This window comes from Aegilops tauschii, chromosome 6 (assembly GCF_002575655.3).
Source record: "Aegilops tauschii subsp. strangulata cultivar AL8/78 chromosome 6, Aet v6.0, whole genome shotgun sequence".
NCBI lineage: Eukaryota > Viridiplantae > Streptophyta > Magnoliopsida > Poales > Poaceae > Aegilops > Aegilops tauschii.
Genome location: NC_053040.3, coordinates 64,510,007 through 64,582,095, shown reverse-complemented (window position 1 = coordinate 64,582,095; position 72,089 = coordinate 64,510,007). Strand labels below are relative to the sequence as shown.

Genomic DNA, 72,089 nt, shown 5'->3' with positions numbered 1-72,089 from the left:
CAAGGCCTAAGCGTTTTGTTTCTTCACTTTTTCGTTAATTCATATTTCTCCTTTTTTGTTTGTATTATTCATTTTGAAATATGTTTGAAAATATGAGAATTTGTTTGGAATATCCGAAAATGTTCTCGTTATCAAATATTCTCTACAATTTAAAAAATGTTATGGAATTTCAGAAAATGACCCCGTTTTCGATTTTTTTGCTCATAAAATTAAGAAATGTTTGCATTTCAATTTTTTTTATATTTAAAGAAACATATGTCCTTTGAAATTTGTGTTCAAAATTTTCATCAATTGTTGAGTATTTGGTTGAGTATTTGTTAACAATTTTAGAATTAGCGATCATGTTTGTAAAATTTCATAGAAAATTTGAATTTCAGAAATTGTTGACAAATTTTAAGAAATGGTTAGGACTTAAGAAAATGTTCATGTTGAATGATAATGATGAAATTCGCAAATAACAGAAGCATTCAAATTAGAAAAACCTACATGCTCATGGATGCACCCGTGTGGCCTGGCACATACATATGAGGCATCAATGCCTGGTTTGAGTGACTTCCAATACCGTTTGCACGCTGCGATACCTTCGGCCGTTTATCGAGCCTTTTCATCGAGAAAACTCAAAAAAAATCACAAAACTTGTTAAAAAGCCGAACTACTTGCATTAATGCCTTTATATGGTCATAAAAGCCGATGGAAAACTTTGGGCGATTTGATAGATGTCAAACAACAATGTGTGCTTTCGAACGGATCCTTCTCGCCTACCCAAACACTCACGTTGAACATGATCTATTTTTGGGGATCCTTGAAATGACTCCAACTTTTGCAAGCAGATAGGCATATGCCCATGATAGGCATCTATACCTAGTTTGAATGACTTTCGAAACTATATGCAAGATCGGCCTTTTTTCACATTATATTACAAAACCACACAAAAAATGTGGAAAGAAACTAAAAAAACCCAAAATTTGAAAATAGAAGAAGAAAAAGAAACGAAAAAACCCAAAATAGCAACAACCCTTATCACTCACCTTGCTCCGCGATGGCCAAGGCCTAAGCATGGTGACATAGCCCTGTCTTGGCCTGAGAAATTGGCTGTCAGTAAACTGTGTGCGGGATATATAACAAGTGATATAACAAATGGATTATTTTTTGTAAAACAAAAGATCCTTTTGCTACTGACCCACCCAAGTACAAATGAATTTATGTCACTATCTACCATTCATGTGATCTATAAAGGGTGAGGGTTTTCTAATCAGAAGATGAATAGTTATCTCATTATTTTCACTTCCATGCCTTGGAATTATCTCTCATTCCGTGTATTATTTGGTGCATCTTTGCACACTATAGATTTTTTATAGGCATAGCCACATAGGTATTGGAGGCACTGGGAACTACCAACGGATAGCCAAAATTACAGCGTGCACTGCAGTACTTCCTTATTCTACTTGGCCACTTCAAGGCTCTACTATCCTTGTCTCTTTTTTTGCGGTTACCATCCCTCGTCCACTCATGCCCAGTCATCCTATACGCCATATTCTAACGTCACTCAAGGGAACCAACAATCAGATATTATGTGGCTTTACTGGTATGGAATAGCGGTTGGCTAAGTTTGTTCAACATTAGCAACAATGATGAAAAGAAGGACCATAAAAAAATGTGGCATCCTCGCTTATCGATTCAGGAGCAACAACACTGGCGGCTTTTAGAGTCATGCAAAGATGTTGATTTGGCAAGGCCTTTGGTAAGTCCGAATCGCATGTTAGATAGTGATTGGCAGATTAGCATGGACAAGACAGAGAGAGCGTACATAATCGTCTCACAAAAGTCAAACTAAAATTTAATTAAACAACAACGTGACCACAAACACAACATATTAATTTTGTGAAATGGTACAACAGTCATCGGTAATTTTAATCGCTCTCACGTGCAATCAAGCCAAGCGCTGCTAAGTACCGCGAGCGAGCATTGGCGCATGGTCACCCACGTGAGCCTAAGGTGGGCCAGCCCAACTGATTCCAATCGCCAACCACTTATAAAATAAACCAATGGCTATGCGCGAGCCTCCCTTTCGCTCAAAAAGAAAACAAATGCGTGTGTGCCTCCAAGCAAGTGAGCGCATTTTTTCCAAAAATAATTAAACCATTCGGACGGTTTTATTTTCATGAAAAACTGAATTTGATTTTTTCGTAAATTTTGAAGAATATTTGTGAATTCAAAAATATTCATGCATATAATTTTTTTCTCAACTCAAAACACTGTTCACGAATTTGAAAAGATGTTCAGGAATTTTAAAAAACTCCACGAATTCAAAAAATGTTCATAAATTTGAGAAATGTTCTGAGGTTCAAAAGTATCCGTGATTTTGTTAAAAAATCACCAATTTTAAAAATATTTGTGAATGTTAAAAATATTAACAAAATTTCAATAGAATTTTAACAAAAAATTCATAAATTTTAAAATGCTCATGAATTTGTAAAAGGTTCACATATTTTAAAAATATCCATGAATACAAAAAAGTTTGTGAATTTAAAAAGCGACCAAAATTTTTAAAAATGTTCATCTTTTTGAAAAATGTTCACAAAATAGAAATTGCTGATGAATTTGAATTTATTTTTGCAACTATGAATTTTTATTTTTCAAAAAATGTTCACGAAATTTAAAATTTCTGTGAATTCAAAATATTCAAGATTTCAAAAAATGCCCGTGCACTTAAAAAAGTTATCTACTGAAATATCACGAATTCAAAAAGTGTTCATAAATTTGAAAATTTGTTCACGAATTAAGAAAGAGAAAAGAAAACAGAAAACCGTGAGAAAAAAAAGAAACACAAAACTGATGGAAGCTTCTAGAGGTTTCCCAAAACCATGGTGAACCAGTTGCAGATTACATAAACTGAAAAAAGAGCAACCAGTCTCTGGCGGCCAACTGGCACGCCCGCCATGCACAACAGATAGAGGAAGACCTACCCGCGAGCTCGCCGGAAGTTGCTGATAACGACCTGATGATGGTTGTGGCCTCTGACGATGAGTTGGCGCCCCTGAACGTGCCATTCCATGCCGACTTGATCATGGAACAAGCGCATGCGCACTTCGACGATGTCATGGCGGAGGAGCAGCCGGCCCAGCAGCCGGTGTTGGCATTCCGGTAGGCGAAGGAGGAGCAACGCTAGAACCTCGATCTCCTCACGCATCACCGGCAAGCGGATGGATAGATCTACGGCGAGTTTGCAACATAGTTTAAATGATCTAACCGGACCGGCGGTCAGACTAGGAAAAACCAGAACCAGCGATCCCAACGGTTTTTTAAGCGTAGCGGACCGTCCAGCAATGGCGCAATTGAACTGAAAAAAACTGATCGAACCGGCCGGTTAAAAAAATCAGATAACTCGGCCGTTCACAGAGAACTGGCGGTTCGATGTTGATTCCAGAAAAGACCGTCGATCGACTCGTTCTTGTGCGTACAAGCTGAGGGTAGAATCGGTAAAGAAAAAACTATTTTGGTAGGGTTTCGGTCGATTAGGAGCTTTCTCTCTCGATATATTGTTGTTTGGTGTATTTATTAATAATATATATTATTTTATCTACTAATTGGTGTATTTATTGATAAAAATATATATTATTTTATTCTTAAAACCCGACAACCGAATCGGCGGTCCGACCGGTAAAAACCTGAACCGACGTGTTGCCACTTCAATTACCGGTCCAGTTTTTCAAATTATGGTTCGCGGGTGAGGAGGCCACCTTATTTCTCATTTTACCTCTCTATTTTGGAAATCACATTGGATGCAATATGTGTTGTTTCTCTGTGCAATAGTGACTCAAAATATGATAGGCATAGACGTCATTAGAAATTGTCCATGGATATCAGGTACTACGCTACCATGTGGAAATTCCTACTGCCTTGGAAGGCACGTCCGGAGTTCAAGTCAGAGGAGCCGGAAGGGCCCAGGAGCCATAGAATTTCGTCCGACATGTGTTGTCAAACGTGATGACGGCGGTCAACCAGCTGTGGATTCCGTTTGCATGTACCAGCCTCGCAGTTGAAAACAAACAAGCGAACAACGGCATCAAGAAAGAAGTTGAGAGAGCAAGGCTAGACACATGCATCCTTTGTCTCTCTTCGCCGATTTGTCGGTGTAGCTTCCTTACTGGCTTTTTCTATGGCGAGTAGGGGACGATCCATATTGTACCTGGGGTCGTGCCATTGATTCGATTAAGACTAGACTCATTAGCGTTCCAAATTACAAATGATTTGGAACTTTTACAGTTTTACTATAGCTGGTTTACAAAGAACATAAACAATTTGTTATTTAGTCTAATGCAAACTAGCCAATATCACCATGTATATTGTCCATGGCAACCACACAATGCCGTGCAACACATGCAGCTAGTTGGTTGCCAATCGGCTCGCCCTAGTTAGTGTGCTAATTAGCACTTATACAGTCTTGCATACCACTTCTTCTGGGTCGGGCGTGCAGCCGTCATTGATTCCAGTTGAGCCAACGTCTTTTCGAACGGGTGCCTAGCTTATGCTAGGTCTAGAACTTGATCAGACTTGTCCACGGACTACGTGTCGCCACTATCTTTTCTAGGTTGTGGCATGCATGTGGCAGCAAGATCTATCGCCACCACGCGCCCACTAGCCACTTACCGCGGGTGAATGTGGCAAAAATATTTGAAAGCTCGCTTGGATTAGCGGGTTCTACCCTGTTTGTTCCACCAGTGAAAGTCGGTGCCACGTTGAACCCATCCCAACAAGTTCCATCATCTTTGGATCCAGTAAAAAGGCCAAGGAGTCCGATCAGCTAGCAGTAGTGATTACGCTCGGTGGTATTCCGGACCAGGCCTCCTTTGTGGTGTCCGACTAAAGAAGAGTACACAACAACTGGATGCAGATACTAATTCGACAACCTGTGCTTACCATCACGCCACGATGCGCAACATTGATAGTTTGCATGTTATCTTCAAGGCTGTCACTTGGACCCATAAGGATGAGTGGGCATCCAGAGTCTTTGGGTTCAACCAATGGGAGATTTGGGTGGCAACCCAACAGTAGGATTTTTTTGACAATAAACCCAACAATAGGATATGTTATACATGAGGGTTCATTTATTTCCTACACGTATTTAGTCCTTGCCTTATGGGCTGCCATGTGTGCCTTTTGTTTTCATTACACTTGTATCAGATCTTATAAACATTGAAATAATTAATGGATGGTTGTGTGCATGAGTCGATGTAGAGCCCGAGTGTTTTCCTCTCTTCTAAAAAAATGTTATTGCAAATAGGCAATTCAAACAAAATTAAGCACCAAAACAGGTCAAATCCCACCAAATGAAGACGTCAAAACCACCACCCCCCCCCCCCCCCCCCCGGCAAGGAAAAAACAGAATCAAATTGGCATGATTTTCATTAAATTTTATGGCTTGTCTTGCTTAATATTGTTATATAAATCTATAATCCTGATGTAACTTGTACATATATGGGTCGGACATACCTCAACAGTAAATGATTGAAACACCCCCTAGGAGCCACGAGACTCTGTGAATCTGACTTCTATTATTCTATATGACTTTTGCTTGCTCTGGAATACATTTTCAAGCACCGTATGCTTGATTTGTCCCCAATTTGTTCAGTTGTGATTCATGTAAAAGAATCTACTAACATGGAGAATGTTCATCTAGTGGTGCCTACATGTCTAAAGGTAGCTTAAGTAAAGCAACTACTCTTTCCCTGATTTATGATACCATCTTCAATTCTTATAGATAAGGTGGATCGCATGTGCAATATGTTTGCTACTTCTACCAACTGCACCATATCCCTTTGCGCCGAAACATGACACTACTACAACGGGGATCCTCACAAAATCTGCAAAGTTATCACAAAAAAATAATCTCTGGTCATTCCCCAAGCATATCAATTGGTTATCTAACCAATAACACTTTTTAGGTATTCGAGTTGTACGATAACTGACGAATCAAGATTATAGCCTGTTGGTCTCGATTTACATGAAGAGGAGAGACTGCAGTAAATGATCCCTCTGAACATATGATTTGGGGCCTTCCTGGCCCACAACATAGAGTTCTTTGTTAAAGACAACATTGTTTTTGTCAAGACTCCAAAAGGCACCTTGACAAGCAAAATTCTTTCATCGGGGTGACCTGCGTTCTGGCATTTCATGTCGAGGATAATGAATTGCCCTCACGTGACATCATGAAAACTTTGGCTTCTAAGGCATGGGGCTTCATCATTCACACACGGCCGACCTCCTCCAGCAGGAATGGGAGTGTCAACTCCCCATTCTCAAAGTCGGAGACCCTGGCCTCAACTGGCCAGAATTCAGCCGCCAAAGAACCCCCCCCCCCCCCACGAGGTTCTACCATGAAAAGCTCATTTTAAAGCAAAGATGTGGGAACTAATCTCATTTGGGTGCTCGAGGAGTAACTCTCCATCCTATAAACAAGGGATGGAGCACTTCCGCTGCCGTCCATTAGCGATGGCTTGGAAGTAGGCGGTATTAGCGTCCCCTTTTAGGAGCAATTCTAACCCCCTCTACATTGCTAGAAGAGCTCCTCACCCTTGAAGATATCCATAAGGGAGGCTTCCAGGTTATAGGGCAACATCTAGTCGTTAGCAGGGAGAACAGAACTATTGGCAATCACAAACAGAGACTTAATATGGTCCATTATGGCCCCCTTACGGGCCCAGAGCTCGGCACCCGGGTTGGCCCTCCATCCTCACATGAATTGCCGAACCGATTTTGCACAATGGTGCCAAATATAAACTGCACAAAACGTCCGCGGTGGGGATGCCTCAGCCTCGACCCACCTAAGATGTGCATCATCTATAAAACCCAACTGAAGTAGCCATGAGGGTTCGAAGTGAAGTTGTGACGTCCTAAGAAGGGAGCCCTTCCCCGAAGTGAAAAGTAGGGGAGAGTGGTCTGAGCCAATACGAGTGACCGCCTTGAGCGAACACAATGGGAACATGACCTCCCACTGGACGGACACGAGGACCTGATCCCAGTGGGAGGTCATGTTCATCGTATACACCAAAAAGTTCAGTGTGTATTTAAAAAAATGTTCACCATATATTGGGAAAAAGTTCATCTTATGTTACATAAACTACACAAAAATGTGGAAAGATAAACTGAGAAAAACCAAAAGCTGAAAAGAGAAAGAAAACAAAAAAACATGAAATAGCAACGACCCCTATCACTCACCTTTCTCCGTGATGGCCAAGGCCTAAGCACGGCGACACAACCCTGTCTTAGCCACAGTCAACTATGTGCGGGATACATAACAAATGTATTATTTTTCCTAAAACAAATGATCCTTTGCTACTGTCCCACCCAAATACAAATGAAATTATGTTGTTATCTACCATTCAAGTGATCTATAAAGAGAGAGGGTTTTCTAATCAGAAGATGAATATCTGATTTCATTAATTTCACTTCCATGTCTTGGAGTTATCCAATCTCATCCAGTGTATTATTTGCTGCATCTTTGCACAGTAGATATTTTAGATAGGCATAGGCATTAGAGGCACCGGGAACTACTGAGTGATATCCGGTATTACAGCACGCACCTCCGTTCTTCTCCATTCTACTCGATTACTTCAAGGCGGTACTATCCCTCGCCGCCTCACGCCCAGTCATCCTATACGCTATCCTCTCACGTCACTCATGGGAACCAGCAATCACATTTTGGGTGTCTTCCCTTAGTAAGCCTGAATCGCTTGTCAGATAGTGATTGACAGATTGGTAAGGACAAATAGAGAGAGCGTACGGAGTCGTCTCACAAAAGTAAAACTAAAATTTAATTAGACAACCCCATGACCACAAACACTGCAAATTGTACTTTTGTAAAATGGTACAACAGTCATCGGTAATTTTAATCGCTCTCATGTGCAATCAAGCCAACCGCTGCTATGTACCGCGCGCGAGTATTAGCACATGGCCGCCCACATGAGTTTCAGGTGGGCCAACCCAACTGCTTCCGATATTTTTTTCTAGAATTTCTGCGAATTTAAAAAATATTCAAGATTTCAGAAAATGTTCATGCACTTAAAATTGTTCTCTACTAAAAATATCAAGAAGTCAAAAAGTTTTCATAAATTTGAAAAATTGTTCATGAATTTAGAAAAGAGAAAAGAAAACAAAAAACAATGAGAAAAAAGAAGAAGAAAAACCTCGTGGAACCTTTCCAAAGCCAACAGAAGGTTCTAGAGGTTTCCCAAAACCATGGTGAACCAGTTGCAGATTACATAAACAGAAAAAGAACAACCAGTCTCTGGCGGCCAATAGGCAGACCCGCCGTGCGCAACAGATAGAGGCAGGCCTGCCGACGAGCTCGCTGAAGGTCTCTGATAACGACTCGACGATGGTTGTGGCCTCTGACGACGAGTTGGTGCCCCTGCCCGTGCCATTCCATGACAACTTGAGTATGGAACTGCGCAAGCGTACTTCGACGATGTCATGGCGGAGGAGTAGCCGGCGCCGCAGACGGTGTGGGCATTCCGATTGGCGAAGGAGGAGCAACGCTACAACCTCGACCTCCTCACGCATCACCAGCAGGCAAATGGCTAGCTCTACGGCGAGTTCACGGGTGAGGTGACCGTGGTGGCCATGGTCGTGGAAAACTCCAATTTTGTCATGGAGCAGCAGGCGCTCTACGAGGCTTGTGCAATGCTCACGCGCCTCGAATGCCCAGGCGGCCGCTGACGCGAAAGCCACCAGCTCCACGTCCTCTTCATCGGAGATGCGCGCCATTGGCACCGTTACGACGATGAGGCTGGCCCATGCACGTCCATCGTCGACCTCACCTCCACTGATGACAGCCAGGGAGCGGACTCCGACAGGAAGGGTAGGGCATCAGCCACGGCGATGCCTTGTGTCTCATGTAGACTAGTCCATGTCGCATGTCCCACTCTTCGTCGCCGGTGACCACACCTTCACTTCCTGTGGCTCACGGCCGCCGGACATCGACACGGAGGGGAACAACAAGGACGTGGAGGCCGAATGTTTTTTGGGGCTCACGGCCACCGACGAGGATTTTAACTAGGTTAACTTCCGGATGCTTTTGTTCAGTTGAAATATATTGAAATGTAATGAGTTTGGTCCGGTTTACATGAAAATCATCTGGTTTGTTAAAATACGGTTTAAAATGTATACAAGCATGGTTGGATGGCCAGCTCCCATATCATTGACCGCGGACGCGCCCGTGGAAAAATATAGTGTCCGTTTTAGCGGTCCGCGTTGGAGATGCTCTTAATACGGGAGATGATATCCATGTTGTTATGGTCGGCATTGTTTGATCATGTGTCTTGTGAATAAAAATTTCATTGGAGATAGGTGCTTCAACCATGTTCAATTGCCCACGCTTAACTTAAAAAAAGCACGAACGACCTAAATGCAAATCTAAACCTTCACATGGTACCAAAACGGGTTTCTTTCGTAAACTTTGTTACAAGGACTATTGTACCGGCCCAGAGCATCATTTTGGTGCAAATGATGGATAAAGTTGTCACAGTTGCCGACCTATCAGAGGACTAAGATCACAACTAAGAGATTCTCAGAAATTGAATAAACAGAGTACAAATGAATTCATATCGGCTCCTACGGCCCGAGCCCTTTATAAGGAGCATCCGAGTACAAGATAAACACCACCTTATTTGTCATTTGAATTCTCTGTTTTGGAATATCACATACAATAATTGTTTGGATCTAATAGGCTTAGAAGGCATAGGGAATTGTCGATGGATAATCAGGTACTACGTTGCGTCGTCGAAATTCCTACTGCCTTGCAAGGCACGTCCGGAGTTCGAGCCAGACGAGCAAGAAGGGCCCAGGAGCCGGAGCTTTTCACCCAGCACATGCCGTTGAACGTGACCACGGCGGTCGATCAGCTGCTTCGATCGCCACCTGCAGGCTAGAATTGCAAGTCGTGCGAGAAACAGCGCGAGTCATCGTCGCCCCATGCTGGATTACGTTTGCACGAATCAGCATCACAGTCGAAAACAAACAAGTGAACATCGGCATCAAGCAAGCAGTCGAGAGAGCAAGGCTGCACGCATGCATCCTTCGTCCCCCGGTGCCGCTTCTTGCTCGCTTGCGCTATGCGGAGTCTGGAATGACAGTGGTAGGTAATTCAGTATTGTACCTGGGCCGTGCCATCGATTCGACTCGATTCATACGAGGCTCGTTACCATTCCGATGATTGGGGCCTTTTGCTATAGCTGATTTAGAAAGAAAAGAAAAAACAATTTGTTCTTTTTTAGTCTAACGCGAACTGGCCTATCTCCATGCATTGTCCATGGCTCCCACGACCAATACAATGTCGTGCAACACATGCAGAACTAGCTGTCTGTCAATCGGCAAGAATCGGTTAGTTTTGTAATTAGCAGTTATAAAGTGAAAATTCATAGCACCCTCCATCCCAGCATACTCTGTCCTAGGTTCCAGGTCCCAGCTTGGACAAATAGAGAGAATGTATTGTGGAAAAAAAAGAGGACAGAATGTGCATTCCAATGAAGAGAAAGTTTAGGGCAAATCAAAGTACACTTTTATTTTCTTACAACCTCCCTAAACACATCAATGAAAGAGATCTGTCCATACCTTTCATAAAATGCATAAGATGGTCTTAAAAAAAAGTTGCCCGTGCCGAGCGTGCCAATACGCGGCCTGTGTATGTACTGCCCGTACACGGCGTATGTGGCATACCCAAATACTATTTGGCGCCCTCAACTTTTTTGTCTTTCTTTTTAATCTTCAAAAAGTATGATCTGCAGGAGATTCAAAATCCAACCCTCAAGGTTTACTTCATGTTCTAGTAATCAACCGGGACAGGCTACTTATTGTGCCCACTTACTTTCTTTTTCGCTTCTTTCATGGCAAACATAACTTCGTGAACTTCAGTTAAAAAAAATAACTTGTTGAACTTTCAGGCTAGTTTTTTTCTTGTTTTATTAAGCCGGGATTTGTTCAGTTTTATTATGTGTTTTTTCTTTCGTTTTCTCTCTTTTACTCAATCAAATTTGTGAACTTTTTCTTAAATTTGTGAATATTTTTCAATTTCTTGAACTCCTTTTGCGACCTTTTAGAGATCTTTTTCTTGAAATTTGTGAAGTGTTTTCAAATCCATGAACATTTTTTTTCAAAATCGATGATTTTTTTTTCAAATCTGTGAACGCTTGGGCCAGCCCAACAGGCGCTCGATGGGAGCAACGCCGTCGCCTAATTGGGCCAAGACCTAAGCATTTTTTTCTCCACTTTTTTTGTTAATTCATATTTCTCCTTTTTTAACTGTATTATTTGTTTTGACACCTGTTCAATATGAAAATTCGTTCAAAATACCATAAAATGTTTTTCTTTTCAAATATTCTCTAGAGTTTTAGTTTTTTTATGAAATTTTAAAAATGACCCTATTTTTAAATTTTCTGTTCACAAATTTAAGAAATGTTTGCGTTTGAAAAAAGTTGATAAAAACAAATACATACTTTGGAATTTGTGTTCAAAATTTCCATCAATTGTTGGGAAGTTGTTTATTTTTTTAGAAAAAGTGTTCAAGTTTGTAAATTAATACACAATTTGAAATTTGAAAATTGTTGAAAATTTTCAAGAAATGGTTAGGACATAAGAAAATGTTCATGTTGATTGATAATGATGAAAACTATAAATAACAGAAGCATTCAAATTAGGAAAAACTACATGATCATGGATGCACCCGTGTGGCCTAGTCACGCACACTCGTCTCAACTAGTGTTTTTTGGACTATCGATAAACGACCCCAACTTCTTGCAGTAGCCAGGCACGGACATATGAGGGCCTGGTTTGAGTGACTTCCGACATAGTTTGCACGCTGCAGTATGTCCGGCATTTAACGACCCCTTTCATCGAGAAAACTCCAGAAAATGCTAAACTTGTTAAAAAGCCAAACTACTTGCATTGATGCCTTTAAATGGTCATGTGGAAAATTTTGGGCCATTTGACGGATATCCAACAACAACGTGTGCTTTCAAACGGACCCTTCTCGTCTGCTCAAACACTCTTCGTTGAACATGGTCTATTTTTGAACATCCTTAAAATGGCTCCAACTTTTGCAAGCAAATGGGCATGCCCATGATGGGCATCCATACCTAGTTTGAATGACTTTCAACGCTGTATGCAAGATCAGTCTTTTTTTAAGGGAATTTGTGGCAACAATATGGGATGTTGCATCATGACAGAACCAGATCGGTCCACTGCCTTTGTTTCCTCAACAAGATCTAGAATACCCAGCCGGCTCCATGGCTCTCTTGCATGCAAGCGCACTATGAGCCACGCGCATCGCTTGGGCGGTGGCCTCGGATGCCCAAGCGACTGCGGACGCGAACAACGTCAGCTCCATGTCCTTTTTGCCGGAGCTGCGCGTCATTGGCGCTGCTACGATGACGAGGCCAGCCCCGTCCACGTTCATCGTCGACCTCACCTCCACTGATGATAGCCAGGCAGCGGACTCCAACAAGGAAGATTAGAGCATCGGAGGCGGCTGCGCCTCGTGCCTCATGTGGGCCAGTCCGTATCCCTTGTCCCACTCTTCCTCGTCGGCGATTGCACCTTCACTTTCTGGGGCTCACGGCCGCCGGACATCGACACAGAGGGGGAACAACATGGACGTGGAGGCCGGACGCTTTCTGGGGCTCATGGCTGCCGGAGATCAACACGAAGGGGAACAACAAGGATGTGGAGGCCGGACGCTTTCTGGGGCTCCCGGCCATGACGAAGATTTAGACTAGGTTAACTTTCGGACACTTTTGTTTAGTTGAAATATATCAAAATGTAATGAGTTTGGTCTGTTTAAATGAAAATCATTCGGTTTACATGAAAATCACCCGGTTTGTTAATACCCAGTTTGACATGTATGCACTCACGTTGGATGGACGGCTTCTGTATCATTGTCCGTGGACAAATACAGTGTTCGTTTTAGAGGTCCGCTTGGAGATACCCTTAGTATGGGAGATGATGTCCATGTTGTTGTTGCGCTCGGCATTGTTTGATCATGTGTCTTGTGAATAAATCTTTCGATGGAGATACGTGCTTCAACCATGTTCAATTGCTCACACTTAACTAAAAAAAATATGCACGAACGACCTAAATGCAAATCTAAACCTTCACATGCTACCAAAAAAATACATTTTTCTTTCATGAACTTTGTTACAAGAACTTTTGTATTGCCCTAGAGCATCATTTTGGTGCAAAGGACGGATAAAGTTGTCACAGTTGCCGACGTACCAGAGGACTAAGACCAAAACTAGTAAGAGATTGCGAACCAACCTGTGGTTGGATGGTTAGAGGGACTGTGGTATCCCCAGCCCACCAGGGTTCAAATCCTGGTACTCGCATTTATTTCTGGATTTATTTTAGGATTTCCGGCGATGCGCATTCAGTGGGAGGAGACGTTCCCGTCGACGACGAGGCACCTACAGTGACTTCGTAAATCTCGAAATGATATGCCGGATTAGTCTTTCAGAGGTGCTCATAGGAGTAGGGTGTGCGTGCGTGCGTTCATAGGGGTGAGTGCATGCGCCTGTATATGAACGCTTGTGTCTGTACTGAAATTCAAAAAAAAAAGATTCTCAGAAGAGGATGAACGAATTCATATCGGCTCCTACCATCCGAGCCCTTTATAAGGAGCACCTTGAATACCACCTTATTTCTCATTTTACTTTTCTATTTTGGAATATCCAATGACATTGGATGCGTTATGTGTTGTTTCTCTGTGCAATAATGATTTTGGAATATCCAATGACATTGGATGCGTTATGTGTTGTTTCTCTGTGCAATAATGATTCAAAATATAATAGGCATAGAAGTCATCAGGATTTGTCCATGGATAATCAGGTACTAATTACTACGCCGCCTCGTGGAAACCCCTACTGCCTTGCAAGGGACATCCGGAGTTCAAGCCAGAGGAGCCAGAGATTTTCGCCCGACATGTTTTGTCAACCGTGACGGCTGCGGTCGATCAGCTGCTTCGATCTCCGCCTACCCACTAGAATGCCACACAATACAGGAACCCGCGGGAAGCATCGGCGCCCCACGCTGGATTCCGTTTGCATGTACCCACCTCGCATTTGAAAACAAACAAGCGAACAACGGCATCAAGAAAGAAGTCGAGAGAGCAAGGCTAGACGCGTGCATCCTTCGTCTCTCTTCGCCGATTTGTCAGTGTGGCTTCCTTACTGGCTTTTGCTATGGCGAGTAGGGGACGATAACGATTGATATTGCACTTGGGGTCGTGCCATTGGTTAGATTAAGACCAGACTCATTAGCATTCCAAATTTCAAATGATTTGGTACTTTTACAATTTTACTCTAGCTGGTTTACAAAGGAAATAAAATAATTTCCTATTTAGTCTAGCACGAACTAGCCAATATCACCATGTATATTGTCCATGGCGACCACACAATGCCGTGCAACACATGCAGCTAGTTGGTTGCCAATCGGCTCGCCCTGGTTAGTCTGCTAATTAGCAGTTATAAAGTCTTGTCTTGCATACCACTTTTTCTGGGTCGCGCGTGTACCCGTCACTGATTCTAGTTGGGCCAACGTCTTTTCGGATGGGTGCCCAGCTTGTTGGAAATATGCCCTAGAGGCAGCCTCGGAGGCAGCACAGGAAGCAGTCTGGATGAAGGAGTTCATTACCGACCTAGGGGTGATTCCCAATGCGTCGGGCCCGATGACTCTCTTCTGTGACAACACTGGAGCTATTGCCCTTGCGAAGGAGCCCAGGTTTCACAGGAAGACCAGGCATATCAAGCGTCGCTTCAACTCCATTCGTGAAAGTATTCAAAATGGAGACATAGATATTTGTAAAGTACATACGGACCTGAATGTAGCAGATCCGTTGACTAAACCTCTCCCTAGAGCAAAACATGATCAACACCAGGACGCAATGGGTGTTCGATTCATCACAATGTAACTAGATTATTGACTCTAGTGCAAGTGGGAGACTGTTGGAAATATGCCCTAGAGGCAATAATAAATGGTTATTATTATATTTCTGTGTTCATGATAATAGTCTATTATTCATGCTATAATTGTATTGTCCGGAAATCGTAATACATGTGTGAATACATAGACCACAAAGTGTCCCTAGTAAGCCTCTAGTTGACTAGCTCGTTGATCAACAGATAGTCATGGTTTCCTGACTATGGACATTGGATGTCATTGATAACGGGATCACATCATTAGGAGAATGATGTGATGGACAAGACCCAATCGTAAGCATAGCATAAAAGATCGTGTAGTTTCGTTTGCTAGAGCTTTTCCAATGTCAAGTATCTTTTCCTTAGACCATGAGATCGTGCAACTCCCGGATACCGTAGGAGTGCTTTGGGTGTGCCAAACGTCACAACGTAACTGGGTGACTATAAAGGTGCACTACGGGTATCTCCGAAAGTGTCTGTTGGGTTGGCACGGATCGAGACTGGGATTTGTCACTCCGTGTGACGGAGAGGTATCTCTGGGCCCACTCGGTAATGCATCATCATAATGAGCTCAATGTGACTAAGGCGTTAGTCACGGGATCATGCATTGCGGTACGAGTAAAGAGACTTGCCGGTAACGAGATTGAACAAGGTATTGGGATACCGACGATCGAATCTCGGGCAAGTAACATACCGATTGACAAAGGGAATTGTATACGGGATTGATTGAATCCTCGACACCGTGGTTCATCCGATGATATCATCGTGGAACATGTGGGAGCCAACATGGGTATCTAGATCCCGCTGTTGGTTATTGACCGGAGAGGCGTCTCGGTCATGTCTGCATGTCTCCCGAACCCGTAGGGTCTACACACTTAAGGTCCGGTGACGCTAGGGTTGTAGAGATATATGTATGCGGAAACCCGAAAGTTGTTCGGAGTCCCGGATGAGATCCCGGACGTCACGAGAGGTTCCGGAATGGTCCGGAGGTAAAGATTTATATATGGGAAGTCTTATTTTGGTTGCCGGAAAAGTTTCGCACTTTATCGGTATTGTACCGGGAGTGCCGAAAGGGGTCCGGGGGTCCACCAGCCCCGGGGGGCCACATGGGCTGTAAGGGGTGCGCCTTGGCCTATATGGGCCAAGGGCACCAGCCCCAAGAGGCCCATGCGCAAGAGATAAGAAAGAAGGGAGAGTCCTAAAGGGGGAAGGCACCTCCGAGGTGCCTTGGGGGGGAAGGACTCCCCCCTGGCCGCACCCTTCCTTGGAGGAAGGGGTAAGGCTGCGCCCCCCCCTCTCCCTTGGCCCTATATATAGTGGGGGGAAGGGAGGGCAGCATCATCTAAGCCTTGGGCGCCTCCCTCCTCCCCTGCAACACCTCTCTCTCTCTCTCTCGCAGAAGCTCGGCGAAGCCCTGCCGGAGACCCGCTACATCCACCACCACGCCGTCGTGCTGTTGGATCTCCATCAACCTCTCCTCCCCCCTTGCTGGATCAAGAAGGAGGAGACGTCGCTGCACCGTACGTGTGTTGAACGCGGAGGTGACGTACGTTCGGCACTCGGTCATCGGTGATTTGGATCACGGCGAGTACGACTCCGTCATCCACGTTCATTGGAACGCTTCCGCTCGCAATCTACAAGGGTATGTAGATCCACTCCTTTCCCTTCGTTGCTAGTAGACTCCATAGATGCATCTTGGTGAGCGTAGGAAAATTTTAAATTATGCTACAGTTCCCAACAGTGGCATCATGAGCCAGGCCTATGCGTAGTTACTATGCACGAGTAGAACACAAAGAAGTTGTGGGCGTTGATGTTGCCAATTCTTCTTGCCGCTACTAGTCGTTTCTTGTTTCGGCGGCATTGTAGGATGAAGCGGCCCGGACCGACCTTACACGTACGCTTACGTGAGACTGGTTCCACCGACTGACATGCACTAGTTGCATAAGGTGGCTAGCGGGTGTCTGTCTCTCCTACTTTAGTCGGAACGGATTCGATGAAAAGGGTCCTTATGAAGGGTAAATAGAAATTGGCAAATCACGTTGTGGTCATACGTAGGTAAGAAACGTTCTTGCTAGAAACCTACAAACCACGTAAAAACTTGCAACAACAATTAGAGGACGTCTAACTTGTTTTTGCAGCAAGTGCTATGTGATGTGATATGGCCAGAAGATGTGATGAATGATATATGTGATGTATGAGATTGATCTATTCTTGTAATAGGAATCACGACTTGCATGTCGATGAGTATGACAACCGGCAGGAGCCATAGGAGTTGTCTTTATTATTTTGCATGACCTGCGTGTCATTGAATAACGCCATGTAATTTACTTTACTTTGTTGCTAAACGCGTTAGCCATACAAGTAGAAGTAATCGTTGGCGTGACGACTTCATGAAGACACAATGATGGAGATCATGATGATGGAGATCATGGTGTCATGCCGGTGACAAAGATGATCATGGTGCCCCGAAGATGGAGATCAAAGGAGCATGATGATATTGGCCATATCATGTCACTATTTGATTGCATGTGATGTTTATCATGTTTTTGCATCTTATTTGCTTAGAACGACGGTAGCAAATAGGATGATCCCTTATAATAATTTCAAGAAAGTGTTCACCCTGACTGTGCACCGTTGCGAAGGTTCGTTGTTTCGAAGCACCACGTGATGATCGGGTGTGATAGATTCTAACGTTCGAATACAACGGGTGTTGACGAGCCTAGCATGTACAGACATGGCCTCGGAACACACGCAATACACTTAGGTTCACTTGACGAGCCTAGCATGTACAGACATGGCCTCGGAACACGGAGGACCGAAAGGTCGAGCATGAGTCGTATAGAAGATACGATCAACATGGAGATGTTCACCGATCTTGACTAGTCCGTCTCACGTGATGATCGGACACGGCCTAGTCGAATTCGGATCATGTTTCACTTAGATGACTAGAGGGATGTCTATCTGAGTGGGAGTTCATTAAATAATTTGATTATATGAACTTAATTATCATGAACTTAGTCTAAATCTTTACACTATGTATTGTAGATCAAATGGCCCACGTTGTCCTCAATTTCAACGCATTCCTAGAGAAAACCAAGCTGAAAGATGATGGCAGCAACTATACGGACTGGGTCCGGAACCTGAGGATCATCCTCATAGCAGCCAAGAAAGATTATGTCTTAGAAGCACCGCTAGGTGAAGCACCAATCCCTGAGAACCAAGACGTTATGAACGCTTGGCAGCAGCGTGCTGATGATTACTCCCTCGTTCAGTGCGGCATGCTTTACAGCTTAGAACCGGGTCTCCAAAAGCGTTTTGAGAAACATGGAGCATATGAGATGTTCGAGGAGCTGAAACTGGTTTTTCAAGCTCATGCCCGGGTCGAGAGATATGATGTCTCCGACAAGTTCTTCAGCTGTAAAATGGAGGAGAATAGTTCTGTTAGTGAGCACATACTCAGAATGTCTGGGTTGCACAACCGCTTGTCTCAGCTGGGAGTTAATCTCCCGGATGACGCGGTCATTGACAGAATCCTCCGGTCGCTTCCACCAAGCTACAAGAGCTTTGTGATGAACTACAATATGCAGGGGATGGAAAAGACCATTCCCGAGGTATATTCAATGCTGAAATCAGCTGAGGTAGAGATCAGAAAAGAACATCAAGTGTTGATGGTGAATAAAACCACTAAGTTCAAGAAGGGCAAGGGTAAGAAGAACTTCAAGAAGGACGGCAAGGGAGTTGCCGCGCCCGGTAAGCCAGTTACCGGGAAGAAGTCAAAGAATGGACCCAAACCCGAGACTGAGTGCTTTTATTGCAAGGGAAGTGGTCACTGGAAGCGGAACAGCCCCAAATACTTAGCGGACAAGAAGAAGGCCGGCAACACCCAAGGTATATGTGATATACTAGTAATTGATGTGTACCTTACCAGTACTCGTAGTAGCTCCTGGGTATTTGATACCGGTGCGGTTGCTCATATTTGTAACTCAAAACAGGAACTACGGAATAAACGGAGACTGGCGAAGGACGAGGTGACGATGCGCGTCGGGAATGGTTCCAAGGTCGATGTGATCGCCGCCGGCACGCTACCTCTGCATCTCCCTACGGGATTAGTTTTAAACCTCAATAATTGTTATTTAGTGCCAGCTTTGAGCATTAACATTGTATCTGGATCTCGTTTAATTCGAGATGGCTACTCATTTAAATCCGAGAATAATGGTTGTTCTATTTATTTGAGAGATATGTTTTATGGTCATGCCCCGCTGGTCAGTGGTTTATTTTTGATGAATCTCGAACGTGATGTTACACATGTTCATAGTGTGAATACCAAAAGATGTAAAGTTGATGACGATAGTCCCACATACTTGTGGCACTGCCGCCTTGGTCACATTGGTGTCAAGCGCATGAAGAAGCTCCATGCAGATGGACTTTTGGAGTCTCTTGATTACGAATCATTTTACACGTGCGAACCATGCCTCATGGGTAAGATGACCAAGACTCCGTTCTCCGGAACAATGGAGCGAGCAACCAACTTATTGGAAATCATACATACCGATGTGTGCGGTCCAATGAGTGTTGAGGCTCGCGGAGGATATCGTTATGTTCTCACTCTCACTGATGATTTAAGTAGATATGGATATGTCTACCTAATGAAACACAAGTCTGAAACCTTTGAAAAGTTCAAGGAATTTCAGAGTGAAGTCGAGAATCAACGTGACAGGAAAATAAAATTCTTACGATCAGATCGTGGTGGAGAATATTTAAGTCACGAGTTTGGTGCACACTTAAGGAAATGTGGAATAGTTTCACAACTCACGCCGCCTGGAACACCTCAGAAAAATGGTGTGTCCGAACGTCGTAATCGCACTCTATTGGATATGGTGCGATCTATGATGTCTCTTACCGATTTACCGCTCTCATTTTGGGGCTATGCTTTAGAGACTGCCGCATTCACTTTAAATAGGGCACCGTCTAAATCCGTTGAGACGACACCGTATGAATTATGGTTTGGGAAGAAACCTAAGCTGTCGTTTCTAAAAGTTTGGGGATGCGATGCTTATGTCAAGAAACTTCAACCTGAAAAGCTCGAACCCAAATCGAAAAAATGCGTCTTCATAGGATACCCTAAGGAAACTATTGGGTATACCTTCTACCTCAGATCCGAAGGCAAGATCTTCGTTGCCAAGAACGGGTCCTTTCTAGAGAAGGAGTTTCTCTCGAAAGAATTGAGTGGGAGGAAAGTGGAGCTTGATGAGGTGATAGTCACCCCTTCCGAACCGGAAAGTAGCGCAGCGCGGGAAAATGTTCCTGTGGTGCCTACACCGACTGGGGAGGAAGTTAATGATGATGATCATGAAGCTTCAGATCAAGTTGCTGAACTTCGTAGGTCCACAAGGACACGTTCCGCACCAGAGTGGTACGGCAACCCTGTCCTGGAAATCATGTTGTTAGACAACGGTGAACCTTCGAACTATGAAGAAGCGATGGCGGGCCCGGATTCCGACAAATGGCTAGAAGCCATGAAATCCGAGATAGAATCCATGTATGAAAACAAAGTATGGACTTTGACTGACTTGCCCGATGAGCGGCGAGCCATAGAAAACAAATGGATCTTTAAGAAGAAGACGGACGCAGATGGTAATGTGACCATCTACAAAGCTCGACTTGTCGCTAAGGGTTATCGGCAAGTTCAAGGGGTTGACTACGATGAGACTTTCTCACCAGTAGCGAAGCTGAAGTCCGTCCGAATCATGTTAGCAATTGCCGCATACTATGATTATGAGATATGGCAGATGGACGTCAAAACGGCATTCCTTAACGGCTTCCTTAAGGAAGAGTTGTATATGATGCAGCCGGAAGGTTTTGTCGATCCTAAGAATGCTAACAAAGTATGCAAGCTCCAACGCTCAATCTATGGGCTGGTGCAAGCATCTCGGAGTTGGAACATTCGCTTTGATGAGATGATCAAAGCGTTTGGGTTTACACAGACTTATGGAGAAGCCTGTGTTTACAAGAAAGTGAGTGGGAGCTCTGTAGCATTTCTCATATTATATGTGGATGACATACTATTGATGGGAAATGATATAGAATTCTTGGAAAGTATAAAGGCCTATTTGAATAAGTGTTTTTCAATGAAGGACCTTGGAGAAGCTGCTTATATATTAGGCATCAAGATCTATAGAGATAGATCAAGACGCCTCATTGGTCTTTCACAGAGTACATACCTTGACAAGATATTGAAGAAGTTCAATATGGATCAGTCCAAGAAGGGGTTCTTGCCTGTATTGCAAGGTGTGCAATTGAGCACGGCTCAATGCCCGACCACGGCAGCAGATATAGAAGAGATGAGTGTCATCCCCTATGCCTCGGCCATAGGGTCTATCATGTATGCCATGCTGTGTACCAGACCTGATGTAAACCTTGCCGTAAGTTTGGTAGGAAGGTACCAAAGTAATCCCGGCAAGGAACACTGGACAGCGGTCAAGAATATCCTGAAGTACCTGAAAAGGACTAAGGATATGTTTCTCGTTTATGGAGGTGACGAAGAGCTCGTCGTAAAGGGTTACGTCGACGCTAGCTTCGACACAGATCTGGATGACTCGAAGTCACAGACTGGATACGTGTATATTTTGAATAGAGGAGCAGTAAGCTGGTGCAGTTGCAAGCAGAGCGTCGTGGCGGGATCTACATGTGAAGCGGAATACATGGCAGCCTCGGAGGCAGCACAGGAAGCAGTCTGGATGAAGGAGTTCATTACCGACCTAGGGGTGATTCCCAATGCGTCGGGCCCGATGACTCTCTTCTGTGACAACACTGGAGCTATTGCCCTTGCGAAGGAGCCCAGGTTTCACAGGAAGACCAGGCATATCAAGCGTCGCTTCAACTCCATTCGTGAAAGTGTTCAAAATGGAGACATAGATATTTGTAAAGTACATACGGACCTGAATGTAGCAGATCCGTTGACTAAACCTCTCCCTAGAGCAAAACATGATCAACACCAGGACGCAATGGGTGTTCGATTCATCACAATGTAACTAGATTATTGACTCTAGTGCAAGTGGGAGACTGTTGGAAATATGCCCTAGAGGCAATAATAAATGGTTATTATTATATTTATGTGTTCATGATAATAGTCTATTATTCATGCTATAATTGTATTGTCCGGAAATCGTAATACATGTGTGAATACATAGACCACAAAGTGTCCCTAGTAAGCCTCTAGTTGACTAGCTCGTTGATCAACAGATAGTCATGGTTTCCTGACTATGGACATTGGATGTCATTGATAACGGGATCACATCATTAGGAGAATGATGTGATGGACAAGACCCAATCGTAAGCATAGCATAAAAGATCGTGTAGTTTCGTTTGCTAGAGCTTTTCCAATGTCAAGTATCTTTTCCTTAGACCATGAGATCGTGCAACTCCCGGATACCGTAGGAGTGCTTTGGGTGTGCCAAACGTCACAACGTAACTGGGTGACTATAAAGGTGCACTACGGGTATCTCCGAAAGTGTCTGTTGGGTTGGCACGGATCGAGACTGGGATTTGTCACTCCGTGTGACGGAGAGGTATCTCTGGGCCCACTCGGTAATGCATCATCATAATGAGCTCAATGTGACTAAGGCGTTAGTCATGGGATCATGCATTGCGGTACGAGTAAAGAGACTTGCCGGTAACGAGATTGAACAAGGTATTGGGATACCGACGATCGAATCTCGGGCAAGTAACATACCGATTGACAAAGGGAATTGTATACGGGATTGATTGAATCCTCGACACCGTGGTTCATCCGATGATATCATCGTGGAACATGTGGGAGCCAACATGGGTATCCATATCCCGCTGTTGGTTATTGACCGGAGAGGCGTCTCGGTCATGTCTGCATGTCTCCCGAACCCGTAGGGTCTACACACTTAAGGTCCGGTGACGCTAGGGTTGTAGAGATATATGTATGCGGAAACCCGAAAGTTGTTCGGAGTCCTGGATGAGATCCCGGACGTCACGAGAGGTTCCGGAATGGTCCGGAGGTAAAGATTTATATATGGGAAGTCTTATTTTGGTTGCCGGAAAAGTTTCGCACTTTATCGGTATTGTACCGGGAGTGCCGAAAGGGGTCCGGGGGTCCACCAAGGGGGTCCACCAGCCCCGGGGGGCCACATGGGCTGTAAGGGGTGCGCCTTGGCCTATATGGGCCAAGGGCACCAGCCCCAAGAGGCCCATGCGCAAGAGATAAGAAAGAAGGGAGAGTCCTAAAGGGGGAAGGCACCTCCGAGGTGCCTTGGGGGGGAAGGACTCCCCCCTGGCCGCACCCTTCCTTGGAGGAAGGGGTAAGGCTGCGCCCCCCCTCTCCCTTGGCCCTATATATAGTGGGGGGAAGGGAGGGCAGCATCATCTAAGCCTTGGGCGCCTCCCTCCTCCCCTGCAACACCTCTCTCTCTCTCTCGCAGAAGCTCGGCGAAGCCCTGCCGGAGACCCGCTACATCCACCACCACGCCGTCGTGCTGTTGGATCTCCATCAACCTCTCCTCCCCCCTTGCTGGATCAAGAAGGAGGAGACGTCGCTGCACCGTACGTGTGTTGAACGCGGAGGTGCCGTACGTTCGGCACTCGGTCATCGGTGATTTGGATCACGGCGAGTACGACTCCGTCATCCACGTTCATTGGAACGCTTCCGCTCGCGATCTACAAGGGTATGTAGATCCACTCCTTTCCCTTCGTTGCTAGTAGACTCCATAGATGCATCTTGGTGAGCGTAGGAAAATTTTAAATTATGCTACAGTTCCCAACACAGCTTATGCTGGGTCTAGAACTTGATCAGACTTGCCCACGGAGTACGTGTCGCCACTATCTTTTCTAGGTTGTGGCATGCATGTGGCAGCAAGATCTATCGCCACCATGCGCCCACCTGCCACTTACCGCGAATGAATGTGGCAAATATTTGAAAGCTCGCTTGGATTAGCGGGTTCTACTCTTTGTGCGCCACCAGTGAAAGTCGGTGCCATATTGAACCCACCCCAACAAGTTTCACCATCTTTAGATCCAGTAAAAAAAGCCAAGGAGTCTGATCAGGTAGCAGTAGTGATTACGCTCGATGGTATTCCGGACCAGGCCTCCTCTGTGGTGCGCGACTAGAGAAGAGTACAAAACAACTGGATGCAGATAATAATTCGGCAACCTGTGCTTACCATCACGCCACGATGCGGAACATTGATACTCGCATGTTATCTTCAAGGCTGTCACTTGGACCCATAAGGATGAGTGGGCATCCAGAGTCTTTGGGTTCAACCAATGGGAGATTTGGGTGGCAACCCAACAGTAGGAATTTTTTTGACAGTAAACCCAACAGTAGGATATGTTATACACGAGGGTTCATTTATTTCCTGCACATATTTAGTTCTTGTCTTATGGGCTGTCATGTGCGCCTTTTGTTTTCATTACATTTGTATCAGATCTTATAAACATTGCAATAATTAATGGATGATTGTGTGCATCAGTCGATGTAAAGGCCGAGTGTTTTCCTCTCTTCTAAAAATATGTTCTTGCAAATAGGCAATCCAAACAAAATTAAGGACCAAAACAGGTCAAATCCCACCAAATCAAGACGTCAAAACAGAACCCCCCCTTCCCCTACCCCCAAGAAAAAAACAGAATCAAATTGGCATGATTTTGATTAAATTTTATGGCCTGTCTTGCTTAATATCGTTATATAAATCTATAATCCTGATGTAACTTGTACATATATGGGTCGGACATACCTTAGCAGTAAATGATCGAAACACCCTCTAGAAGCCACGAGACTCTGTGAATCTGACTTCTATTATTCTATATGACTTTTTCTTGCTCAGGAATACATTTTCAAGTACCATATGCTTGATTTGTCCCCAATTTGTTCAATTGTGATTCGTGTAAAAGAATCTACTAACATGGAGAATGTTCATACAGTGGTGCCTCCATTTCTGAAGGTAGCTTAAGTAAAGCAACTACTCTTTCCCTGATTTATGACACCATCTTCAATTCTTATAGATAAGGTGGATATGTCATGTGCAATATGTTTCCTACTTCTACCAACTGTACCATATCAATTGCGCCAAAATATGACACTGTTACAACGGGGAACCTCACAAAATCTGCAAAGTTACCACCAAAAAAAAATCTCTGACCACTCCCCAAGTATATTAATTGGTCAACTAACCAAAAATAGTTTTCAGGTATTTGAGGTGTACGATAATTGACAAATCAAGATGATAGCTCGTTGGTCTTGATTTACATGAAGCGAAGAGACTACAATACATGATCCCTCTGAACATGTGATTTGGGGTTCGGCTCACCTGCAGGGTTCCCAGCAGGGATTATTGTGCAGGGCCAATAAATGAGTGCCGTGTGTCCCTGTGGGCCAACAACTACAATTATCTTTGATTAATTTTGTTTCCTGCTCCTTCGATCCTTCCTCGCCAAGAGACTGGGTGCTAGCACCGATGGGTTTTGATTCGTCGGCCCGCGACACCGCTGGGCGTAGTGTCTCCAATCGTGGATGCCGGCGGCCGCCCTAGCCGAGGCTCCCGCAGTGCTGCATCCCATGGCGACGCCCCCGCCGGTGGCCGAACCACCTGCCGTGCTGGCCGCGTCCTAGGCCTCATCCACGAGCGACCAAGCACAAGCAGAAAAAGCAGAGGGGCAAGAAGAAAGCGCATGTTCCCTCGTCGGAGTCGTTCGGCCCGCCGGCGCCCATCGTGCCCGAGCTTACGCACACGCACACCACCGTTGAAGACGTGCCTGCCTCGCATCCTCCGTCAATGATCCAATAATACCGCAGTCAAGACTGAACCTCTTTTAATTTGGCGCCGATCGAAAAAAAGGATGAAACGATGAACTGATTTTCGTTGGTGCAGAGCTGGAGCGGCCGGCAGTACAGGTACCGCGTGGTCGCCGTACAGACTGCCATGGCCGCGCTTCTGTGGTCGTTTGCTCGTTGTGATAGAGATCATTTAGACTGTAATCTCGCCAAAACAGGAGATAAAGACGGCGGCGCTCCACCAGACTGAAAAATAATGACGCAGGGTAGTCCTCGATTGGTAGTAGACGACCCAGCTACATTGCCGGCGGCCGAGCAAGCACAGCCAACCTCTTTATTTCTTCAGCGCAGATACCGGATGATGAAACAGCAGGAAACAAAATTAATCAAAATTAATTGTAGTTGTTGGCCCATATGGACACGTGGCACTCGTTAATTGGCCCTGCATAATAATCCCTGCTGGGAACCCTGCAGGTGAGCCGAACCCTGTGATTTGGGGTCTATCTGGCCCACAACATAGAGTTCTTTGTTCAAGATAACATTGTTTTTTTCAAGACTCCGAAGGCACTTTGAGAAGCAAAATTCTTTCATCGGAGTGACCTGCATTCTGGCATTTTATGTCGAGGATAATGAATTGCTCACACGTGACATCATGAAAACTTTTGCTTTTAAGGCATTTAGATATAGATATATTAAAACTGAGCACCTTCCCAGCCCTCTCAGACCATCAGCATTTTTAATCGTTGGATCGTCACTTTTAATCGTTTTTGGCCGTCGGATTTGCTCTTAATTGCATCCAAATCGCGCGTGCAGGCTTCATGACGAGCGCTAGCCTTCTCGGGCCGCTGCTCCCGTGGTTTTTTGGCCATCGTAGATTCAATTGGGCCTACTGGGCCTGTACTCTGATCCCGTCCAGAGCAAAAGTGGAGAACCCAAAACACTGGACGCTCGGGTCTCTTTAGCTCGCAGCCGACCCCGGGTAACCTAGGTCCGCCGCCGTCCAGAGAGAGCGCACAACTATCTCCTCCTCGATCCTTCCCACCGCCGCCTCCATGTTGCTCTGTGTTGGTCGAATCGAAGGGGAGAGTAGATGAGAGATGAGAAACAGACGATGAAGGGATGACGAGTCGAGCTCAAACAAGGCGCACAGGACGCCGTCGGCCGCCCCTCGACTTCGGCGATGTTCGAAGGCCACGTATGATCTCGATCTCGATGTCTTTCCCTCTCCCTCTCTCGCTTCCCCCGTTTCCCTTTCCATCTTCGATTAGGACGAGGTTACGCACCTTGAATGATCGAGCGGCAATTCCATGGGTTCATGTGTGTGCGTGCGCGTGTGTGTGATTCCCACGACAGTGGTGGTTATTTGCGATGTCGCTGCAGGTTTGGAATGGTGGGAGGCTGCGCAGTTGGTGCAGAACTATGGGGGATTTTCGGGTGTCAGCTGTCACGCGTAAAGATGCATGGACTTTCAGTCTAACTTGTAGCGTCGGATTTTATTTGAAGGGTAAGAAATCTGATATTTTTCAGGGGCTCAAGCTTTGCTGTAGAGTTCTCAACCTATATATGAAAACATATTGTTACTCTTGGAGGTGGTCATCAATATTTCACTGCTTGGACCCTTGATGCCAATCTTGAAGAGTTGATCATAGATGTCATTGCATTGCAGCTGGAATGTAAGGTTGGATTCTTAGTGGAGGCAGATGAGCTACAACTAAGGCACCTTTTCTTAGACCTTCTGAGTTTGATTTTTTTTTTTAAGATGGTTGCACATATAAATGGTTGCTTTAATCTGAGAAGTGATTGTATTTAAAAAATGATCTTAATTCTTTGTGTTCCGAGTCATGGTGTGAAACAATCCTGAACAATACTACGGACCTCAATATCGAGAATATTTATAAGTTGTATGTGATGTGTGTATTTACTGTAGGTGTTTGGTGACGAGAGATGCGATGAACATTCTGAACACATTACTTGCGAAAAAAATTGGTTCTTATGAGGGATGAACAATTCTTTGGCATATCTGAAATTTCGATGGCAAAGTGGCACCGGAGTGTCTTATTTCTGCACCTTCAGGAGGAATATCCTGACACAGAAATGAATCTAGCTGGACATATTTGCATGCTCGAACAGCTTCTGCGGAAGGAAAAGGAAAAGCTGGCAAGCGAGCTAATGGAAATTGCAAGAGAAAAAACAGAAAATAAAAGGCAGCAAGAGGAACATTAGCAAACGCCAAAAGCCAGAGTGACAGCAATCAAGTCACCAGATATGATAGTGGTCCTTTTAAAGAAACGCTGTTCTGCCTTCCCCTGGGTCTCTGAGCAGAAGCAAGCAGGAGGACAACGAGCAGCGCTCTTCTATCATGTACGTCTTCTTCACTGTAATGGTAGCAATAGCACGTTCATAGGTTGATGGTATATTTTCCTTGTATCAGTTCTTAATTTCTTTCTACACATAAGACTGAATTCGAAAAGAATCAAGTGTTGATCCCTTACTAAATTTGTGTTTTACATGTTAAAGCTTCATTATCTGAAGCCATGCTCGCATGGTAATTCTTTTTTGAGATTTTTACAAGTTCCCTATACGAAGTACTGTATCCTAAAAAATACAATAAAAACATATGTGTAAGCAGTGTCACCGTCCTTGCATCTCCTATGTTCAGGAGGCCTTCACCTCATCTGAGGATGTTGGCGCTCCGTGTCTATGTGTGTGTTACTTTATTTTAATATTGCAGCTGCACGATGCTCAATATCGAGGTTATCATTTGTCGTCGAGGCAACAAAATGATTATACGGATTGTTTGTTTATCCATGTTTCTATCTGCAATTTTTTATATAAGACTATTATTTTTCATCGATTTATTTTTTGCTACCTCCATGTGAGCAGAGAGAAGGTATTCGACTTTCATGGTTCAAAGGACTGATGTTTTCACTTTTATTGTCGCACAAATGGTCTATCTCTTATGAACTAAAAGAAATTTAGGTCCAACAACCAAGCTTATTTTATAGCTGCTATAAATCAATTGAGCAGACTAGGAGGTATTCCATTAATTATCACCTGTGTGGATGCAAGGAATTCCATAATGATATTCCATATTCCACTAGAAGAGTACTTCAAGAAAACGACATTTTTGTTCTTGGAATTCTGTGCATAATAGAAGTTGCTTGCCTTAGAATGTTGTGAATTTCTGTTGTGTCCGTTTTTTGCATGATCTCTTCACATGAATGGGGATTGATGCCACAACAATATTCTTCACTATTTGTGTTCTAGCAACCATTCCTACTATCGTGTAGTAGTAGTTCTATTATTTCAGAGTCCGCCATCTGTGAGGTGCATCCTCAATCACCAGCAGTATCATCACACAATGTTTTTTCTTACTCTTTGTGGTACATGTTACGCCTTCTTCATCCGGCAATAACATCCTAGGAGTTATGCTTATCCACGAGGTTTGCCTTTTCATCTTCAAATTTGCGTAGATTTTCCTTCCCTACAATCCCATTGTCTTGCGACGAGCAGCTCTTGGGTATTTGCTTTGTTCGTAACATAGTGTTTGTAATCATTTTTGGCTTGCTGATGATGTTTGCCGCAGTTAATTTGTTGCAGGTACAATCGCCAAGTCCTTGGGACTGGATCTGGGTTTTTCTGGTTCCAGAATTCCTTGGCAAAGAATTCCCAATGATTGCTAGCCAGGATAGCTCAGTGGAATGTCATATCCTATCCAATATCCAAATATATGTTAATATGGTCGCTTGGGTTCCACGCTTATGTTTTCTTAATGATTCATGCCATGCTACTGCCGGCTATTATCGTTGTTGTATATATCCTTCAGCTTCTTTAGGTGGTAAATCCATATGTGGAAATGTAAGCAGACTGTTGCCGTAGTTGTTCCCACAGTCTTAATGCATTTCCTATCTGATCAAATGGCATGTATATAGTGTGTATAAAGCCTGCAAAGGAGAAATGATTATTGACCATGTCTAGAGTATGCTTGATTGTGGGTCTTTTACAAATTTGGATAACTTGTTGCTGATAATTCAGTATGATGTTAAGAACTTCCTTGCATGAGTTCGAGAAACTGAATTTGCCATTCCATCACATGTGGACAAATATTAATGCCATATATTAGATTATATCAACATTACTTCAACCTACAAAGAATCAATACATGAATTCGAAGTTAGGCAATTAGGCTTACGAGCTACCTTTTAGATTAAGCTTCTGTGTATAAATGTACTTAACACTTGAATGCAAAAAGAGCAACATAGTAGGGACGATAATGCAGTTTTCCTTAGGCATGGTCCACGTACTTTATGTTGTTGTTTATATATATGATACTAGGGTATTACTACTTAGTGCTTCTATGTTCTATACATCCAAAATTTGATGTATGATATGTCAGATATCACTTCATTAATTCGTAATGTTGTTTCTCTGGTTCTATGTATTACTTAGTATGGCTGAGTAATGCAATAAGTACTTTATAACTTTTTGTACGATTAAAATTTTAATCACAAAATTAATACCTGTCTTTGCGCACTTTATTTATGCATAATATTTAAGAATACTATTATTATTCTATCGCAAAAACAGACGGGCGCGGCAACGCGCGCCATCAACGATCTAGTAGGGAGAAAAAGGGTACAAGAACCGTCCACCGAGGGTGTTACAACACACCCACACCACCGTACACAATCCTAGTGGGCCTTCATAATTTACACACAACCGACCTCCTCCAGTAGGAATGGGAGTGTCAGCTCCCCATTCTCAAAATCGGAGACCCTGGCCTCATCTGGCCAGAAGTCAGCCGCCAAACACCCCCCCCCCCCCCCCCCCCACGAGGTTCTTCCGTGAAAAGCTCCTTTAAAAGCAATAAATGTGGGAACTAATTTAATTCGAGTGCTCGAGGAGTACCTCTCCATCCTATAAACAAGGGGTGGAGCACTTCCGCTGCCGTTCATTAGCGATGGCTTGGAAGTAGGCGGTATTAGCGTCCCCTTTTAGGAGCAATTCTGACCCTCTCTACATTGCTAGAAGAGCTCCTCACCCTTGAAGATATCCTAGGGGAGGCTTCCAGGTTATAGCGCAACATCTAATCGTCAGCAGAGAGGCCAGAACTATCGGCAATCACATACAAAGACTTAATCTGGTCCATTAGGGCCCTCTTATGAGCCCGGAGCTCGGCACCCGGGTTGGCCCTCCATCCTCGCATGAATTGCCGAACTGATTTTGCACAATGGTGTCAAATATCAACCGCTCAAAACATCCACGGTGGGGATGCCACAGCCTCAACCCACCTAAGATATACAACGTCCATAAAACCCAGCTGAAGTAGCCATGAGGGTTCGAAGTGAAACTGTGACGTCCAAGGAAGGGAGCCTCCCCCGAAGTGAAAAGCATGGGAGAGTGGTCTGAGCCAATCCGAGGGACCTCCTTGAGCGAACACAATGGGAACATGACCTCCCACTGGATGACCCGATCCAGTGGGAGGTCATGTTTCGTATACAGCAGAAAGTTCAACGTGTATTTTTAAAAAATGTTCACCGTATATTGGAAAAAAGTCCATCTTATGTTACATAAACTAAAAAAAATGTGGAAAGAGAAACTGAGAAAAACCAAAATCTGAAAAGAAGAAAGAAAACCAAAAAAACATGAAATAGCAAAGACTCCTATCACTCACCTTTCTCCGCGATGGCCAAGGCCTAAGCATGGCGACAGAACCCTGTCTTTGCCTGAGAAATTGAACGACTGTGAACTGTGTGCGAGATACATAACAAATGGATTATTTTTCCTAAAACAAAAGATCCTTTGGTACTGACCCACCCAAGTACAAATGAATTTATGTCACTATCTACCATTCACGTGATCTACAAAGAGCGATGGTTTTCTAATTTGAAAATGAATGGCTTATTTCATTATTTTCACTTCCATGTCTTGGGAGTTATCCAATCTCATCCAGTGTATTATTTGCTGCATCTTTGCATATTAGGTATTTTTGATAGGCATAGGCATTGGGAACCACGGACGGATATCCGGTATTACAACATGCACCGTTGTTCTTATCCATTGTACTCGGGCGCTTCTAGGCACTACTATCCCTCGTCCACTCATGCACAGTCATCCTATGCGCCATGCTCTCATGTCACTCAAGTGAACCAGCAATCATATTTTGGGTGGCTTCCCTGGGATGGAATAGCGGTTGGATAAGCTTCTTCAACATTAGCAACAATCATGAAAAAGGTGGATCAGAAAAAAAATGGCATTCTCGATTATCGATTCTGGAGCGGCAACACTAGCGGCTTTGAGAGTCACGCAAAGATGGTGATTTGTAATACATTTAGTAAGCCTAAATCGCATGTTAGATAGTGATTGGCAAATTGGTAAGGACAAGTAGAGAGAGCGTATGGAATCGTCTCACAAAAGTAAAACTAAAATTTAATTAGACAACTCCATGACCACAAACACTGTAAATTGTACTTTTGTAAAATGGTACAACAATCATCAGTAATTTTACGCTCTCACGTGCAATCAAGCCAAGCGCTACTACGTACCGCACGCGAGCATTAGCACATGGTCGCCCACGGAGTTTCAAGTGGGCCAGCCCAACTACTTCCGATCTTCTTTTTAGAATTTCTGTGAATTTAAAAAATATTTAAGGTTTCAAAAAATGTTCGTGCACCTAAAATATTCTCTATTAAAATATCATGAATTCAAAAAAGTGTTCATAAATTTGAAAATTTGTTTATGAATTAAGAAAAGAGAAAAGAAAACAGAAAACCATGAGAATAAAGAAGAAAAACCTTTTGGAACATTTACAAAACTGATGGAAGGTTCTAGAGGTTTCCCAAAACCATGGTGAACCAGTTGCAGATTACATAAACAGTAAAAAGAACAACCAGTCTCTAGTGGCCAACTGGCAGGCCCGCCGTGCAGAGCAGATAGAGGAAGGCATGCCGACGAGCTCGCTGGATGTCTTCGATAACGACCCGACGATGGTTGTGGCCTCTGACGACGAGCTGGCGCCCCTGCCCGTGCCATTCCATGCCGACTTGACCATGGAACAGGCGCAAGCCCACGTCGACGATGTCATGGCGGAGGAGCAGCTGGCGCCACAGCTGGTGTCGACATTCCGGTAGGCGAAGGAGGAGCAACACTACAACCTCGACCTCCTCAGGCATCACTGACAAGCGGATGTCTAGATCTATGGCGTGTTCGCGGGTGAGGAGGCCGTGACAGCCATGGCCGTGAAGAACTCGAACTTCGTCGCGGAGCAGCAAGCGCTCTACGAGTCCCCTGCAACGCTCGCGCGACCCGGATGCCCACGCGGCCGCAGACGCAAAAGCCGCCAGCTCCACGTCCTTTTCATCGGACCTGCGCACCATTGGCACCGCTACGATGGCGAGGCCGACCCGTCCACGTCCATTGTCGACCTCACCTCCACCGATGACAGCCAGTGAGTGGACTCTGACAGGAAGAGTAGGGCATCGGAGACGGCGGCGCCCCGTGTCGCATGTGGGCCGGTCCATGTCCCATGTCCCACTCTTCCTCTCCGGTGACCACACCTTCACTTCTTTGGGACCACGTCTGCTGGACATCGACACGGAGGGGAACAACAAGGACGTGGAGGCGGGACGTTTTCTGGGGCTCACGGCCACCAACGAGGATTTGGACCAGGTTAACGTCCGAACGCTTTTGTTTAGTTGAAATATTTCGAAATGTAATGAGTTTGGTCCGGTTTATATGAAAATCATCCGATTTGTTAAAATCCGGTTTGAAATGTACAAACATAGTTGGATGGCTGGCTCCCATATTATTGACCTCGGAAGCGCCCGCGGAAAAGTACAGTGTCTATTTTAGGGGACCGCGTTGGAGATGCCCTTAGTACGGGAGATGATGTCCATGATGTTGTGAGAACAGGGTGTCACCCTGTTGGTTAGGATAGCATGGAGCTATCTAGCCCATCTGGGTTTGAGTCACGGAGTGACCCGTGTTGCTACCAAAAATACGATTTTTCTTCATGAACTTTGTTAAAAGAGCTTTTGTATCAGCCCAGAGCATCATTTTGGTGCAAAGGATGGATAAAGTTGTCACGGTTGCCAACCTACCAGTGGACTAAGATCACAACTAAGAGATTCTCAGAAATTGAATAAACAGAGTACAAACGAAGTTATATCGGCTCCTCTGCCCGAGCCCTTTATAAGGAGCACCAGAGTAAAAGATAAATACCACTGCGATTTTAATTCTCTGTTTTGGAATATCACATACCATCTGTGCATTATGTGTTGTGTCTCCATACAATAATTGTTTGGACCTAATAGGCTTAGAAGGCATAGGGTATTGTCCATGGATGATCAGGTACTACGCTGCGTCGTCGAAATTCCTACTACCTTGCAAGGCACGCCCAAAGTTCGAGCCAGAGGAGCAGGAAGGGCCCACGAGCCGGAGCTTTTCACCTGACATGTGTCGTCGAACGTGACGATGGCGGTCGATGAGCCGCTTCAATCTCCGCCTACCCGCTAGAATGCCACACAGTGCGGGAACCCGCGGGAGGCATCGCCGCCCCATGCTGAATTCCATTTGCAGGTATCCACCTCAAAGTTGAAAACAAACAAGCGAACAACAACATGAAGTCAGAGGTCGAGAGAGCAAGGCTACAGGCGTGCATCCTTCGTTCCCCGGTGTCGCTTGCTCGCTTGTGCTATGCAGAGTCTAGAATGATAGTGGTAGGTAATTCAGTATTGTACCTCGGGCCGTGCCATCGATTCGATTCATACGAGGCTCATTACCATTCCAATGATTGGGTCTTTTATTATAGCTGATTTAGAAAGGAAAAAACCGATTTGTTCTTTTGTCTACATGTCCATGGCGCCCGCGACCAATACAATGTCGTGCAACACATGCAAAACTAGCTATCTATCAATCGACACGAATTGGTTAGTCTTCTAATTAGCAGGTATAAAGTGAAAATTCATAGCATCCTCCATCCCAGCGCACTCTGTCCTAGGTTCCTAGTCCCAGTTTGGACAAATAGAAAGAATGTATTCCGTAAATAAAAAGAGGACAGAATGTGCATTCCAACGATGAGAAAGTTTTGGGCTAATCAAAGTACACTTCTGTTTTGTTACAACCTCTCTAAACACATCAACGGAGGAGATCACTCCATACCTTTCATAATAAAAGGTAGGATGATTTTTCTTTAAAAAAATATGTTGCCCACGCCTAGCGTGTCAATACGCGGCCTGTGTATGTACCGCCCGTACACGGCGTATGTGGTATACCTAAACCCTATTTGACGCCCTCAACTTTTTTTTCTTTCTTTTTAATCTTCAAAAAGTATGAGCTGCAGGAGATTCAAAATCCAACCCTCAAAGTTTACTTCAAGTTCTAGTAATCAATTGGGACAGGTTACTTGTTGTGCCCACTTGCTTTCTTTTTCGCTTCTTTCATGGCAAACATAACTTCGTGAACTTTCATGCCAGTTTTTTCGTGCTTTTTTAAGCCGGGATTTGTTCTGTTTTATTATGTGTTTTTTCCTTTTTCCTTCTTATCTTTTTTCTGTTTTTAATCAAATTTGTGAACTTTTTCTTAAATTTGTGAATGTTTTCAATTTCTTGAACTCCTTTTGCAACTTTTTAGAGATCTTTTTTTGAAATATTGTGAAATTTTCATATCCGTGAACATCTTTTTCGAAATCGATGAACTTTTTTCAAATCCACGAGCGCTTGGGCCAGCCCAACAGGCGCCCGACAGGAGCAACGCCGTCGCCTAGTTGGGCCAAGGTCTAAGCGTTTTGTTTCCTCACTTTTTTGTTAATTCATATTTCTCCTTTTTTGTCTATATTATCCATTTTGAAATATGTTTGAAAATATGAGAATTTGTTTGGAATATCATATAATGTTGTCGTTATCAAATATTCTCTACAATTTAAAAAATATTACGGAATTTCAAAAAATGACCCTGCTTTCGATTTTTTTGCTCACAAAATTAAGAAATGTTTGCGTTTCAAAAAATGTTGATATTTTAAAAAAATATGTGCTTTGAAATTTGTGTTCAAAATTTTCAGCAATTGTTGATTATTTGGTTGAGTATTTGTTAACAATTTTAGAATTAGCGATCATGTTTGTAAAATTTCACAGAAAATTTGATTTTCAGAAATTGTTGACAAATTTTAAGAAATGGTTAGGACTTAAGAAAATGTTCATGTTGAATGATAAGGATGAAATTCGCAAATAACGGAAGCATTCAAATTAGAAAAACCTACATGCTCGTGGATGCAGTCCTGTGGCCTGGCACAGACATATGAGGCATCAATGTCTGGTTTGAGTGACTTCTGATACCGTTTGCACGCTGCGATACCTTCGGCCATTTAGCGACCCTTTTCATCGAGAAAACTTCAAAAAAAAATGCAAAACTTGTTAAAAAGCCGAACTACTTGCATTAATGCCTTTATATGGTCATAGAAGCCGGTGGAAAACTTTGGGCGATTTGATAGATGTCAAACAACAACGTGTGCTTTTGAACGGACCCTTCTCGCCTACCCAAACACTCTCCGTTGAACATGGTCTAGTTTTGAACATCCTTGAAATGACTCCAACTTTTGCAAGTAGATAGGCATATGCCCATGATAGGCATCTATACCTAGTTTGAATGAGTTTCGACACTATATGCAAGATCAACCTTTTTTCACATTATATTACAAAACCACACAAAAAATGTGGACAGGAAACTAAAAAAACCCAAATCTGAAAATAGAAGAAGAAGAAGAAACGAAAAAACCCAAAATAGCAACAACCCTTATCACTCACCTTGCTCCGTGATGGCCAAGGCCTAAGCATGGTGACATAAACCTGTCTTGGTCTGAGAAATTGGCTATCAGTAAACTGTGTGCGGGATATATAACAAGTGATATAACAAATGGATTATTTTTCGTAAAACAAAAGATCCTTTTGCTACTGACCCACCCAAGTACAAATGAATTTATGTCACTATCTACCATTCATGTGATCTATAAAGGGTGAGGGTTTTCTAATCAGAAGATGAATAGTTATTTCATTATTTTCACTTCCATGCCTTGGAATTATCAAATCTCATTCCGTGTATTATTTGGTGCATCTTTGCACACTAGAGATTTTTGACAGGCATAGCCACATAGGTATTGGAGGCACTGGGAACTACCAACGGATAGCCAAAATTACAGCGTGCACTGAAGTACTTCCTTATTCTACTTGGGCACTTCAAGGCTCTACTATCCCTGTCTTTCTTTTTTGCGGTTACCATCCCTCGTCCACTCATGCCCAGTCATCCTATACGCCATATTCTCACGTCACTCAAGGGAACCAACAATCAGATATTATGTGGCTTTACTGGTATGGAATAGCGGTTGGCTAAGTTTGTTCAACATTAGCAACAATGATGAAAAGAAGGATCAGAAAAAAAATGTGGCATCCTCGGTTATCGGTTCAGGAGCGGCAACACTGGCGGCTTTTAGAGTCATGCAAAGATGTTGATTTGGCAAGGCCTTTGGGAAGTCCGAATCGCATGTTAGATAGTGATTGGCAGATTAGTATGGACAAGACAGAGAGAGCGTACAGAATCGTCTCACAAAAGTCAAATTTAATTTAATTAGACAACAACGTGACCACAAACACAACATATTAATTTTGTGGTACAACAATCATCGGTAATTTTAATCGCTCTCACGTGCAATCAAGCCAAGCGCTGCTAAGTACCGCGAGCAAGCATTGGCGCATGGTCACCCACGTGAGCCTAAGGTGGGCCAGCCCAACTGATTCCAATCGCCAACCACTTAAAAAATAAACCAATGGCTATGTGCGAGCCTCCCTTTTGCTCAAAAAGAAAACAAATGCGTGTGTGTGCCTCCAAGCGAGTGAGCGCATTTTTTCCAAAAATAATTAAACCTTTCGGACGGTTTTATTTTCATGAAAAACTGAATTCGATTTTTTCATAAATTTTGAAGAATATTTGTGAATTCAAAAATATTCATGCATATAATATTTTTCTCAACTCAAAACACTGTTCACAAATTTGAAAAGATGTTCAGGAATTTTAAAAAACTCCACAAATTCAAAAAATGTTCACAAATTTGAGAAATGTTCTGAGGTTCAAAAGTATCCGTGATTTTGTAAAAAGTTCACCAATTTGAAAAATATTTGTGAATTTTAAAAATATTAACAAAATTTCAATAGAATTTTAACAAAAAAGTCATAAATTTTCAAATGCTCATGAATTACTAAAAGGTTCACATATTTTAAAAATATTCATGAATACAAAAAAGTTCGTGAATTTAAAAAGCGACCAAAATTTTGAAAAAAGTTCATCTTTTTGAAAAATGTTCACAAAATAGAAATTGCTGATGAATTTGAATTTATTTTTGCAACTATGAATTTTTATTTTTCAAAAAATGTTCACAAAATTTTAAAATTTCAGTGAATTCAAAATATTCAAGGTTTCAAAAAATGCCCGTGCACTTAAAAAAGTTATCTACTAAAATATCACGAATTCAAAAAGTGTTCATAAATTTGAAAATTTGTTCATGAATTAAGAAAGAGAAAAGAAAACAGAAAACCGTGAGAAAAAAAAGAAAAACCTTTGGGAGCCTTCCCAAAACTAATGGAAGCTTCTAGAGGTTTCCCAAAACCATGGTGAACCAGTTGCAGATTACATAAACTGAAAAAAGAGCAACCAGTCTCTGGCGGCCAACTGGCACGCCCGCCATGCACGACAGATAGAGGAAGACCTACCTGCGAGCGCGCCGGAAGTCGCTGATAACGACCTGATGATGGTTGTGGCCTCTGACGATGAGCTGGCGCCCCTGAACGTGCCATTTCATGCCGACTTCACCAGGCGGGACGAGCAGCCCTATACCACGTGTAGCCACACTCTAGTGTCCTTTTCTACTTAGTTGGACAGATCACTTCAGAAAATCGTATAAAAATCAAGCAAGAAAACGGATGCGCTAACGCGCAACGGCTTTCGCGCTAGTTGCTCAAAAAATCGTATAAAAATCAAGCAAGAAAACGGATGCGCTAACGCGCAACGGCTTTCGCGCTAGTTGCTCAATCCGTTGCTTGCTTCTCTTCTGTCTTGGAAAAGTGAGGATTTCCTATCTGATCCAAGGGAAGGAAGAGAGGTGGAAAGTGTTGCTGTGTCAAATCGAGATTGTGTGGGTGTCCGCTCATGTTCGACGCTATCGAAAATCATGCATTGGATGGATGCCCGGGCATTGAGAAGGAAGGACGCTTTCAGAGGCGAAAGGCCATGGGGAGAGATTTTTCTGTGATCCATGGATCTCCGATCGGGAAACCGTATCCAAGACCATGGAACAAGCGCATGCGCACTTTGACGATGTCATGGCAGAGGAGCAGCCGGCGCAGTGGCCGGTGTTGGCATTCCGGTAGGCGAAGGGGAGCAACGCTAGAACCTCGACCTCCTCATGCATCACCGGCAAGTGGATGGATAGATCTACGGCGAGTTCGCAGCATAGTTTAAATGACCTTACCGGACCGGCGGTCAGACCAGGAAAAACCGGAACCAGCAATCCCAACGGTTTTTTAAGCGTAGCGGACCGTCCCGCAATGGCGCAATCGAACTGAAAAAAACTGGTCGAACCGGCCGGTTTAAAAAAAAACGATAACTCGACAGTTCAAAGACAACTGGCGGTTCGATGTAGATTCCAGAAAAGACCCTCGATCGACTCGTTTTTGTGCGTACGAGCTGAGGGTAGAATCGGTAAAGAAAAAAACTATTTTGGTAGGTTTTCGGTCTATTGGGAGCTTTCTCTCTCGATATATTGTTGTTTGGTGTATTTATTAGTAGTATATATTATTTTATCTACTAATTGGTGTATTTATTGATAAAATATATATTATTTTATTCTTAAAAACCAACAACCGAATCGGCGGCCCGACCAGTAAAAACCTGAACCGACATGTTGCTACTTCAATTACTGGTCTAGTTTTTCAAATTATGGTTCGCGGGTGAGGAGGCCACCTTATTTCTCATTTTACTTCTCTATTTTGGAAATCACATTGGATGCAATATGTGTTGTTTCTCTGTGCAATAGCGACTCAAAATATATTAGGCATAGACGTCATTAGAAATTGTCCATGGATATCAGGTACTACGCTACCTTGTGGAAATTCCTACTGCCTTGCAAGGCACATCCGGAGTTCAAGCCAGAGGAGCCGGAAAGGCCCAGGAGCCATAGAATTTCGTCCGACATGTGTTATCAAACGTGATGACGGCGGTCGACCAGCTGCTTCAATCTCCGCCTATCCGCGGGAATGCCACACAATACGGGAACCCGCCCCATGCTGGATTCCGTTTGCATGTACCTGCCTCGCGGTTGAAAACAAACAAGTGAACAACGGCATCAAGAAAGAAGTTGGGAGAGCAAGGCTAGACGCATGCATCCTTCGTCTCTCTTCGCCGATTTGTCGGTGCAGCTTCCTTACTGGCTTTTGCTATGGCGAGTAGGGGACAATCGATATTGTACCTGGGATCGTGCCATTGATTCGATTAAGACCAGACTCATTAGCGTTCCAAATTACAAATGATTTGAAACTTTTACAGTTTTACTATAGCTGGTTTACAAAGGAAATAAACAATTTGTTATTTAGTCGAACACAAACTAGCCAATATCACCATGTATATTGTCCATGACGACCACACAATGCCGTGCAACACATGCAGCTAGTTGGTTGCCAATCGTCTCGCCCTGGTTAGTGTGCTAATTAGCACTTATAAAGTCTTGCATACCACTTCTTCGGTCAGGCATGCAGCCGTCACTGATTCCAGTTGGGCCAACGTCTTTTCGGATGGGTGCCTAGCTTATGCTAGGTCTAGAACTTGATCAGACTTGCCCACGGACTACGTGTCGCCACTATCTTTTCTAGGTTGTGGCATGCATGTGGCAGCAAGATCTATCGCCACCACGCGCCCACTAGCCACTTACCGCGGGTGAATGTGGCAAAAATATTTGAAAGCTCACTTGGATTAGCGGGTTCTACCCTGTTTGTGCCACCAGTGAAAGTCGGTGCCACGTTGAACCCATCCCAACAAGTTCCATCATCTTTGGATCCAGTAAAAAGGCCAAGGAGTCCGACCAGCTAGCAGTAGTGATTACGCTTGGTGGTATTCCGGACCAGGCCTCCTTTGTGGTGTGCGACTAAAGAAGAGTACACAATAACTGGATGCAGATACTAATTCGGCAACCTGTGCTTACCATCACGCCACGATGCGCAACATTGATAGCTCGCATGTTATCTTCAAGGCTGCCACTTGGACCCATAAGGATGAGTGGGCATCTCTTTGGGTTCAATCAATGGGAGATTTGGGTGGCAACCCAATAGTAGGATTTTTTTGACAGTAAACCCAACAATAGGATATGTTATACATGAGGGTTCATTTATTTCCTACACGTATTTAGTCCTTGCCTTATGGACTGCCATGTGTGCCTTTTGTTTTGATTACACTTGTATCAGATCTTATAAACATTGCAATAATTAATGGATGGTTGTGTGTCAGTCGATGTAGAGCCTGAGTGTTTTCCTCTCTTCTAAAAATAGTTCTTGCAAATAGGCAATCCAAACAAAATTAAGGACCAAAACAGGTCAAATCCCACCAAATCAAGACGTCAAAACAGAACCCCCTTCCCCTGCCCCCAAGAAAAAAACAGAATCAAATTGGCATGATTTTCATTAAATTTTATGGCTTGTCTTGCTTAATATTGTTATATAAATCTATAATCCTGATGTAACTTGTACATATATGGGTCGGACATACCTCAACAGTAAATGATTGAAACACCCCTGGGAGCCACGAGACTCTGTGAATCTGACTTCTATTATTCTATATGACTTTTGCCTGCTCTGGAATACATTTTCAAGCACCATATGCTTGATTTGTCCCCAATTTGTTCAGTTGTGATTCATGTAAAAGAATCTACTAACATGGAGAATGTTCATCTAGTGGTGCCTACATGTCTAAAGGTAGCTTAAGTAAAGCAACTACTCGTTCCCTGATTTATGATACCATCTTCAATTCTTATAGATAAGGTGGATCGTCATGTGTAATATGTTTGCTACTTCTACCAACTACACCATATCCCTTTGCGCTGAAACATGACACTACTACAACAGGGATCCTCACAAAATCTGCAAAGTTACCAAAAAAAAATCTCTGATCATTCCCCAAGCATATCAATTGGTTATCTAACCAATAACACTTTTTAGGTATTTGAGTTGTACGATAACTGACGAATCAAGATTATAGCCTGTTGGTCTCGATTTACATGAAGCGGAGAGACTGCAGTACATGATTCCTCTGAACATGTGATTTGGGGCCTTCCTGGCCCACAACATAGAGTTCTTTGTTAAAGACAACATTGTTTTTGTCAAGACTCCAGAAGGCACCTTGACAAGCAAAATTCTTTCATCGGAGTGACCTCCGTTCTGGCATTTCATGTCGAGGATAATAAATTGCCCTCACGTGACATCATGAAAACTTTGGCTTCTAAGGCGTGGGGCTTCATCATTCACACACGGCCGGCCTCCTCCATCAGGAATGGGAGTGTCAACTCCCCATTCTCAAAGTCGGAGACCCTGGTCTCAACTGGCCAGAAGTCAGCCGCCAAAGAACCCCCCCCCCCCCCCCCCACAAGGTTCTACCGTGAAAAGCTCATTTTAAAGCAAAGATGTGGGAACTAATCTCATTCGGGTGCTCGAGGAGTAACTCTCCATCCTATAAACAAGGGATGGAGCACTTCCGCTACCGTCCATTAGCGATGGCTTGGAAGTAGGCGGTATTAGCGTCCCCTTTTAGGAGCAATTCTAACCCCCTTTACATTGCTAGAAGAGCTCCTCACCCTTGAAGATATCCATAAGGGAGGCTTCCAGGTTATAGGGCAACATCTAATCATTAGCAGAGAGACCAGAACTATTGGCAATCACAAACAGAGACTTAATCTGGTCCATTAGGGCCCCCTTACGGGCCCAGAGCTCGGCACCCGGGTTGGCCCTCCATCCTCGCATGAATTACCGAACCGATTTTGCACAATGGTGCCAAATATAAACTGCACAAAACGTCCGCGGTGGGGATGCCTCAGCCACGACCCACCTAAGATGTGCATCGTCTATAAAACCCAGCTGAAGTAGGCATGAGGGTTCGAAGTGAAGTTGTGACATCCTAAGAAGGGAGCCCTTCCCCGAAGTGAAAAGTAGGGGAGAGTGGTCTGAGCCAATCCGAGTGACCGCCTTGAGCTAACACAATGGGAACATGACCTCCCACTGGATGGACACGAGGACCCGATCCCAGTGGGAGGTCATGTTCATCGTATACACCAAAAAGTTCAGTGTGTATTTAAAAAAAATGTTCACCATATATTGGAAAAAGTTCATCGTATGTTACATAAACTACACAAAAATGTGGAAAGAGAAACGAAGAAAAACCAAAATCTGAAAAGAGAAAGAAAACAAAAAAAACATGAAAAAGCAATGACCCCTATCACTCACCTTTCTCCGTGATGGCCAAGGCCTAAGCACGGCGACACAACCCTGTCTTAGCCACAGTGAATGTGTGCGGGATACATAACAAATGTATTATTTTTCCTAAAACAAATGATCCTTTGCTACTGACCCACCCAAATACAAATGAATTTATGTCGCTATCTACCATTCACGTGATCTATAAAGAGAGAGGGTTTTCTAATCAGAAGATGAATATCTGATTTCATTATTTTCACTTCCATGTCTTGGAGTTATCCAATCTCATCCAGTGTATTATTTGCTGCATCTTTGCACAGTAGATATTTTAGATAGGCATAGGCATTGGAGGCATTGGGAACTACTGACTGATATCCGGTATTACAGCAGGCACCTCCGTTCTTCTCCATTCTACTCGATTACTTCAAGGCGGTACTATCCCTCGCCGCCTCACGCCCAGTCATCCTATACGCTATCCTCTCACGTCACTCAAGGGAACCAACAATCACATTTTGGGTGTCTTCCCTTAGTAAGCCTGAATCGTTTGTCAGATAGTGATTGACAGATTGGTAAGGACAAACAAAGAGAGCATATGGAGTCGTCTCACAAAAGTAAAACTAAAATTTAATTAGACAACCCCATGACCACAAACACTGCAAATTGTACTTTTGTAAAATGGTACAACAGTCATCAGTAATTTTAATCGCTCTCATGTGCAATCAAGCTAACCGTTGCTATGTACCGCGCGCGAGTATTAGCACATGGCCGCCCACGTGAGTTTCAGGTGGGCCAGCCCAACTACTTCCGATATTTTTTTCAAGAATTTTTGCGAATTTAAAAATATTCAAGATTTCAGAAAATGTTCATGCACTTAAAATTGTTCTCTATTAAAAATATCAAGAAGCCAAAAAGTTTTCATAAATTTGAAAAATTGTTCATGAATTTAGAAAAGATAAAAGAAAACAGAAAACAGTGAGAAAAAAGAAGAGGAAAAACCTAGTGGAACCTTTCCAAAGCCGACAGAAGCTTCTAGAGGTTTCCCAAAACCATGGTGAACCAGTTGCAGATTACATAAACAGAAAAAGAACAACCAGTCTCTGGCGGCCAATAGGCATACCCGCCGTGCGCAACAGATAGAGGCAGGCCTGCCGACGAGCTCGCTGAAGGTCTCTGATAACGAGCCGACGATGGTTGTGGCCTCCGACGACGAGCTGGTGCCCCTGCCCGTGCCATTCCATGACAACTTGAGCATGGAACTGGCGCAAGCGTACTTTGACGATGTCATGGCGGAGGAGTTGCCGGCGTCGCAGTCGGTGTGGGTATTCCGGTTGGTGAAGGAGGAGCAACGCTACAACCTCGACCTCCTCACGCATCATCGGCAGGCAGATGGCTAGCTCTACGGCGAGTTCGCGGGTGTGGTGGCCGTGGTGGCCATGGCCATGGAGAACTCCAATTTCGTCATCGAGCAGCAGGCGCTCTACGAGGCTTGTGCAACGCTCGCGCGCCTCGGATGCCCAGGCAGCCGCTGGCGCGAAAGCCACCAGCTACACGTCCTTTTGGTCGAAGATGCGCGCCATTGGCACCGTTACGACGATGAGACTGGCCCATCCACGTCCATCGTCGACCTCACCTCCACCAATGACCGCCAGGGAGCGGACTCCGACAGGAAGGGTAGGGCATCAGCCACGGCGATGCCTTGTGTCTCATGTCAACTAGTCCATGTCGCATGTCCCACTCTTCGTCGCCGGTGACCACACCTTCACTTCCTGTGGCTCACGGCCGCCGGACATCGACACGGAGGGGAACAACAAGGACGTGGAGGCCGAATGTTTTTTGGGGCTCACGGCCACTGGCGAGGATTTTAACTAGGTTAACTTCCGGATGCTTTTGCTCGTTGAAATATATTGAAATGTAATGAGTTTGGTCCGGTTTAAATAAAAATCATCTGGTTTGTTAAAATCGGGTTTAAAATGTATACAAGCATGGTTGGATGGCCAGCTCCCATATCATTGACCGCGGATGTGCCCGTGGAAAAATATAGTGTCCGTTTTAGCGGTCCGCGTTGGAGATGCTCTTAATACGGGAGATGATATCCATGTTGTTATGGTGGGCATTGTTTGATCATGTGTCTTGTGAATAAAAATTTCATTGGAGATAGGTGCTTCAATCATGTTCAATTGCCCACGCTTAACTTAAAAAAAAGCACGAACGACGTAAATGCAAATCTAAACCTTCACATGATACCAAAATGGTTTTCTTTCGTAAACTTTGTTACAAGGACTATTGTACTGGCCTAGAGCATCATTTTGGTGCAAATGATGGATAAAGTTGTCACAGTTGCTGACCTACCAGAGGACTAAGATCACAGTTAAGAAATTCTCAGAAATTGAATAAACAGAGTACAAACGAATTCATATCGGCTCCTACGGCCCCAGCCCTTTATAAGGAGCATCCGGGTACAAGATAAACACCACCTTATTTGTCATTTCAATTCTCTGTTTTGGAATATCACATACAATAATTGTTTGGATCTAATAGGCTTAGAGCATCTCCAGCCGTTGGCCCCCCAGGAGGCATAAAAATCGCCGCCTAAGGGCGAGCCGGCGGTAGAATCGGCGCTGGGGGCGGTTGGGCATCCAGCCGTCGCCCCCAGGTCACCCCCAGGCGCCAATATCGGCCCATTCGCGGCCGCTTTTCGGCCTAGATAAATAGAAAAATGGCCCGATATCGGCGAGAAACGGCCCATATTCGGCGTGGTTCGGTGTGGTTCAGCGTTGAATTCTCAACATAAATAATTGTTTTATCACATAGTTCATCACAGAAAATCAAATAATTTAACAAAATAGTGCAACAACAAATAGTTCAATACAAATTATATAGTTCAACAAATAAAAACTCATCACACGTCGAGCTAGGCGTCGCCCTTGATCCTCCATAGGTGCTCCACCAGATCCTGCTGCAGTTGATGATGCACTTGTGGGTCTCGGATCTCCTGACGTATACTGAGGTAGGCAGTCCAGGTTGCCGGTAGCTGGTGATCAACTTCGGCTAGAGGACCCTGCCTGTAGTATGGTTCAGTGTCAAACACTGGCTCTTCCTGCTCGCTCTCGATGATCATGTTGTGCAAGATGGCACAGCAAGTCATGATCTCCCACATTTGATCTTTCGACCAGGTCTGAGAGGGGTACCGGACAAGAGCAAATCGAGATTGGAGCACACCAAATGCCCGCTCGACATCCTTCCTGCAAGCCTCCTGCACCTTGGCAAAGTGGGACTTCTTGTTGGGGATCGTAGCAGAAATTAAAAATTTTCTACGCATCACCAAGATCAATCTATGGAGTCATCTAGCAATGAGAGAGAGGAGTGCATCTACATACCCTTGCAGATCGCGAGCGGAAGCGTTCAAGTGAACGGGGTTGATGGAGTCGTACTGGTCGTGATCCAAATCACCGATGACCGAGCGCCGAACGGACGGCACCTCCGCGTTCAACACATGTACGGTTGGGAAGACATCTCCTCCTTCTTGATCCAGAAAGGGGGAAGGATAGGTTGATGGAGATCCAGCAGCACGACGGCGTGGTGGTGGAAGTAGCGGGGATCTCGGCAGGGCTTCGCCAAGCTCAGCGAGAGGGAGAGGGAGGCGTCAGGGGCTTGGGTGCGGCTGCCCTCCCTCCCCCCATCTTTATATAGGGCCCCTGGGGGGCGCCGGCCCTAGGAGATCCCATCTCCAAGGGGGGCGGCGGCCAAATGGGTGGCTTGCCCCCCAAGCCAAGTGGGGCGCCCCCACCCCTAGGGTTTCCAACCCTAGGCGCAGGGGAAGGCCCAAGGGGGGCGCACCAGCCCACCAGGGGCTGGTTCCCCTCCCACTTCAGCTCATGGGGCCCTCCGGGATAGGTGGCCCCACCCGGTGGACCCCCGGGACCCTTCCGGTGGTCCCGGTACAATACCGGTGACCCCCGAAACTTTCCCGGTGGCCGAAACTGGACTTCCTATATACAATTCTTCACCTCTGGACCATTCCGGAACTCCTCGTGACGTCCGGGATCTCATCCGGGACTCCGAACAACTTTCGGATTTCCGCATACTAATATCTCTACAACCCTAGCGTCACCGAACCTTAAGTGTGTAGACTCTACGGGTTCGGGAGACATGCAGACATGACTGAGACGACTCTCCGGTCAATAACCAACAGCGGGATCTGGATACCCATGTTGGCTCCCACATGTTCCACGATGATCTCATCGGATGAACCACGATGTCGAGGATTCAATCAATCCCGTATACAATTCCCTTTGTCAATCGGTACGTTACTTGCCCGAGATTCGATCGTCGGTATCCCAATACCTTGTTCAATCTCGTTACCGACAAGTCACTTTACTCGTACCGTAATGCATGATCCCGTGACCAAACACTTGGTCACATTGAGCTCATTATGATGATGCATTACCGAGTGGGCCCAGAGATACCTCTCCGTCATACGGAGTGACAAATCCCAGTCTCGATTCGTGCCAACCCAACAGACACTTTCGGAGATACCCGTAGTGCACCTTTATAGCCACCCAGTTACGTTGTGACGTTTGGCACACCCAAAGCACTCCTATGGTATCTGGGAGTGGCACAATCTCATGGTCTAAGGAAATGATACTTGACATTTGGAAAAGCTCTAGCAAACGAACTACACGATCTTGTGCTATGCTTAGGATTGGGTCTTGTCCATCACATCATTCTCCTAATGATGTGATCCCGTTATCAATGACATCCAATGTCCATAGTCAGGAAACCATGACTATCTGTTGATCAACGAGCTAGTCAACTAGAGGCTTACTAGGGACACGTTGTGGTCTATGTATTCACACATGTATTACGATTTCCGGATAACACAATTATAGCATGAACAATAGACAATTATCATGAACAAGGAAATATAATAATAACCATTTTATTATTGCCACTAGGGCATATTTCCAACAGTCTCCCACTTGCACTAGAGTCAATAATCTAGTTACATTGTGATGAATCGAACACCCATAGAGTGCTTGTGTTGATCGTGTTTTGCTCTAGGGAGAGGTTTAGTCAACGGATCTGCTACATTCAGGTCCGTATGTACTTTACAAATATCTATGTCTCCATTTTGAACATTTTCACGAATGGAGTTGAAGCGACGCTTGATATGCCTGGTCTTCCTGCGAAACCTGGGCTCCTTGGCAAGGGCAATAGCTCCAGTGTTGTCACAGAAGAGAGTCATCGGTCCCGACGCGTTGGGAATCACCCCTAGGTCGGTAATGAACTCCTTTATCCAGATTGCTTCCTGTGCTGCCTCTGAGGCCGCCATGTACTCCGCTTCACATGTAGATCCCGCCATGACGCTTTGCTTGCAACCGCACCAGCTTACTGCCCCTCCATTCAAAATATACACGTATCCGGTTTGTGACTTCGAGTCATCCAGATCTGTGTCGAAGCTAGCGTCGACGTAACCCTTTACGACGAGCTCTTTGTCACCTCCATAAACGAGAAACATATCCTTAGTCCTCTTCAGGTACTTCAGGATATTCTTGACCGCTGTCCAGTGTTCCATGCCGGGATTACTTTGGTACCTTCCTACCAAACTTACGGCAAGGTTTACATCAGGTCTGGTACACAGCATGGCATACATAATAGACCCTATGGCCGAGGCATAGGGGATGACACTCATCTTTTCTCTATCTTCTGCCGTGGTCGGGCATTGAGCCGTGCTCAATTTCACACCTTGCAATACAGGCAAGAACCCCTTCTTGGACTGATCCATATTGAACTTCTTCAATATCTTGTCAAGGTACGTACTCTGTGAAAGACCAATGAGGCATATTGATCTATCTCTATAGATCTTGATGCCTAATATATAAGCAGCTTCTCCAAGGTCCTTCATTGAAAAACACTTATTCAAATAGGTCTTTATACTTTCCAAGAATTCTATATCATTTCCCATCAATAGTATGTCATCCACATATAATAAGAGAAATGCTAAAGAGCTCCCACTCACTTTCTTGTAAACACAGGCTTCTCCATAAGTCTGTGTAAACCCAAACGCTTTGATCATCTCATCAAAACGAATGTTCCAACTCCGAGATGCTTGCACCAGCCCATAGATGGAGCGCTGGAGCTTGCATACCTTGTTAGCATTCTTACGATCGACAAAACCTTCCAGCTGCATCATATACAATTCTTCCTTAAGAAAGCCGTTAAGGAATGCCGTTTTGACGTCCATTTGCCATATCTCATAATCATAGAATGCGGCAATTGCTAACATGATTCGGACGGCCTTCAACTTCTCTACGGGTGAGAAAGTCTCATCGTAGTCAACCCCTTGAACTTGTCGATAACCCTTAGCGACAAGTCGAGCCTTATAGATGGTCACATTACCATCCACGTCTGTCTTCTTCTTAAAGATCCATTTATTTTCTATGGCTCGCCGATCATCGGGCAAGTCAGTCAAAGTCCATACTTCGTTTTCATACATGGATCCTATCTCAGATTTCATGGCTTCTAGCCATTTGTCAGAATCTGGGCCCGCCATTGCTTCTTCATAGTTCGAAGGTTCACCGTTGTCTGACAACATGATTTCCAAGACAGGGTTGCCGTACCACTCTGGCGCGGAACGTGTCCTTGTGGACCTACGAAGTTCAGTAGGAGCTTGATCCGAAGTACCTTGATCATCATTATCATTAACTTCCTCTCTAGTCGGTGCATGCACCACAGGAACATTTTCCTGAGCTGCGCTACTTTCCGCTTCAAGAGGCAGTACTTCATCAAGCTCTACCTTCCTCCCACCTACTTCTTTCGAGAGAAACTCTTTCTCCAGAAAGGATCCGTTCTTAGCAACAAAGATCTTGCCTTCGGATCTGAGGTAGAAGGTATACCCAATGGTTTCCTTAGGGTATCCTATGAAGACGCATTTCTCCGACTTGGGTTCGAGCTTTTCAGGTTGAAGTTTCTTGACATAAGCATCGCATCCCCAAACTTTTAGAAACGACAGCTTAGGTTTCTTCCCAAACCATAATTCATACGGTGTCGTCTCAACGGATTTCGACGGAGCCCTATTTAAAGTGAATGCGGCAGTCTCTAAAGCATAGCCCCAAAATGAGAGCGGTAGATCGGTAAGAGACATCATAGATCGCACCATATCCAATAGAGTGCGATTACGATGTTCGGACACACCATTTCGCTGAGGTGTTCCAGGCGGCGTGAGTTGTGAAACTATTCCACATTTCCTTAAGTGTGTGCCAAATTCGTGACTCAAATATTCCCCTCCCGATCTGATCGAAAGAACTTTATTTTTCTGTCACGTTGATTCTCAACCTCACTCTGAAATTCCTTGAACTTTTCAAAGGTCTCAGACTTGTGTTTCATTAGGTAGACATACCCATATCTACTCAAGTCATCAGTGAGAGTGAGAACATAACGATAGCCACCTGGAGCCTCAACACTCATTGGACCGCACACATCAGTATGTATGATTTCCAATAAGTTGGTTGCTCGCTCCATTGTTCCGAAGAACGGAGTCTTGGTCATCTTACCCATGAGGCATGGTTCGCACGTGTCAAATGATTCGTAATCAAGAGACTCCAAAAGTCCATCTGCATGGAGCTTCTTCATGCGTTTGGCACCAATGTGTCCAAGACGGCAGTGCCACAAGTATGTGGGACTATCATTATCAACCTTACATCTTTTGGTATTCACACTATGAATATGTGTAACACTACGTTCGAGATTCATTAAGAATAAACCATTAACCAGCGGGGCATGACCATAAAACATATCTCTCATATAAATAGAACAATCATTATTCTCGGATTTAAATGAGTAGCCATCTCAAATTAAACGAGATCCTGATACAATGTTCATGCTCAAAGCTGGCACTAAATAACAATTATTGAGGTTTAAAACTAATCCCGTAGGTAAATGTAGAGGTAGCGTGCCGACGGTGATCACATCGACCTTGGAACCATTCCCGACGCGCATCGTCACCTCGTCCTTTGCCAGTCTCCGTTTATTCCGCAGCTCATGCTTTGAGTTACAAATATGAGCAACCGCACCGGTATCAAATACCCAGGAGCTACTACGAGTGCTGGTAAGGTACACATCAATAACATGTATATCACATATACCTTTGGTGTTGCCGGCCTTCTTGTCCGCCAAGTACTTGGGGCAGTTCCGCTTCCAGTGACCACTTCCCTTGCAATAAAAGCACTCAGTCTCAGGCTTGGGTCCATTCTTTGGCTTCTTCCCGGCAACTGGCTTACCGGGCGCGGCAACTCCCTTGCCATCCTTCTTGAAGTTCTTCTTACCCTTGCCTTTCTTGAACTTAGTGGTTTTATTCACCATCAACACTTGATGTTCCTTTTTGATCTCCACCTCCGCTGATTTCAGCATTGAATATACCTCAGGAATGGTCTTTTCCATCCCCTGCATATTGAAGTTCATCACAAAGCTCTTGTAGCTCGGTGGAAGCGACTGAAGGATTCTGTCAATGACTGCGTCATCCGGGAGATTAACTCCCAGCTGAGTTAAGCAGTTGTGTAACCCAGACATTCTGAGTATGTGCTCACTGACAGAACTATTTTCCTCCATCTTACAACTGAAGAACTTGTCGGAGAGTTCATATCTCTCGACCCGGGCATGAGCTTGGAAAACCATTTTCAGCTCTTCGAACATCTCATATGCTCCGTGTTGCTCAAAACGCTTTTGGAGCCCCGGTTCTAAGCTGTAAAGCATGCCGCACTGAACGAGGGAGTAATCATCAGCACGCTGCTGCCAAGCGTTCATAACGTCTTGGTTCTCTGGGATGGGTGCGTCACCTAGCGGTGCTTCTAGGACATAATCTTTCTTGGCAGCTATGAGGATGATCCTCAGGTTCCGGACCCAGTCCGTATAGTTGCTGCCATCATCTTTCAGCTTGGTTTTCTCTAGGAACGTGTTGAAGTTGAGGGCAACATTAGCGTGGGCCATTTGATCTACAAGACATATTGTAAAGATTTTAGACTAATTTCATGATAATTAAGTTCATCTAATCAAATTATTCAATGAACTCCCACTCAGATAGACATCCCTCTAGTCATCTAAGTGAAACATGATCCGAGTCAACTAGGCCGTGTCCGATCATCACGTGAGACGGACTAGTCAACATCGGTGAACATCTTCATGTTGATCGTATCTTCTGTACGACTCATGCTCGACCTTTCGGTCTTCCGTGTTCCGAGGCCATGTCTGTACATGCTAGGCTCGTCAAGTCAACCTAAGTGTATTGCGTGTGTAAATCTGGCTTACACCCGTTGTATTCGAATGTTAGAATCTATCACACCCGATCATCACGTGGTGCTTCGAAACAACGAACCTTCGCAACGGTGCACAGTTAGGGGGAACACTTTCTTGAAATTATTGCGAGGGATCATCTTATTTAAGCTACCATCGTTCTAAGCAAATAAGATGTAAAACATGATAAACATCACATGCAATCAAATAGTGACATGATATGGCCAATATCATTTTGCTCCTTTTGATCTCCATCTTCGGGGCGCCATGATCATCTTCGTCACCGGCATGACACCATGATCTCCATCATCATGATCTCCATTATCGTGTCTTCATGAAGTTGTCACGCCAATGATTACTTCTACTTCTATGGCTAACGTGTTTAGCAATAAAGTAAAGTAATTTGCATGACGTTATTCAATGACACACAGGTCATACAAAAATAAAGACAACTCCTATGGCTCCTGCCAGGTGTCATACTCATCGACATGCAAGTCGTGATTCCTATTACAAGAACATGATCAATCTCATACATCACATATATTTCATTCATCACATCCTTTTGGCCATATCACATCACAAGGCATATGCTGCAAAAACAAGTTAGACGTCCTCTAATTGTTGTTGCATGTTTTTACGTGGCTTCTATAGGTTTCTAGCAAGAACGTTTCTTACCTACGTAAAACCACAACGTGATATGCCAATTTCTATTTACCTTTCATAAGGACCCTTTTCATCGAATCCGATCCGACTAAAGTGGGAGAGATAGACACCCGCTAGCCACCTTATGCAACTAGTGCATGTCAGTCGGTGGAACCTGTCTCACGTAAGCGTACGTGTAAGGTCGGTCCGGGCCGCTTCATCCCACGATGCCGCCGAAACAAGATAAGACTAGTAGTGGCAAGAAAATTGACAACATCTACGCCCACAACAAGTTTGTGTTCTACTCGTGCATAGAAACTACGCATAGACCTAGCTCATGATGCCACTGTTGGGGATCGTAGCAGAAATTAAAAATTTTCTACGCATCACCAAGATCAATCTATGGAGTCATCTAGCAACAAGAGAGAGGAGTGCATCTACATGCCCTTGTATATCGCGAGCGGAAGCGTTCAAGTGAACGGGGTTGATGGAGTCGTACTCGTCGTGATCCAAATCACCGATGACCGAGCGCCGAACAGACGGCACCTCCGCGTTCAACACACGTACGGTTGGGAAGACGTCTCCTCCTTCTTGATCCAGCAAGGGGGAAGGAGAGGTTGATGGAGATCCAGCAGCACGACGGCGTGGTGGTGGAAGTAGCGGGGATCTCGGCAGGGCTTCGGCAAGCTCAGCGAGAGGGAGAGGTGTCACGGGAGGGAGAGGGAGGCGCCAGGGGCTTGGGTGCGGCTGCCCTCCCTCCCCCCTCTTTATATAGGGCCCCTGGGGGGGCGCCGGCCCTAGGAGATCCCATACCGAAGGGGGGGGGCGGCGGCCAAGGGGGTGGCTTGCCCCCAAGCCAAGTGGGGCGCCCCCATCCCTAGGGTTTCCAACCCTAGGCGCAGGGGAAGGCCCAAGGGGGGCGCACCAGCCCACCAGGGGCTGGTTCCCCTCCCACTTCAGCCCATGGGGCCCTCCGGGATAGGTGGCCCCACCCGGTGGACCCCCGGGACCCTTCCGGTGGTCCCGGTACAATACCGGTGACCCCCGAAACTTTCCCGGTGGCCGAAACTGGACTTCCTATATACAATTCTTCACCTTCGAACCATTACGGAACTCCTCGTGACATCCGGGATCTCATCCGGGACTCCGAACAACTTTCGGATTTCCGCATACTAATATCTCTACAACCCTAGCGTCACCGAACCTTAAGTGTGTAGACCCTACGGGTTCGGGAGACATGCAGACATGACCGAGACGACTCTCCGGTCAATAACCAACAGCGGGATCTGGATACCCATGTTGGCTCCCACATGTTCCACGATGATCTCATCGGATGAACCACGATGTCGAGGATTCAATCAATCCCGTATACAATTCCCTTTGTCAATCGGTACGTTACTTGCCCGAGATTCGATCGTCGGTATCCCAATACCTTGTTCAATCTCGTTACCGGCAAGTCACATTACTCGTACTGTAATGCATGATCCCGTGACCAAACACTTGGTCACATTGAGCTCATTATGATGATGCATTACCGAGTGGGCCCGGAGATACCTCTCTGTCATACGGAGTGACAAATCCCAGTCTTGATTCGTGCCAACCCAACAGACACTTTCGGAGATACCCGTAGTGCACCTTTATAGCCACCCAGTTACGTTGTGACATTTGGCACACCCAAAGCACTCCTATGGTATCCGGGAGTTGCACAATCTCATGGTCTAAGGAAATGATACTTGACATTTGGAAAAGCTCTAGCAAACGAACTACACGATCTTGTGCTATGCTTAGGATTGGGTCTTGTCCATCACATCATTCTCCTAATGATGTGATCCCGTTATCAATGACATCCAATGTCCATAGTCAGGAAACCATGACTATCTGTTGATCAACGAGCTAGTCAACTAGAGGCTCACTAGGGACATGTTGTGGTCTATGTATTCACACATGTATTACGATTTCCGGATAACACAATTATAGCATGAACAATAGAAAATTATCATGAACAAGGAAATATAATAATAACCATTTTATTATTGCCTCTAGGGCATATTTCCAACACTTCTTGCCTCCTGGCACAGCGTTTGAGATAGTCTTCACAAATGTAGACCATCTCGGATAGATGCCATCAACTAGGTAGTACCCCTTGTTGTAGTGCCGCCCATTGACCTCGAAGTTCACCGCAGGAGAATGACCTTCAACAAGCTTGGCAAAGACAGGGGAGCACTACAGCACGTTGATGTCATTGTGAGTTCCTGGCATACCAAAGAAGGAATGCCAAATCCAGAGGTCCTGTGTTGCCACTGCCTCAAGTACCACACTACAACAGCCTTTGGCGCCTTTGTACATCCCCTGCCAAGCAAATGGGTAGTTCTTCCATTTCCAATGCTTGCAGTCGATGCTTCTAAGCATCCCAGGAAATCCTCTTGCTGCATTCTGTGCTAGAATCCGAGCAGTGTCTTCCGCATTGGGTGTTCGCAAGTATTGCGGTCCAAACACTGCAACCACTGCCCAACAGAATTTGTAGAAACACTCAATGGTGGTGGACTTGGCCATGCGCCCATAGTCGTCGAGTGAATCATCGGGAGCTCCGTATGCAAGCATCCTCATCGCTGTCGTGCACTTCTGGATTGAGGTGAATCCAAGTTTGCCGGCGCAATCCTTCTTGCACTTGAAGTAGCTGTCGAACTCTAATGGAATTCACAATCCTGAGGAAAAGCTTTCGGCTCATCCGATAACGGCGCCGAAATGTTTTGTCACCGTGCAGTGGAGCGTCGGCGAAGTAGTCGGAGTAGAGCATGTAGTAGTCTTCGAGACGATGCCGGTTCTTTGCTTTCATCCGCCCCGACGCCGAGCCACCTCGCCACGGCTTTTCATTGCTCGCCAGCAGGACGACGAGGGCGGCGAGGACCATGAGATGTTCCTCTTCCTGGACGTCGGCCTCGGCTTCCTCCTCCAGCAGCGTGGCGAGCGCTTCCTCGTCGTCCGAGTCCATTGCCGAGGCAGGCAAATCGCCGAACACCTTGCGGGCGCGGTGGGCGCGTACCCGCCGCTACACAGCCCCTCCGCGGCCGGAAACCCGGAAAAATTGCCCAGCCGGTGGTGGAGAGGTTGCCTCGGCGAAACCTCTGCTCATTTTCCGGCGGGGATGGGCTATCTAGCGGTCGTGGGCGGTGGGCGGCGCCGGGATCAGCCGGTTGGCGGCCGAGCGCGTGGGGGGTGGGAGGCAAATCTGGAAGAAAGACTTGACTTTTTGCCTGACGGTGTGGGCCAGACGTGCTTTTCCCTTGCGCCGGAGCCCCCGAGCGCCCCCAGTGCGCCGGGTTCGGCCTGCGATCGCCGGGCCCAAAAACGAGCCGAGCCGGCGGATTTCGGTGTCCCGGGGGCGCGACTGGGGCGTTTTTTTGGCACCGGCGCCGAAAAAGTCGCCTGGGGGCCTGTTGGGGACGCGGCTGGAGATGCTCTTAGAAGGCATAGGGAATTGTCCATGGATAATTAGGTACTATATTGCGTCGTCGAAATTCCTACTGCCTTGCAAGGCACGTCCGGAGTTCGAGCCAGAGGAGCAGGAAGGGCCTAGGAGCCGGAGCTTTTCGCCCAGCATGATTCGCCGAACGTGACGATGGCGGCTGATTAGCTACTTCGATCGCGACCTATAGGCTGGGATTGCAAGTTGCTACCTCTTGAGCATGTGTTGGTTTTCCCTTGAAGAGGAAAGGGTGATGCAGCAAAGTAGCGTAAGTATTTCCCTCAGTTTTTAAGAACCAAGGTATCAATCCAGTAGGAGATTACACGAAAGTCACCCAGTACCTGCACAAACAATCAAGAACCTTGCAACCAACGCGATAAAGGGGTTGTCAATCCCTTCACGGTCACTCGCAAAAGTGAGATCTAATAAAGATAGTAAAGTAAATATTTTTGATATTTTAGTTGTATAGATTGGAAAGTAAAGATTGCAAAATAAAATAAATAGGAAACTAGAATCATAGATCGGAAACTTATATCATGTAAAATAGACCCGGGGGCCATAGGTTTCACTAGTGGCTTCTCTCATGATAGCATGTATTACGGTGGGTGAACAAATTACTGCCGAGCAATTGATAGAAAAGCGCATAGTTATGAGAATATCTAGGCAATGATCATGAATATAGGCATCATATCTGTGTCAAGTAGACCGAAACGATTCTACATCTACTACTATTACTCCACACATCAACCGCTATCCAGCATGCATCTAGAGTATTAAGTTCATAAGAACAGAGTAACGCATTAAGCAAGATGACATGATGTAGAGGGATAAACTCAAGCAATATGATATAAACCCCATCTTTTTATCCTCGATGGCAACAATACAATACGTGCCTTGCTGCCCCTACTGTCACTGGGAAAGGACACCGCAAGATTGAACCCAAAGCTAAGCACTTCTCCCATTGCAAGAAAGATCAATCTAGTAGGCCAAACCAAACTGATAATTCAAAGAGACTTGCAAAGATAACCAATCATACATAAAAGAATTAAGAGAAGATTCAAATATTGTTCATAGATAAACTTGATCATATACCCACAATTCATCGGATCTCGGCAAACACACCGCAAAAAGTATTACATCGAATAGATCTCCAAGAACATCGAGGAGAACTTTGTATTGAGAATCAAAGAGAGAGAAGAAGCCATCTAGCTAATAACTATGGACCCGAAGGTCTGTGGTAAACTACTCACGCTTCATCGGAGAGGCTATGATGTTGATGTAGAAGCCCTCCGTGATCGATTCCCCCTCCGGTAGATCGCCGGAAAAGTCCCCAAGATGGGATCTCATGGGTACAGAAGGTTGCAGCGGTGGAAAAGTGGTTTCGTGGCTCCCCCCTCATGTTTTTAGGGTATAAGAGTATATATAGGCGAAAGAAGTATATCGGTGGAGCTCCGTGGGGCCCACGAGGGTGGGGGGCGCCCTCCTTCCTTGTGGCCGCCTCGCGGAGTTCCAGACTTCAACTCCAAGTCTTCTGGACTGCGTTTGTTCCAAGAAAGAACCTCGCGAAGGTTTCATTCCATTTGGATGCCGTTTGGTATTCCTTTTCTGCAAAACAGTGAAATAGGCAAAAAATAGAAACTGGCACTGGGCCTTCGGTTAATAGGTTAGTCCCAAAAATAATATAAAAGAGCATATTAAAGCCCATTAAACATCCAAAACAGATAATATAATAGCATGGAACGATAAAAAATTATGGATACGTTGGAGACGTATCAAGCATCCCAAGCTTAATTCCTTCTCGTCCTCTGATAAAAACAGAATTTTTGATGTGGAATGCTACCTAACATGATTTTCAATGTAATTCTCTTTATTGTGGCATGAATGTTCAGATCCATAAGATTCAAAATAAAAGTTTAATATTGACATAAAAAACAATAATACTTCAAGCATACTAATAAAGCAATCATGTCTTCTCAAAATAACATGGCCAAAGAAAGTTATCCCTACAAAATCATATAGTCTGGCTATGCTCTATCTTCATCACACAAAGTATTTAATCATGCACAACCCCGATGACAAGCCAAGCAATTGTTTCATACTTTTGGTGTTCTCAAACTTTTTCAATCTTCACGCAATACATGAGCGTGAGCCATGAACATAGCACTATAGGTGGAACTAGCACATATGCCCGTGCGTTGCAACGGGAGAGATGTTTCTTTGGAGAAGCAATGGGAGAGATAGTTGATGTGTCCACCAAAAATGATCTCCATAGCGGTGCAGTAGAGAGAGGAGTTGTGGTCTTCTCGCGGGTCATGTTTGTCCCGCGAGATCTTGATAGTGGTAGGGTTAGTCAGTGTGGCGGCAACCATCCAACTCGTGCCTTTTTTTCCTTGGGGTCCACCTCTGCCTAGGGGTTGTGTCTGCCTCCTCATTTGGTAGCTATGCGATGACCTTTGGGGCACAGTTGCTTCGACCATTCTCTCTTACGATGACATAATTGGATGGATTACTAATTGTAGCGCATAAATCCCATTTCATTAGCATATTTAGTGCATAACCAGACACCAATGTCCCTTCTATATTAGGGTTTATTCTCTTTGATTATTTTAGCGCTCACGTGCCCACAATTTTTTTATTCGAGCCAAACCAGCATATTCTCTCTTATTGGCCCAAGGAAAAAATTGCTCCCTTGAACGACCTAGTAGGGGAGTGCAGCTGAGGCATAATACAGCCTATGCGACAAAGCAATTTTTTCTTGTGCCAACTGCGTGGGGGCTACTATATGACGCTAGTTGCGTAAAATAGCGCATGGGACGGACACTGGTAGGCGCCAAGACGACCTGTGTTAGTAAGGCACAGAAAAATAAAAAAAAATTGATGAGTTGAGGGATCAAAATCATGCCCTCAAAGACCTGACTACGTGCTGCTAGCCACTCAAAGAAACGAGTCATACCAACCAATGGCCAGCTCAAACCTTTAAGATCATACTCCAAGGTCAGATTGGAAAAAGAAGTTGAACTGTATATAAATTGTTGAACATTCCTGGAAACATGAATAATTTTGAAAATCCCAACATTTTTTGAAATTCTTTACATTTTCAGAAATTCACAACAAAATATGAAACACTCAAAATTCACAATTTTATTTGAAAACATAAACCTTTTATAATAACATGAACATGTTTTGAATTTGTGATTCTTTTTAAATGAAACATATTTTGAACATTCAGAACAATTTTTTAAAATATGTTTCTTGACATTATTTTGAATTTGCGAACATTTCACTAAAACAAGAATATATTTCGTATTTGGAACATTTTTTAAATACATATTTTTGGAAAATCTGGAACAACTTTGGAAAACACAAAGAAAAATGGAACCTTATTTTAAAAATCTAAACCAATTTTTGAATGAGAACCAAGATTTAATGTTCTTAACATTTTTCAAAATGGTTTATATTTTAAAATCCCGATCATTTTTTAAAAAATGAAATTTTTTGATATTATGAACTTTTAAGAAAATTTTGAATTTACGAAAAAAGGGAGCAAGAAAAATAAACTTGAAAAAAAAGACCAAAGAATAGGAAAGAAAAATAGACAGAAATGGAAAAAGAAAAATAGAAACATAACACAGAACAAAAAAAAAAACAAAACGGTTCAGCCCAGCTCGGACGCTCTGCGCGAATTTGCGACTATTTTGGAATGCGAACAAATATTTAATGTTCTGAACATTTTTCAAAATGGAGTAATTTTTATAATTCTATTTTTTTTAAAGTCGAACTTTTATGATATTATGAACTTTTTTGAAAATTTTAAATTTATGAAAAAGGGAAAAAAATCTTGAAACGAAAAAAGATTAAAGAAGAAGAGAAAGAAATGAAAAAAATAGAAACATAACACAAAACAAAAAAATGGAATAAACTTTATAATTCTTGAACATGTTTTTGAAAATTCAGATTTTTATGATATTGTGAACTTTTTCTAAAATTTGAATTTACGAAAAAATGGAAAAAAACTTGAAAGCAAAAAGGACCATAGAAGAAGAGAAAGAAAAAGAGAAACATAACACACAAAAAAAATGGGCCAGCCCAGCTTGGCCCTCCTGTGCGAATTTTCCACTATCTAAGGCTCTAGGCGATAAATAGGGTTTTCGCACCTAGATTGATACGAAAATAACTGGGCCGGCTTTCCTATGCTACACTTCGAGCGGCCCATGTACGTAATCTGGCATTTTCCTTTTCTAACAGACGAACGGACAAAACTTTAGTACCACCTCGAATAGAAAAAAAATCTTTTTGATGGTGAACGGATGAAAAAAAGGAGAAACGCACCTTGCTTTATTAGTAGGTATAGATAGAATGGTGGTTGTGGAGAAGACAAAACGGAGAATATAGTCTCACATCAACTAGGCGTATCAACGGGCTATGTAGATGCCCATCAATAGATATCAATGTGAGTGAGTAGGGATTGCCATGTAACGGATGCACTAGAGCTATAAGCGTATGAAAGCTCAACAAAAGAAACTAAGTGGGTGTGCATCCAACTTGCTTGCTCATGAAGACCTAGGGCAATTTGAGGAAGTCCATCATTAGAATATACAAGCCAAGTTCTATAATGAAAAATATCCCACTAGTATATGAAGGTGACAACATAGGAGACTCTCTATCATGAAGATCATAGTGCTACTTTGAAGCACAAGTGTAGTAAAAGAATAGTAGGATTGCCCCTTCTCTCTTTTTCTCTTTTTTTTTATTTGGTCCTTTCTCTTTTTTTTATGGCCTCTTTTTTTTCGTCCGGAGTCTCATCCCGACTTGTGGGGGAATCATAGTCTCCATCATCCTTTCCTCACTGGGACAATGCTCTAATAAAGATCATCACACTTTTATTTACTTACAACTCAAGAATTAGAACAAAATATGACTCTATGTGAATGCCTCCGGCGGTGTACCGGGATGTGCGATGATTCAAGAGAGACATGTATGAATTATGAACGGTGGCTTTGCCACAAATACGATGTCAACTACATGATCATGCAAAGCAATATGACAATGATGGAGTGTGTCATAATAAACGGAACGGTGGAAAGTTGCATGGCAATATATCTCGGAATGGCTATGAAAATGCCATAATAGATAGGTATGGTGGCTGTTTTGAGGAAGGTATATGGTGGTTGTATGATACTGGCGAAAGTTGCGTGGTATTAGAGAGGCTAGCAATGGTGGAAGGGTGAGAGTGTGTATAATCCATGGACTCAACATTAGTCATAAAGAACTCACATACTTATTGCAAAAATATATTAGTTATCGAAACGAAGTACTACGCGCATGCTCCTAGGGGGATAGATTGGTAGGAAAAGACCATCGCTCGTCCCCGACCGCCACTCATAAGGAAGACAATCAATAAATAAATTATGCTCCGACTTCATCACATAACGGTTCACCATACGTGCATGCTACGGGAATCACAAACTTTAACACAAGTATCTCTCAAATTCATAATTACTCAACTAGCATGACTCTAATATCACCATCTTCATATCTCAAAACAATCATAAGGAATCAAACTTCTCATAGCATTCAATGCACTTTATATGAAAGTTTTTATTATACCCGTCTTGGATGCCCATCATATTAGGACTAATTTTATAGCCAAAGCAAATTACCATGATGTTCTAAAAGAATCTCAAAATAATATAAGTGAAGCATGAGAGGTCAATAATTTCTATAAAATAAAATCACCACCGCGTTCTAAAAACATATAAGTGAAGCACTAGAGCAAAATTATCTAGCTCAAAAGATATAAGTGAAGCACATAGAGTATTCTAATAAATTCCGATTCATGCGTGTCTCTCCCAAAAGGTGTGTACAGCAAGGATGATTGTGTTAAAATAAAAATCAAAACTCAAATCATAAGAAAAGCTCCAAGCAAAACACATATCATGTGGTGAATAAAAATATAGCCTCAAGTAAAGTTACCGATAGACGAAGACGAAAGAGGGGATGCCTTCCAGGGCATCCCCAAGCTTAGGATTTTGGTTGTCCTTGTATTTTACCTTGGGGTTCCTTGGGCATCCCCAAGCTTAGGCTCTTGCCACTCCTTATTCCAAAATCCATCTAATCTTTACTCAAAACTTGAAAACTTCACAACACAAAACTTAAACAGAAAATCTCATGAGCTCCGTTAGTATAAGAAAATAAACCACCACTTTAAGGTACTGTAATAAACTCATTATTTATTTATATTGGTGTTAAACCTACTGTATTCCAACTTCTCTATGGTTCATACCCCCGATACTACTCATAGATTCATCAAAATAAGCAAACAACACATGAAAAACAGAATCTGTCAAAACAGAATTGTCTGTAGCAATCTGTATCAAACGAATACTTCTGAAACTCCAAAAATTCTTAAATAAATTGGTGGACGTGAGTAATTTTTCTATTAATTATCTGCAAAAAGAATCAACCTAAAATCACTCTCCAGTAAAAAATGACGTCTAATCTCGTGAGCGCAAAAGTTTCTGTTTTTTACAGCAAGATTGCAAAGACTTCATCCATGTCTTCCCAAAGGTTCTACTTGGCACAAACACTAATTAAAACATAAAACCATATCTAAACAGAGGCTAGACGAATTATTTATTACTAAATAGGAGCAAAAAGCAAAGAACAAAAATAAAATTGGGTTGCCTCGCAACAAGCGCTATTGTTTAACGCCCTTTTTAGCTAGGCATTGATAATTTTAATGATGCTCACATGAAAGAAAAGAATTGAACTGCAAAGAGAGCATCATAAAACACGTGACAAACACATATAAGTCTAACATACTTCCTATGCATAGGCATTTTGTAAGCAAACAAAATTTCAAGGCAAGAAAAAACTAGCATATGCAAGGAAGAAGAAAGAGACGATAGCAATCTCAACATGACGAGAGGCAATTTAGTAAGACAAAAATTTCTACAACCATATTTTCCTCTCTCATGATAATTACATGTAGGATCATAGGCAAATTCAAAAAAATGCTATCACATAACATATTTTCAACACGATCCACATGCATGCAAAGTTGACACTCTTCCAAAATAGTGGGATTATCATTAACTAAAGTCATGGCCTCTCCAAACCCACTTGTATCAAAAATACCATAAGATTGAACATTCTCCAAATATGTGGGATCTAAAGTTGACACTCTTCCGAACCCACTTTCAATATTATTGCAAACACTATTATCAATCTCATATTCATCATGGGGCTTAAATAAATTTTCAAGATCATAAGAAGAATCACCCCAATCATCATCATTGCAACAAGTAGTAGACATAGCAAAACTAGCATCCCCAAGCTTAGGGTTTTGCATATTATTAGCACAATTGAAATCAAGAGAATTTATAGGAAAATCATTGAAATCATGCTTTTTATTCAAGGAGCTATCGTGAATCTCTTCATAAATTTCTTCATCACAATTTTCAGATTCACGAATTTCAAGCAAAACCTCATAAAGATAATCTAGTGCACTCAAATCACTAGAAATTGGTTCATCATATGGATCTATTAAAAGGATTAGCAAGGGGATGAGGATCCATAAACTTTTAGTAAGTGAAGATGCATGCAAAAAGAAGGCACATGGTAACACAAGATCGAACGGAAGGAGGGCGAAGAAAAGGCAAAGGTTTTCGAAAATCGTTTTAGAAGTGGGAGAGAGGAAAACGAGAGGCGAATGGCAAATAATGTAATGCGAGGGAGAAGAGTTTATGACGGGTACTTGGTATGTCTTGACTTGAGCATAGATCTCCCCGGCAACAGCACCAGAAATCCTTCTTGCTACCTCTTGAGCATGCGTTGGTTTTCCTTTGAAGAGGAAAGGGTGATGCAGCAAAGTAGCGTAAGTATTTCCCTCAGTTTTTGAGAACCAAGGTATCAATCCAGTAGGAGATTACACGCACGTCACCTAGTACCTGCACAAACAATCAAGAACCTTGCAACCAACGCGATAAAGGGGTTGTCAATCCCTTCACGGACACTCGCAAAAGTAAGATCTAATAAAGATAGTAAAGTAAATTTTTCGGTATTTTTGTTGTATAGATTGGAAAGTAAAGATTGCAAAATAAAATAAATAGGAAACTAGAATTATAGATCGGAAACTTATATGATGTAAAATAGACCCGGGGGCCATAGGTTTCACGAGTGTCTTCTCTCATGATAGCATGTATTACGGCGGGTGAACAAATTACTGCCGAGCAATTGATAGAAAAGCGCATAGTTATGAGAATATCTAGGCAATGATCATGAATATAGGCATCACGTCCGTGTCAAGTAGACCGAAACGATTCTGCATCTACTACTATTACTCCACACATCGACCTCTATCCAGCATGCATCTAGAGTATTAAGTTCATAAGAACAGAGTAACACATTAAGCAAGATGACATGATGTAGAGGGATAAACTCAAGCAATATGATATAAACCCCATCTTTTTATCCTCGATGGCAATAATACAATACGTGCCTTGCTACCCCTATTGTCACTGGGAAAGGACACCGCAAGATTGAACCCAAAGCTAAGCACTTCCCATTGCAAGAAAGATCAATCTAGTAGGCCAAACTAAACCAATAATTCGAATAGACTTGCAAAGATATCAAATCATGCATATAAAAATTTAGAGAAGAACCAAATATTATTCATAGATAATCTTGATCATATATCCACAATTCATCGGATCTCGGCAAACACACCACAAATTATTTTACATCAAATAGATCTCCAAGAACATCGAGGAGAACTTTGTATTGAGAATCAAAGAGAGAGAAGAAGCCATCTAGCTAATAACTATGGACCCGAAGTGTTGGAGATCGTTGCAGAATTTTAAAATTTTCTACGCATCACCAAGATCCATCTATGGAGTATACTAGCAACGAGGGGAAAGGAGTGCATCTACATACCCTTGTAGACCGCGAGCGGAAGCGTTCAAGTGAACGGGGTTGATGGAGTCGTACTCGCCGTGATCCAAATCACCGATGACCGAGTGCCGAACGGACGGCACCTCCGCGTTCAACACACGTACGGAGCAGCGACGTCTCCTCCTTCTTGATCCAGCAAGGGGGAAGGAGAGGTTGATGGAGATCCAGCAGCATGACGGCGTGGTGGTGGAAGTAGCGGGGATCCCGGCAGGGCTTCGCCAAGCGCAAGCGGGAGGGAGAGGTGTTGCAGGGGGAGTAGGAGGCGCCAGGAGCTGTGGTGTTGCTGCCCTCCCTCCCCCCACTATTTATAGGGGTCCTGGGGGGGGGGGCGCCGGCCACCCTGGAGATCCCATCTGAGGGGGGGGGCAGCCAAGGGGGTGGCTTGCCCCCCAAGGCAAGTGGGGCGCCCCCCACCCCTAGGGTTTCCAACCCTAGGCGCAGGGGGAGGCCCAAGGGGGGGGGCGCCCCAGACCACTAAGGGCTGGTTCCCTTCCCACTTCAGCCCATGGGGCCCTCCGGGATAGGTGGCCCCACCCGGTGGACCCTCGGGACCCTTTCGGTGGTCCCGGTACAATACCGATAACCCCCGAAACTTTCCCGGTGGCCGAAACTGGACTTCCTATATATAATTCTTCACCTCCGGACCATTTCGGAACTCCTCGTGACGCCCGGGATCTCATCCGGGACTCCGAACAACTTTCGGGTTTCCGCATACTAATATCTCTACAACCCTAGCGTCACCGAACCTTAAGTGTGTAGACCCTACAGGTTCGGGAGACATGCAGACATGACCGAGACGCCTCTCCGGTCAATAACCAACAGCGGGATCTGGATACCCATGTTGGCTCCCACATGTTCCACGATGATCTCATCGGATGAACCACGGTGTCGAGGATTCAATCAATCCCGTATACAATTCCCTTTGTCAATCGGTATGTTACTTGCCCGAGATTCGATCGTCGGTATCCCAATACCTTGTTCAATCTCGTTACCGACAAGTCTCTTTACTCGTACCGTAATGCATGATCCCGTGGCTAACTCCTTAGTCACATTGAGCTCATTATGATGATGCATTACCGAGTGGGCCCAGAGATACCTCTCCGTCATACGGAGTGATAAATCCTAGTCTCGATCCGTGCCAACTCAACAGACACTTTCGGAGATACCCGTAGTGAACCTTTATAGTCACCCAGTTACGTTGTGACGTTTGGCACACCCAAAGCACTCCTACGGTATCCGGGAGTTGCACGACCTCATGGTCTAAGGAAATGATACTTGACATTGGAAAAGCTCTAGCAAACGAACTACACGATCTTTTATGCTATGCTTAGGATTGGGTCTTGTCCATCACATCATTCTCCTAATGATGTGATCCCGTTATCAATGACATCCAATGTCCATAGTCAGGAAACCATGACTATCTGTCGATCAACGAGCTAGTCAACTAGAGGCTTAATAGGGACACGTTGTGGTCTATGTATTCACACATGTATTACGATTTTCGGATAACACAATTATAGCATGAACAATAGACAATTATCATGAACAAGGAAATATAATAATAACCATTTATGATTGCCTCTAGGGCATATTTCCAACAGTCTCCCACTTGCACTAGAGTCAATAATCTAGTTACATTGTGATGAATCAAACACCCATAGAGTTCTGGTGTTGATCATGTTTTGCTCTAGGGAGAGGTTTAGTCAACGGATCTGCAACATTCAGGTCCGTATGTACTTTACAAATATCTATGTCTCCATTTTGAACACTTTCACGAATGGAGTTGAAGCGACGCTTGATATGCCTAGTCTTCCTGTGAAACCTGGGTTCCTTGGCAAGAGCAATAGCTCCAGTGTTGTCACAGAAGAGAGTCATCGGGCCCGACGCATTGGGAATCACCCCTAGGTCGGTAATGAACTCCTTCATCCAGATTGCTTCTTGCGCTGCCTTTGAGGCTGCCATGTACTCCGCTTCACATGTAGATCCCGCCACGACGCTTTGCTTGCAACCGCACCAGCTTACTGCCCCTCCATTCAAAATATACACGTATCCGGTTTGTGACTTCGAGTCATCCAGATCTGTGTCGAAGCTAGCGTCGACGTAACCCTTTACGACGAGCTCTTTGTCACCTCCATAGACGAGAAACATATCCTTAGTCCTCTTCAGGTACTTCAGGATATTCTTGACCGCTGTCCAGTGTTCCATGCCGGGATTACTTTGGTACCTTCCTACCAAACTTACGGCAAGGTTTACATCAGGTCTGGTACACAACATGGCATACATAATAGACCCTATGGCCGAGGCATAGGGGATGACACTCATCTTTTCTCTATCTTCTGCCGTGGTCGGGCATTGAGCCGTGCTCAATTGCACACCTTGCAATACAGGCAAGAACCCCTTCTTGGACTGATCCATATTGAACTTCTTCAATATCTTGTCAAGGTACGTACTCTGTGAAAGACCAATGAGGCGTATTGATCTATCTCTATAGATCTTGATGCCTAATATATAAGCAGCTTCTCCAAGGTCCTTCATTGAAAAACACTTATTCAAATAGGCCTTTATACTTTCCAAGAATTCTATATCATTTCCCATCAATAGTATGTCATCCACATATAATAAGAGAAATGCTACAGAGCTCCCACTCACTTTCTTGTAAACACAGGCTTCTCCATAAGTCTGTGTAAACCCAAACGCTTTGATCATCTCATCAAAACGAATGTTCCAACTCCGAGATGCTTGCACCAGCCCATAGATGGAGCGCTGGAGCTTGCATACCTTGTTAGCATTCTTAGGATCGACAAAACCTTCCGGCTGCATCATATACAATTCTTCCTTAAGAAAGTCGTTAAGGAATGCCGTTTTGACGTCCATTTGCCATATCTCATAATCATAGAATGCGGCAATTGCTAACATGATTCGGACGGGCTTCAGCTTCGCTACGGGTGAGAAAGTCTCATCGTAGTCAACCCCTTGAACTTGTCGATAACCCTTAGCGACAAGTCGAGCCTTATAGATGGTCACGTTACCATCCGCGTTTGTCTTCTTCTTAAAGATCCATTTATTTTCTATGGCTCGCCGATCAACGGGCAAGTCAGTCAAAGTCCATACTTCGTTTTCATACATGGATCCTATCTCGGATTTCATGGCTTCTAGCCATTTGTCGGAATCCGGGCCCGCCATCGCTTCTTCATAGTTCGAAGGTTCACCGTTGTCCAACAACATGATTTCTAGGACAGGGTTGCCGTACCACTCTGGTGCGGAACGTGTCCTTGTGGACCTACGAAGTTCAGCAGTAACTTGATCCGAAGCTTCATGATCATCATCATTAACTTCCTCCCCAGTCGGTGTAGGCACCACAGGAACATCTTCCCGCGCTGCGCTACTTTCCGGTTCGGAAGGGGTGACTATCACCTCATCAAGTTCCACTTTCCTCCCACTCACTTCTTTCGAGAGAAACTCCTTTTCCAGAAAGGACCCATTCTTGGCAACAAAGATCTTGCCTTCGGATCTGAGGTAGAAGGTATACCCAATGGTTTCCTTAGGGTATCCTATGAAGACACATTTTTCCGACTTGGGTTCGAGCTTTTCAAGTTGAAGTTTCTTGACATAAGCATCGCATCCCCAAACTTTTAGAAACGACAGCTTAGGTTTCTTCCCAAACCATAATTCATACGGTGTCGTCTCAACGGATTTCGACGGAGCCCTATTTAAAGTGAATGCGGCAATCTCTAAAGCATAGCCCCAAAATGAGAGCGGTAGATCGGTAAGAGACATTATAGATCGCACCATATCCAATAGAGTACGATTACGACGTTCGGACACACCGTTTCGCTGAGGTGTCCAGGCGGCGTGAGTTGTGAAACGATTCCACATTTCCTTAAGTGCGTACCAAATTCATGACTTAAATATTCTCCACCACGATCTGATCGTAAGAACTTTATTTTCCTGTCACGTTGATTCTCAACCTCACTCTGAAATTCCTTGAACTTTTCAAAGGTCTCAGACTTGTGTTTCATTAGGTAGACATACCCATATCTACTTAAGTCATAAGTGAGAGTGAGAACATAACGATATCCTCCGCGAGCCTCAACACTCATTGGACCGCACACATCGGTATGTATGATTTCCAATAAATTGGTTGCTCGCTCCATTGTTCCGGAGAACGGAGTCTTGGTCATCTTACCCATGAGGCATGGTTCGCACGTGTCAAATGATTCGTAATCAAGATACTCCAAAAGTCCATCTGCATGGAGCTTCTTCATGCGTTTGACACCAATGTGACCAAGGCGACAGTGCCACAAGTATGTGGGACTATCGTTATCAACTTTACATCTTTTGGTATTCACACTATGAATATGTGTAACATCACATTCGAGATTCATCAAGAATAAACCATTGACCAGCGGGGCATGACCATAAAACATATCTCTCATATAAATAGAACAACCATTATTCTCGGATTTAAATGAGTAGCCATCTCGAATTAAACGAGATCCTGATACAATGTTCATGCTCAAAGCTGGCACTAAATAACAATTATTGAGGTTTAAAACTAATCCCGTAGGTAAATGCAGAGGTAGCGTGCCGACGGCGATCACATCGACCTTGGAACCATTCCCGACGCGCATCGTCACCTCGTCCTTTGCCAGTCTCCGCTTATTCCGCAGTTCCTGTTTTGAGTTACAAATATGAGCAACCGCACCGGTATCAAATACCCAGGAGCTACTATGAGTACTGGTAAGGTACACATCAATTACATGTATATCACATATACCTTTGGTGTTGCCGGCCTTCTTGTCCGCTAAGTATTTGGGGCAGTTCCGCTTCCAGTGACCACTTCCCTTGCAATAAAAGCACTTAGTCTCAGGCTTGGGTCCATTCTTCGACTTCTTCCCGGCAACTGGCTTACCGGGCGCGGCAACTCCCTTGCCGTCCTTCTTGAAGTTCTTCTTACCCTTGCCTTTCTTGAACTTAGTGGTTTTATTCACCATCAACACTTGATGTTCCTTTCTGATCTCCACCTCCGCTGATTTCAGCATTGAATATACCTCAGGAATGGTATTTTCCATCCCCTGCATATTGAAGTTCATCACAAAGCTCTTGTAGCTTGGTGGAAGCGACTGAAGGATTCTGTCAATGACCGCGTCATCCGGGAGATTAACTCCCAGCTGAGACAAGAGGTTGTGTAACCCTGACATTCTGAGTATGTGCTCACTAACATAACTATTTTCCTCCATTTTACAGCTGAAGAACTTGTCGGAGACTTCATATCTCTCGACCCGGGCATGAGCTTGGAAAACCATTTTCAGCTCTTCGAACATCTCATATGCTCCATGCTTCTCAAAACGCTTTTGGAGCCCCGGTCCTAAGCTATAAAGCATGCCGCACTGAACGAGGGAGTAATCATCAGCACGTGATTGCCAAGCGTTCATAACGTCTTGGTTCTCTGGGATTGGTGCTTCACCTAGCGGTGCTTCTAGGACATAATCTTTCTTGGCAGCTATGAGGATGATCCTCAGGTTCCGGACCCAGTCCGTATAGTTGCTGCCATCATCTTTCAGCTTGGTTTTCTCTAGGAACGCGTTGAAGTTGAGGACAACGTGGGCCATTTGATCTACAAGACATATTGTAAAGATTTTAGACTAAGTTCATGATAATTAAGTTCATCTAATCAAATTATTCAATGAACTCCCACTCAGATAGACATCCCTCTAGCCATCTAAGTGAAACATGATCCGAGTTAACTAGGTCGTGTCCGATCATCACGTGAGACAGACTAGTCAAGATCGGTGAACATCTCCATGTTGATCGTATCTTCTATACGACTCATGCTCGACCTTTCGGTCTTCCGTGTTCCGAGGCCATGTCTGTACATGCTAGGCTCGTCAAGTCAACCTAAGTGTATTGCGTGTGTAAATCTGGCTTACACCCATTGTATTCGAACGTTAGAATCTATCACACCCGATCATCACGTGGTGCTTCGAAACAACGAACCTTCGCAACGGTGCACAGTTAGGGGGAACACTTTCTTGAAATTATTGCGAGGGATCATCTTATTTAAGCTACCGTCGTTCTAAGCAAATAAGATGCAAAACATGATAAACATCACATGCAATCAAATAGTGACATGCTATGGCCATTATCATTTTGCTCCTTTGATCTCCATCTTCGGGGCGCCATGATCATCTTCGTCACCGGCATGACACCATGATCTCCATCATCATGATCTCCATCATTGTGTCTTCATGAAGTTGTCACGCCAACGATTACTTCTACTTCTATGGCTAACGCGTTTAGCAATAAAGTAAAGTAATTTACATGGCATTATTCAATGACACGCAGGTCATATAAAAAATAAATACAACTCCTATGGCTCCTGCCGGTTGTCATACTCATCGACATGCAAGTCGTGATTCCTATTACAAGAATATGATCAATCTCATACATCACATATATCATTCATCACATCTTCTGGCCATATCACATCA

At 44.1% G+C, this 72,089-nt stretch overlaps 1 long non-coding RNA gene across 1 annotated transcript; it reads left to right on the top strand.

Annotated features, from left to right (window-relative positions):
* The first annotated feature begins 26,717 nt into the window (after nucleotides 1-26,717).
* LOC109758939 (uncharacterized) lies at nucleotides 26,718-29,762 on the top strand. The gene is made up of 3 exons (XR_005759340.2): nucleotides 26,718-26,950; nucleotides 27,136-28,116; nucleotides 29,342-29,762. It is a non-coding gene; the product is annotated as an uncharacterized lncRNA (long non-coding RNA).
* Nucleotides 29,763-72,089: the final 42,327 nt, after the last annotated feature.